This window comes from Schistocerca serialis, chromosome 10 (assembly GCF_023864345.2).
Source record: "Schistocerca serialis cubense isolate TAMUIC-IGC-003099 chromosome 10, iqSchSeri2.2, whole genome shotgun sequence".
Taxonomy (NCBI): domain Eukaryota; kingdom Metazoa; phylum Arthropoda; class Insecta; order Orthoptera; family Acrididae; genus Schistocerca; species Schistocerca serialis.
Genome location: NC_064647.1, coordinates 173,126,186 through 173,198,274, shown reverse-complemented (window position 1 = coordinate 173,198,274; position 72,089 = coordinate 173,126,186).

Here is a 72,089-nt window from a genome sequence, read left to right as displayed (position 1 = left end):
ACGACTTTGACATATCAGTCGTGTATCGTTAGTTGAGTATCAAGATTCCTCTGTTAAAAACTTAATACCAACACTGATGAAACTTAAACTTCAGTTGACGATACACGACTGGTATGTCAAAGTCGTGTTGTACATATGTATTCTACGGTCATCAGATGACGTAATAATCCCGAAACGCATTGCGAAAAGAAACAATAAAGAAATTGACATAAAACGAATGAGTATTTTTCAACAACCTTCCAGCATTTGTGATAGTGGTTGCAAACCTCTTTAAAAATTTTCAAGCCTCCTTAGGTTAAAAATATTCCTACAGCTTAAGATATGCGTGTTTTATCTTTGTATCGTATGCCATCAAGCGTCAACTGGAAATGCACTCATTCATAAATATGGCCAAAGCCGAATGAAAAAAAGAGAGTGTCAGTTTAAATCCCCACTCGACCATCCAGACGTATGGTTGCTGTTATTTCCCTAAAATCACTTCAGGCGAATAACGGGGTGCTTACTTTTAAAAGATCACGCCCAGTCTTCTTTAACATCATTACCCAAACAGTCACTTTTGATGAAATATGATAAAAGTCGTATGCATCTGCTGCAGTATCAGTTAATCATTATGCAGAGGACGGGCAAAAGTCCAAAAGTCCAGATACTAATTCGGCAAGACTGTACATAAACCTCTTTGTACCCAGCTTTATCCAATATCGTAACATCAAAAAGACCTTCTTTGGACGTTGAAGCTTGATATCGTCAGAAGCTTTCCTTTAAAGGTAATCGTCACGTAACTCTGAAAAAATGTGTAAAAAAAATTCTTTTCTAGTGTCTATTTACCCCAACAAATAATAGTGTAAAGAACACCAAAGTGTACCCTGACAATCCAAAAGCCTTGAGTCTCATTTAAAAAGAAGTAGAGAAAAGTTAAGGAGTTCTACATATTCGCATACAACTGACAAACTGTCAGAAAAATCCTTCTTTGGGACATTGTGCATCTCGTGCATTACACTGGCTCGAAGGTCGTCCAAGCGTTGACCCTTCATGTGAATTTCTGTACTTTGTCATTTCGTGGTGGGTTCGTATAGACAACACCACGTCTCGTCACCCTTGATGATTTTTTTCCAGGAAACAATTGTTCGCGTTTTGCATTCCGATTAAATCGCGGCAGGTGCCCACGAGTCGTTATAATTCTTCGGGACTCAAACCATGCTGTACACACTTTGCACAAGCTCTTCTCTTCTTCAAACGATTCTGGAGAATCTCAACACTTGAGTCAGGGATGTTACTCCACTGCGATTTGTAATACAACAACGCTGACACACTAAAGCCGCACGCCCACTACCGCTTGCTCACAACTGGGAGGCCGAGATTACAGATGTTAGTAAAAGCTGCCACCGTACTTACGGAGCAAAAGCCACTAACACGTAATGAATAAAATCAGTCTCTGAACTTGTTGGATGGATGGTGTACGTACTTACACGATAAAAAAGATGAAACATTAATTTTGCCTAAGGAACAAAAAGTTGTCTATACTGCCACAGCAATAGCACCACCAATAAGTGTAAGACGTTAGGAAGTGAATTTACAGTGTGTATCGCGCCTTTAGAGTGAAAATCGTACAAACAGTGATATGATGATGACGATACGTTTCGCACATAAAGCAGTTCAGCAAGTTCAGCAGAATCAAGTCCTCCCGGTTTTCTATCATCCTTTTGTAGCTGCGTACGACGCAACCAGCTTGCAGTCGTCAGGAACCATCGATAAATTATGTCACACGAATTCCATAATTCCTGGAGCCTCTCCACCGGTCTATGTCACATGTGGTCACATTTGTATGGCCTCCTCCCCTGATGTTAGGTAGCATGCTTTGCAGTTTTAAATCTAGAAATTATTAAATTAAAATAGCACTTCGAAAACTATTTCTATATAAAATCTTTTCTGTTTTTCATAAAACCAAGAATAAATGAAATGTTTTAGAAAATTTCCAAAACATAACATATCAAATGAACGATAAAAAATTTAATCACCTTGTATCCAAGGACTATGAACCCATTCCGTTATATTATTTGCGACTGCCATGCCAGTCAGTTCGTTCTCGATTTGGATAATGCTAGAAACATCCGATGGTTCCACATCATCTTCATCCAATCATATATCATCTTCATCGTTTATCAAACAAAGAACTTTAATGGCACGTCTAGCTGCAATTCTTTGAAGATGAACCTTCGTGATGGGCAAAACCTCTTGTATGCTTCTATGTGATTGCATGTGTTGAGTAGTGGCTTTTTATGATGAAAAATATAGGCCACAGATGCCACATGACCGCCTCGAGACTGGGGCAATATCCATCGTACGGAACTTGCTTCAAATGTGATGACGCTCGGAGACCCAAAGATAGCTGCAATAACAGCGGAGCAAATTACTTTCGGGGTCTTCATTTCCTACTGGTGTATACCCATCTGAAGTGTGTTTAATCAAAACACGTGGTGGCAAAAACCCCTCTCGTAATAGTAGCCACAAGCCAGACGGTCACACACAACACACGACAACATCGCATATTACAATTTGTAAAAAAAATTACTGTGATTCGCGTACGTGATTTGCGTATGAAGTAGAATCATTTTTCAATGTCCTAGCCTGTACGATATCCAGTCTGGTACGTATTCGCACAATTTATTTGGAAACCACAGGAATAGTGGCCAATTGTCTCCAAATATTAGCCAGTGCGATGCCTGCACTCTCAAAGTTCCGTTTTTCTAGTTCGAAGTCAGTGGTTCGATTACTGGCAACAAGATGTGAATCGAAACTGTCATGCTTTAACACAACGCTATTAACTATAATGGTGCTTCTACATGTATAACAGGGGCTCTGACAAACAATGTCCGCTTCTGTTCACAGTATGAGTAGAAGTTAGTCGCTTATATAAAATGTTAAATTGTTTATTGTCTCTCAAGCGAGAAGGCAGCGCGTATTACAGATCCATCGAGGTGGGTAAGCGAAGGCCAGTTGGAAATCCAGGGCTTTAGTAACGCTACACTAGACGTATTATGTTGCCTTCAGACGAACGGGAGTGAGTTACCACACATGGAGCGCATTAACTTTTCACGTATAATATCATAATACATGATAAATCTACGTATTTGTCAAAATCCAAGGTTTGCATAGAAAGGTATGTGTGTATGTAAGGTAGTAATGTGTTTCACATAACTGATACTCCGCAAAAATTTTCTGTCTCTAAGCATTAATTTTCACTTGCGGTGGTGGTCCCGATGAAAATCCACCATATGAGCGAATTACAGCTTCAGCTGTACAACATTTTACAGATTTTGACTTGCATGCTATTTACATAGCCACAAATGCTTCCGGAAGAAGTACATTTAACAAACTGGAGCTACGAATGGCACCTCTTAGTTTCTGTCTACAGCGAGCGTGAACAACAATCGAATCGCGCGACCATCACTTGCCAAAAAGTGGAACAAAAAAATTTAAGTCTTAACAAATAATAATGATAGAACTGATAATACGGTAAAGATTTTCGTTATAGTTGAAGTTTAGAGTTTTAATAAAAAACAAAACTTTAACATGTAAATGCTAAACTTTGTTGAACCCCTCCCTCTCCCTTCACGGGTGACGTAATTTACTTGGGTAATCCCAAAAGTGCGGTCTCCTAGTTTTTTATAAGTACACAGACCTGTTTATTTCTGCAATGGTTTACATCAGTTGACAGCTTGAACATTTCACTATTTTTTGACACAGTCACCATTTCTGTCGATGCATTTTTGTAGACGCTGTGGCAGTTTTTGTATGCCCATGTCATACCAGCTCGCCGCCACGCTGTTCAGAAAGTTATGAACCTCTTCTTTCACCTCGTCGTCGGAGCTGAATCGCTGGGACCACAATTAACGCTGACAGGTACTGTGAGACTCTGAAAAAACTCAGACGGGCAATTCAGAACCGGAGAAGAGGAATGTTGAGCAAGGGCGTACTCATTCTCCATCACAATGCTCGGCAAACCGTTGCTCTCCTGCAACAGTTTCAGTGGAACATAATTACCCACCCACCCTACAGTCCTGACTTGGCGCCCAGTCACTATCACCTGTTCAAAACGGTTCAAATGGCTCTGAGCACTATGGGACTCAACTGCTGTGGTCATCAGTCCCCTAGCACTTATAACTACTTAAACCTAACTAACCTGAGGACATCACACACATCCATGCCCGAGGCAGGATTCGAACCTGCGACCGTAGCAACAGCGCGGCTCCGGACTGGAGCGCCTAGAACCGCACGGCCACCGCGGCCGGCCATCACCTGTTCCCTAGCTTAAAAGAACATTTGGCCGGAAAGCGATTCAGCTCCGACGACGAGGTGAAAGAAGAGGTTGATAACTTTCTGAACAGTATGGCGACGAGCTGGTATCAAATGGGCGTACAAAAACTGCCACAGCATCTACAAAAATGCATCGACAGAAATGGTGATTATGTCGAAAAATAGCTAAATGTTAAAGCTGTACACTGATGTAAACCATTGTAGAAATAAACAGGTCTATGTACTTATAAAAAAAATAGACCTTGCTTTTGGGATTACCCTCGTATGTATGGCCCCTCAGGTACCTGGTATCGTCTTCTACCTCCAGTCACCATCACTTCCATTGCATACGTAGCCTTTTCTAATCCATTGTTCGTCTCTTCTCGGTCTCCTGTGACAGAAACTCATTCCTTATTTTATCTATTCGCTCCACACCTTCCATTCTTCTCCAGATCCACATCTCATCACAATCCTCTAACCATTTCTCCTGTCTCCGCTGCAGTTCCCGCCTTGCGGCACCACATAGGGAAAAAAAAAAAAAAAAAAAAAAAAACTTTAATTGTCTTGTGCTTAATTCCATATTTAGTGGGCCACAGAAAATACTCCTTCTCCTGTAAAATGTTTTCCGTAGGTAACTATCCTTGTTTTTATTTCTACATTGTATCTCATATTATTGGTCATTTTGCATATAGACGGTAATAGTGTCCAAATTGAGCATGAGATATGAAACCAATGGACGGATGTGACAGTACGAGGCAGACGGTCAACCTTTGAATGGTTGCTGTCAGCTGTAAGGTGTAACTGATTTCAACAAATGACTACATATTCATTTCCTGTTACAGTTCCTTACCCCATGTATCTTTTCAAGATTTTGTCAGACATTCTGAAACAGGTCCTGCAAAATAAATAAAGCAAAAACCTATTGCGTTGTCTCCACAATGGCACGGATAACGTGGGTGGAATCTTATGAAAAACGTAAATCTCCGAAACAGTGACTGTGTCTGTGTCTTTATGTTTGGCTGTGATTTTCTTTATGCCCTGGACTTTGCCGACATTTGCGAAATGTCTTGATGTGATATATTTACAAAGGAAATTTCGTGTTTGAAGTTAAATGGAAATGAAAGAACGATATCAATTGTATGGAGAGTGCTGTAAGAAGATTACTCAATACAAATGTGAAATTAAGGTGCATCTTCAAGACTAATTTTTTACTTACAAAATTCGTAATCATCGAGTGGCTGCTACGGTGTAGACTGGGGTTGCATGTAATTCAGTTGCGTGGAAGAATCTGCAGTTTCTACAAGGTCGCAATATTCCTCTTGTAATCACTGGACAATTTAACCTGTAAATCGCATCCACTTCGCCCCACTAACTCCGAATTTATGTGTGAGAATTCGCCATTGCACCCAGGTGAGGCCGTGATCTGTCTGCACGGCATAGAAACTTCCCGTGCGTGTCGTCCTAAAGAATTACAGAGGCGCAGCAGCTTCCTGAGGTCAACGCAAAAGGTGCTTGAACTTCATCAAGTAAGTGAAAACTGTGTGTGTGATCAAGAATTAAAGCTATATCGACGGAATACGCAGTCACTTAAAAGTCAAGTTCATACTCACACCGGTTCTAGGCGCTCAGTCCGGAACCGCGCGACTGCTACGGTCGCAGGTTCGAATCCTGCCTCGGGCATGGATGTGTGTGATGTCCTTAGGTTAGTTAGGTTTAAGTAGTTCTAAGTTCTAGGGGACTGATGACCACAGATGTTAAGTCCCATAGTGCTCAGAGCCATTTGAACCATTTGAACCATACTCACACGCTACATTAAAGGTCAAATGTGTTATCTGGCAGTACCAGTTAGTGATATATTGATTCAAGAGTTGAAATATCCCACTACTTCGACGTTTACAATTTTATCAGCATAAAATCGTGTCGTCTGAGTCAGTGCATGCTATGTTTCCGATTTCATTAGATTACACCACTTCCTATCAAAGCCACTTGACCTTATGCATCACACGTACTTCGTCAGAGATACATACAGTTCAGTTGCCAAATAAGACACTAACAAATAAATAAATACATACACTCACATAAGAGATAACGTACCTGATAGCATCTGCTCCGTTGTATCATTTAATTATAGCCGTAGGTTTTCCAACCTGAAATCCGTAAATGGACAACGAAGTGAATCTTAAGAACTGTAACTGCGGCTCTAAGTACTTGAATAGATCTTGCTACTTCTGTTAACTTTTTACACAAATTTTAGTTTCAGAGACTTGAATGTCGACGCTTCCAGGGTCGAGACTCAACGTCATCAGCATTCGGCATCAACTGTTGGATGAAGATCTTCTGCAGATGTTACCACGCATTCCCATCTTCAGCTACGTGCGTTCATAACACTTAAGTATGTTTTCTATCGACATCCCTCCACTTGCCACCAGGTCGTCGGCTCAGTGTTTTACTATCTCTTTAAATCCAGCAAGGTAGTTCCTCGCTCTATCAACGATCCATTCACCTGGTTACTACCCACCGACATTTCATATTCATTACCATAGTAATTGTGGTTTCCATGTCAGTTTGTTCTCTAATTAATTTGTCTTGTTTGTTTTCTTGTCTCACAAAATAACTTAAAATGGTTCAAATGGCTCTAAGCATTATGGGACTTAACATCTAAGGTCATCAGACCCCTAGACTTAGAACGACTTAAACCTAAGGGCATCACATACATCCATTCCCGAGGCAGGATTCGAACCTGCGACCGTAGCAGCAGCGCGGTTCCAGACTGAAGCGCCTAGAACCACTCAGCCACAGCGGCCAGCACAAAATAACTACCAACATACATCCCTGCAACGCTTGCTGACTACTAGCCGTCAATTGTTTAACGATTTTCTAATTGAAAGTCAATCTCTCACAGCCACGAATCAAAACTGATGATTAAAGCTGAGCTCTGTATTACCGAAAATACTGCTGCAACGTGCTTAGTTCACAGTGCTGACAATATTGTGATTCAGTTTTGTAATATGTCAAATTGTTCCATCGGGAAATGTGTGAAAATAAAGCTGGGAATGCAAAAGTAGCGCGTAAAACATCTCACAAGTAGAGAGATCCGTGCTGAATTTTCACTCTCCGTCGGAGTGTGTGCTGATAGTAAACTTCTTGGCAGATTAAAACTGTTTACCAGACCGATAGTCGAACGTGGGACCTTTGCCTTTCGCGGGATAGAGCTCTGGCATCTGAGCTACCCAACCACGACTCACGACCTGTCCTACAACTTTACATACGCCAGTAGCTCATGTCCTACCTTCCAAACCTGAGGGGGGAATTCTCCTACGGAACTTGTAGGACTAGCACTCCTGAAAGAAAGGATATTGCAGAGACATGGCTTATCAGGCGTCCTAGGGAATGCTTCCAGAACGAATTTTCACTTTGCAGCGGGGTGTGCGCTCATTTAAAGCTTCCTGTGAAATTACGAAGGCACAAAATGAAGTACTAAAGGAAGTAAAGCTGTGAGGGCGAACTGTCAGTTGCGTCTGGATAGCTCAATCGGTAGGGCCCAAGCCCACGAGAAACAAAGGTCCCGGGTTCGAGTCCCAGTTTGCCACACGAATTTAATTGACTAGGAAGTTTGAAATTCAGAGAGAATGTTAAATAATCTGTGCAGCATACGATCTGATGTTAAAATATCATCACACGTCCTACACTGACAGTACCACAACCAACAACAACGATATGTTAAATAATTTGTGCAATATACGAATTGATGTCAAAATATCATCGCACATCCTACACTGACAGTTCCACAACCAACAACAACGATAGTCGATGTCACTTCCCCTTCCTCTCTACAATCTTCCATTTTTCTCGCATGTAGATTATGTTGGACACGCTATCTAAATTATCAAATACTCAGTTTGAATTAAGTCAGTACATTTTGTTTTCAAAAGCATGCATAATAAGTGCCTGTGAAAAATTTGCTCGAAGCGTGTAGCAAGTGTCAGAAGAAATTATATAATTTAAAACCGGTGATACACACTGGAGTCTTAACTTTGAAAATCCCTCTTGGTTTATGAAAAACTATTTTTTTCTTCTTAGCTACCCTACATAGACAAACTCGTCATTTAGCCCCATTTCTTCATTGTTAATTTGAAGGTTCTCCTTTGGATGTGAGGGTCGTACGTTATTTTTGTCTGTTACAGTTGAGTTTCGGGCTTCCTACTAAATTGACAACGGAATACGGTCACACGAGGTCAAGTGCGTTGTTTTGATTTTAACGTTCTTTAGCGTAAAATACATAATTACTGTCAAATAAATCTTTATTGACACATACACAATTATTACATGAGCTACGTATATCACTGAATGGCTAATCCGGTACAGCGAGCAACATTGCAGTTACGGGTTGCGTATCTAACGGATTCCAGGGGCAACAAAAATTAGGTCTTCAATATCTCATATATTGTACGAGTTAAAAAATTTAAACCGTTGTCATAACCTACTCGTTAACAGTTATAATCTCACGTTAAATGTTTAACATAATAAGTCAAGTGAGTTAGAAATTGTGTCTACGACGTGAGATAACGTAATTCATGGCGCGCAAAATTACCCAGATTATATTCATCCTGTGCTTGAGAATGAGAGCAGTTAGTGATTTTGAACAAACTTTACACATACTTTTAAACCCTTACGAGACCTTTTCTCGCTGACATCCCTCACAAAATGGTGAAATGTGAAAGGTACATCGCTGCTCATGCAGCAAAGCGTGAGCTTCAGGTACGACGTTTTAACTTATAGCTTCTGTATTCCGAACACTATTCGCAACACCGTTTGCGGACAGTGTTCCCATATACCGCTGAATGTAGTTCGGGAAATATGACTTTTTATACATAGCAGATCTATTCTTTAAACAATTGCAGGTGGCGGGTATTATGAGTTGCATACGAAACCAAGAAATCTTGCTTTAGGCTGATGTAACGTTTGTCGGTTATTTGCGGATTCTCTCTTGACCAAACCGGATTGTCCGTGAATAAATACACATTGCAACAGCTTTTGATGGTTTCGCAATGCCGTTCTTTAGATATATTGGCACTGTTGAGCGCTCTTTGCAGAAAGTATTTGCCCTGCAGCAGAGGCTGTTCCTTGGTGTTCAATAATAGCTTTCTTTTATTTGAATGCAGGAACAATGAGAAATTTAAGACCGACACGTTTGTCTCCACCTCTGCTGAAGTCTCGATCAGAACCCTAACCCGTTAGGACGATCCATAAGCATGGCTTTCGGCGTTTTAGTGACACTGTTATAATTTTTCATACATGTCATGTCCTGCTGTTTGTGCTGAAATTCCCACTTCTAAACAACTCAGAATCCTCGTGAACACCTTTGCCTATTTATACGAGCGATATTAGTAGTTTAAAGTAACAGATTTTGATGTTGCCATTTGCATTTTCCGTACCTAACGGTGACGTAACTTCATTCTATTGTATAAGTAAGAACAATGGACTTACAGAAACAAAAAAACAAAAAACACCATCCTTATCTTCGATTGTTGCAGGAGCTTGTAATGTTTTCTAAGCTTCTAAGCTGAAATACCATGTCCTCAGACGGAAAATATTTGGCAGCAGCCGGTCGGAGTGGCCGAGCGGTTCTAGGCCCTACAGTCTCGAACCGCGCGACCGCTACGGTCGCAGGTTCGAATCCTGCCTCGGGCATGGATGTGTGTGATGTCCTTAGGTAGGTTTAAGTAGTTTTATGTTCTAGGGGACTGATGACCTCAGAAGTTAAGTCCCATAGTGCTCAGAGCCATCTTTATTTGTCAGCAAAATGAGGGTGTCTGTGCCCTGCTTGTTTTAAAAAAAATGGTTCAAATGGCTCTGAGCACTATGGGACTCAACTGCTGAGGTCATTAGTCCCCTATAACTTAGAACTAGTTAAACCTAACTAACCTAAGGACATCACAAACATCCATGCCCGAGGCAGGATTCGAACCTGCGACCGTAGCGGTCTTGCGGTTCCAGACTGCAGCGCCTTTAACCGCACGGCCACTTCGGCCGGCTGCTTGTTTTCCAATTGGCCTTCGCTTTCCCCGCTCGATGGATCTGTAATATGCGCTGCCGTCTCACTTGAGAGACGATAAATTCACGTTACTCTTAAAATATTTGATGCAAGCAACTGACTTCTATTCTGACTTTGAATAAAAACAGACTTTGAATAAAAACGGACTTTGCTTATCAGAGTGCCTTTTACAGATGTAGGAGCAGTATTGTGCGACGAAAAAAATTATGTCTTACAAAACATGAAAAAAGATGAGTGGTATTTATGTGTCTCAGCTTCCGAAAATTTCGTATTCCGTCATCACGGTAAGTCAACTTTGGTTTGTGTATATTGTCGATGGATATAAAATTTGGGGACTGGTTTGAAGCACGTCGACTTATAGTGCTACAACGATGAAAAATAATATTACGACGATGTCAAACCTTATTTTCATGATATAAAGAAGAATTGACGATATTAAAACTGTAATTATAATTTTATTATTTTAATTTTTGTGCTCGGTGAATCAAAGACTTTCTAGTGCACGGAATAAACCAGCATTGTTTGTACTACGAAACTATATATCATTGTTAAGTGAGAACTGATTCTATGTAAGACATTTTGTCTCGGCGGATTTTGTTCTCGTACTGGTCGGTAGAAAAAGAAAAGTTTCTTAATCGAATTATGTTATGTGAATGTATAAAGGCTTTAAAAAGGAGAGAGAGAGATAATCCTTGCGGACAATCACCATATTGTATAAGAAAAGGTACATACAAGTTATTCAAAACAAATATCTCTGAAGTGTATCGTCTTGTGATTTCTAAAAACTGAAAATTGCAGTGTTTAATCTAAACCTGTCCCGAATAACAGCGAAGAACATTTATGTCATCATATATTTTCTTCGTTTGTCCACGGTTGTGATTCGCATGTTACTTTTTGTTACGCGACGTGTTAGGAATACTTTCATTATGCACCCAAAAGTGCAGACAGCTTTAATCGAAACTGCATCTTTCGGAAACAATAACTCTTAATCAGTACAATTACGCGAATACCGTCAAAATCACAACCGTGATCACAAAAGTGTTTCCTGGAAATGATTTTTAGAAATGTGTAGACTTGAAAGTAAACAGCATTGCACCATCGCTGGCTCGCAACAATTGAAAGAAAACAAAACAGGGACTGAACAACTTCAAATTTTAACGCCGTCAGCGTTACGAAATCTGAACGACGTAAGTTAATTTATTAAATATTAACAGGAAGAGAATTATTAAATTTTAAAGATTAAATCATAGCAAGAATTTAAAGCATTTTAGCATCATTACGTTTCTTTGCATTAGTACTTGAGTATCAGATACCATCATATCTATTTAAAAGACAGTGCGTAAATAAAATTGCCACCTTTTATAATTATTATTATAGCAATTCAGTGGCGACCGTGACAGGACCAGCTTTAATGTGTCTGCTAATGTGTGTTTTTTTCTATTTGTTTCATGCTGTAATGAGCGGAAATCTACGACGCCGCTAAGCACTATAGACTGATAGCAAAGATTGAATCATATTGGGTATCTCTCAATTTGCCATTACTACCTGACTGTATTACAGTATTATGGATGTCGAGTGATCGGCAGTAACTTAACGAAGGAACTGGCATGCAACCGAATATGTCCTGACAAGGAAAGTGTGTGACCTCGAACGTTCAGAATCCCGCGAAAATTTGCTTAGGACGTAAATCGCTCATCCCAAAAACATTGATACGAGACATCACAGGCAAAACTGCAGATCTTACAGTGGTAGACGTTTGAATGATCAACTCTTGCAAGTTCTTAGAGAGGAACTTTGATAACGCGAAGAAACAAAATATCGACGTAAAGGGGTGTGGACAAAAATATGGACACACCAAGAACATAACCAAGAATCCATACGGTAAAGGAAACCCGTTTGCATTCAAAACAACTTCCAGTCATTCAAAAATGGTTCAAATGGCTCTGAGCACTATGCGACTTAACTTCTGAGGTCATCAGTCACCTAGAACTTAGAACTAATTAAACCTAACTAACCTAAGGACATCACACACATCCATGTCCGAGGCAGGATTCGAACCTGCGACCGGATCGGTCGCTCGGCTCCAGACTGTAGCGCCTAGAACCGTCTCGGTGTTGTGGCTTAGCAAGACAGCCAAGTCACAACGAGAGGAAGCCGAAAGGCACGCGCTTAAACTCACGCAGGCTGGCGTGAGGTCTGAAACAGAATACGTAATGAATGCTATAAAGAAAAGTACGTAGCTTCTGGAATACTTAACTTTAATCCGCATTTGTAGAACATCGCTCTTGATGATACATTAATAGAATCTCAATATCAATTGAATACGGCGCCTTGCTAGGTCGTAGCAATTGTAGCTGAAGGCTATGCTAACTATCGTCTCGGCAAAGGAGAGCTTAGTTGTCAGTGAACCATTGCTATGAACGTCGGCTGTACAACTGGGGCGAGTGCTAGTACGTCTCTCTAGACCTGCCTTGTGGTGGCGCTCGGTCTGCTATCACTGACAGTGGCGACACGCGGGTCCGGCGTATACTAATGGACCGCGGCCGATTTAAAGGCTACCACCTAGCAAGTGTGGTGTCTGGCGGTGACACCACACTCGGAGTAGATAAATATGTCCTGCGCGTTTTCGAGGGAATCATACCATTCTTTCTGCAAAACAGTGGCAAGTCCAGGTAAAGACGATGGAGGTAGATAGCGATCGCACAACCTTCTCTCCAAAGTAGAGCACAAAGGCTCAATGATACTGAGATCTGGTGACCGTTGTGGGCAAGCATTATGCTACAACCCATCCTCATGCTCTCAGAACCAGGCCTGAGCAATTCGATTTGCATGAATACGGGCCCTTTCATCTGTGAACACAGTATCACACATGGAGGGCCAACATTGTACCATGGGGTGGACCAGATCAGCTAAAATTGTCACATAATTCTTGGCACCAGCGCGAACTTGCAGAATAGCTATGCGGCCCATAGAATACCAGCTTTCCAAATCGTCAAAAGAAGCCCCGGCATGCTTCACTCTTGGGACGTAAACTCGGCCAGAATTTGGAAGCAATGCGCAACAAGACTCATCCGACCACTGACTTCTTTCCATTGCTGTATGTCCAGGTTTCCAGGCCCCAACATCACGTTTTTCTGTTACGAGCATTTGCATCGCTGATGAGTGGTTTCGAAGCTTCAGTTCGGCCTGCAATTCCGTGCTTTTGGAGCTCCCATTGCGTTGTTTTGGTGCTGATGATGCTGACAGATTTCCTGAGCGCGACATTCAGTACGCCTATTCAGTGCATATTTCAAATTGATTAGCATCCAAATTCGATTGTTTTGAATGCCCGTGTACACAATGACCGCTGAATATTCATTTTTAAAGAAGAACAGCAGGCAGTCGCAAAACTTCGTAATTTATTCCAGATCTAGATTTCGATTGTAACACTGTTATCATTGGTGCTAAATGTATTAACTTTGTGAGTAACTTTAATTCTGACTGTTTTAAATTAATTTCGGGTTGCCAAAAGCGTATTACGAGATGTTCAAAATGTATTATGAACCGTGTTAAATACTTAATCTATCCTTTGACACGTAAAGGACGCGGTTTCGGTTCAAATGGTTCTGAGCACTATGGGACTTAACTTCCGAGGTCATCAGTCCCCTAGAAGTTAGAACTACTTAAACCTAACTAACCTAAGGACATGACACACATCCATGCACGAGGCAGGGTTCGAACCTGCGACCGTAGCAGTCGCGCGGTTCCAGACTGTAGCGCCTAGAACCGCTCGGCCACTCCGGCCGGCCGCGGAATCGGAAAATATCGTTCACGTGATCTGGTGATATATTCTGACGAAGTAATGACTGTTATCGATAGCAGGTCTCAAGTTGTTCACACTTAAGTGCCTGGCATTTTCATACTACTTCTCTACCATTCCACTCTCGAATGGTGCGTGGGAAAAAGGAACACCTAAATCTTTCCGTTCGAGCTCTGATTTCTCTTACTTTATTATGATGATCATTTCCCCCTACGTAGGTGGGTGTCAACAAAATATTTTAGCATTCGGAAGAGAAATTTGGTGATTGAAATTTCGTAAGTAGATCTCGCCGCAAAGAAAACCGCCTTTGTTTCAGCACTAACTAAACAATCCGGCAAAAGACGCTATTCAGCGTCACGTCTGTATTTACTACAGTCACAGAGATCAGCTTACATTAGGTAAGCTTGCCACGACGATGCGTGAAGCCGAATTTTTGGAGGCTGTCAACTAATCGCTGCAACTGGGACCTGAGTCACAAATACAACGGACTATTGCGGTGTAATGGCATAGCGAAGTGGTTTGTGTATAAATCTAACGCGCAGAAGGTCGAAGGTTTGAACCTCGTCAAATGCAGCGAACTTTTTCATTTTCTAAATCTGAACAAAAGATTTTTATTACTATTTTTATTCAGTTACTTTGGTTGAATATAATCGTTTTTTATTTCTAATACTTTACCGCTTGATTTTCGTATCGCATTCACTTTTTTATTTTTCTTCCTATCAGTGACTTCTAGGCTTCTAGGCGCTTCAGTCCGGAACCGCGCGACTGCTGCGGTCGCAGGTTCGAATCCTGCCTCGGGCATGGATGTGTGTGATGTCCTTAGGTTAGTTAGGTTTAAGTAGTTACAAGTTCTAGGGGACTGATGACCTCAGAAGTTAAGTCCAATAGTTCTCAGAGCCATTTGAACCTATCAATGTGTTTCGTTTGGAATCTACTTCGGCCGGCCGTTGTGGCCAAACGGTTCTACGCGCTACCGTTTGGAACCGCGCGACCGCTACGATCGCAGTTTCGAATCCTTCCTCGGACGTGGATGTGTGTGATGTCCTTTAGGTTAGTTTGGTTTAAGTAGTTCTAAGTTCTAGGAGGACTGATGACCTCAGATGTTAAGTCCCGTAGTGCTCAGAGCCATTTGAACTATTTTTTGAATCTACTTCTGTCGCCTATAATCTGCAGCCAAGTACTTAACCAGGACTGCCCACCGACTGGTAATGCGGCATCCCATGTACCAGTGTGAGCATAGTTTCATGTAACCAATAACAGCGAGTAACTGCTCTTCACTTTTACCGGTAACACCGAAATTTTGCTGCGGCTGCGGAAGATGGCTATGCAAACAAACATACTATGGAATCTTTCTGTCTTATGTTTCCTAGTAGAGATTACCTGAAACATCATGAAGAAGGCCATCATGATTTTAGTTCTGTCGCAGATTGCTGATCGTCGTTTTGGTTGGTTGTTTTGGGGGAGGAGACCAGACAGCGAGGTCATCGGTCTCATCAGGTTAGGGAAGGACGGCAAGGAAGTCGGCCGTGCCCTTTCAAAGGAACCATCCTGGTATTTGCCTGGAGTGATTTAGGGAAATCACGGAAAACCTAAATCAGGATAGCCGGTCGCGGGATTGAACCGTCGTCCTCCTGAATGCGAGTCCAGTGTGCTAACCACTGCGCCACCTCGCTCGGTGATCACCCGTTTTCTCCGATACAGTGCACATTCACGAGCTTGTGGTTAGGATAGGACACGAATTAAAATTCATGGCGACAAAACCCGTCGTCTACCGCAGTTCAGTCACTGGTCGCTTAACTTCAGCTGTCGGCATCGCATCTCCCATTTCCGTTATACCTTGTGGCGACCGCTTCGATCGTAGTTCCGCGTTACACATTAACAGCGTTTGTGAAGTGACCCACCGTGTTTTGTGTGTCACCTGTAAGCGAGTGGTAGGCCGTGAACCGCTGTATCGGCAACTGGCAGACATCAACTATCAAGTAATTTTAATCGGAGTGTACTTCTTCACGCATCTCAATATTTGACGTCATGACTCATGAAGTATATGTCGTACAGCGATATAATCTCGCAGGTACAGTCAATGTTATTTGTGGATACTGTCTGCAAAATCTGTTGCGAATGGAGTTAGGAGTGAAGAAGTAGTAAATTATAACGCCATGAATGAAGTGGCAATTCTACTATATGAATATTGAAAACGTAGTAAGCGATAAACTTTTTCCTTGTCATAATTTTGTAAGGTGTGTGGGAAAAAACAACTCTGAAAGGTTTGAAATTATGTGTAAAGTGTTTCCGAAGTCGCTAAGTCGTCTCATTCTGATATACTGGACGAATGTAGTGAGAGTAACCAGCGCTGCATCAGTACCCACACATAGACTCTAACTGCAATATGTGTCTTACTGTATTAAACCTTCCACATGAGATTACACTGGTTAATCCGTAGATTATGGTAGCATCTTAACTTTTCAAATTCAGTGCATTTAGTAACTGTATAAAATATTTAAATTCAAATTTTTTCGCCGCTACAAGCCACAGGATTGACAGGCAACGTGTAACTATTGGGGGCAACAATGAACCATGACCGGGTGAGCCGATTAGCAATATAGGCGCCCGGTTAAATATAAAAGAGGGCCTGTTTGCCATAATATTACGGAATTACATAAACCATTAAATAATTATATAAAATAAATGAGTTAGGAAACAATCTGCTCACCCATCTTAAATTGCTTGCGCATGATGTTGTTTACTGTCTACAGAAGCCTATAGAAGGTAGTGTTATAGGCCCTTTGCTGTTCCTTATTTATATAAACGATTTGCGAGACAATCTGAGCAGCCGTCTTCGGTTGTTTGCAGATGACGCTGTCGTGTATCGACTAATAAAATCATCAGACGATCAAAACAAACTGCAAAACGATTTAGAAAAAATATCTGAATGGTGCGAAAATTAGCAGTTGACCCTAAATAACGAAAAGCGTGAGGTCATACACATGAGTGCTAAAAGGAACTCCTTAAACTTCGGTTACACGATAAATCAGTCTAATCTAAAAGTCGTAAATTCAACTAAATACCTAGGTGTTACAATTACGAACAACTTAAGTTGGAAGGAACACATACAAAATGTTGTGGGGAAGGCAAACCAAAGACTGCGTTTTATTGGCAGGACACTTAGAAAATGTAACAGACCTACTAAGGAGACTGCCTACACTACGCTTGTCCGTCCTCTTTTAGAATACTGCTGCGCGATGTGGGATCCTCATCAGATACGACTGACGGAGTACATCGAGAAAGTTCAAATAAAGGCAGCACGTTTTGTATTATCGCGAAATATGGGAGAGAGTGTCACAGAAATGATACAGGACCTGGGCTGGAAATCATTAAAAGAAAGGCGTTTTTCGTTGCGACGGAATCTCCTCACGAAATTCAAATCACCAGCTTTCTCCTCCGAATGCGAAAATATTTTGTTGACACCGTCCCACATAGGGAGGAACTATCACCACGATAAAATAAGGGAAATCAGAGCTCGTACGGAAAGATATAGGTGTTCATTCTTTCCGCGCGCTATACGAGATTGGAATAATAGAGAATTGTCAAGGTGGTTCGATGAACCCTCTGCCAGCCATTTAAATGTGATTTGCAGAGTATCCATGTAGATGTAGAAGATCAAAACGAATTACGAGTTGTTAATTGCTTCTTTGGTCGCTTCTTGGTAGAACAGCTTCATAATTTCAAATGAAAGGCACAACATTGTGTATGTTGCAGAGAATTTATTTATTTTATTAACAAGTTTTCGGATTAGAAGGCTATCAGCAGATTTCATCTGACTATCGGACTCAAAGGAGGTACAATATTCCTGAACAATATTGAAAAAAATGTACTTCACTAAGAATGAGGTACAAACAAAAGTACGTGTCATCTCTGACAGTACAGTGGTAACCCAATTAAAAATATTAAAGAGTAAATTACTATAAAGGGAACAAACCTCAAAAAATATTAACATTAATGTTTTCCTGTTTGTTAGATTTATACTTGTTCATTGTCAACTTCTTACCTATTCAACTGTATTATAACCATTACGGTCGCAGATGAGATTTACTGTGCGTTTCTGCTTCAGTCTAGATCAGTATCATAGTGTTTACTAATATTGTAACTTCTTTGACAGCGATACTCACTTGAAGTCTGAGGATGCCCTCGTAAACTGGAAAGCTGTTAACTAAATAAATTAATTCTGTTGAATATACAAAATATTGTGCTTTTCATTCGTAATTATGAACTGATTTAGACAAGGTGTCTAAAGGTACGGAAAGCAGCAATTCAAGCTGAACAATAAATTCTGAAAAAAATCCCGGTAAATTTCGGTTGTACGATAAATGAACAAATTAAGAGAGTGTCGATTCAACTAAATATCTAGGAGTTACACTTAGAGGCAACTTAAAGTGCAACTGCCGCACAGGGAATGTTGTAGAGAAGGCGAACGAAAGTTTTTGGCAGTACACTTAGAAAGTGGCACAGATGTTCTAGAGACACTGCCTACACTAAGCCTGTCGGTCCTCTTCTAGAATACTTCTGCGTGCTGTGGGAACCTTACCAGATGGAATTGACGGAGGCCTTCGAAGATTTTCACAGAAGGGAGGCTGCTTACGGTTATAGTGAAATAGGGGAGAGAATGTCACGGATTTGATAAGCGCGCTGGACTGGCAACCATTAAGATGCAAAAATATTTTACGGGCTCCGTCTTACACATAGATGAATGAAAATTGCAATAAAATAAGCTAAATTAGAGACCGCTCGGAAATTCATTTTACATTTTTGTTCATTTTTCTCTCGCCTATCGAGAGAGGATTGGCAGCGAAATTATCTGGTAGTAGTGCCTTGAACCCTGTCACGCATCAGAAGAATAATCTTGTAGATGTAGACGCCCTCTATTTCTTTATTCCACTCGATTTGCTGAGGACAGCTGGAGTATTTGTGTGTTCGTCTCACTTCGCAGTTTATCTTATAGCCACGCTCAAATGTAGACGAAACACTTATTTACTCCCAGTAGCTGAAAGTGTACTTTTTGGAATTACTACGTAACTTAGACAGATCATCTGACGATGGCTTACGACGAAATCGAAGCCGGTTTTTATATGACTTGTGAGATCCGATATATAAGTGGAAGAGTTCCGTAAATTTAAAACGGTTCACTATCAATGCGAAAAGTTCTCGTGATCACTGCAAGACTGCTCACGATCAATTCAAAACTGTTCATGATCAACTCAGGATGTTCGTAATCAACTTAAAACCGTTAACACTCTATTTAAAACAGTTCATCATCAATTTAAAAGAGCTCACCATGAACTTAAAATGGCTTAATACGAATTTAAAATAGTTCACGAGCAATCTGATAATAGTTCACGATCAGTTCAAAAGCAGTTCACAGTTAATTCACACACAATTTAAAACAGTTTTACGGTCACATTAAACTGCATTACAGACAATTTAAAACTGTTTTACGGTCTGCTTTTGTTCTACAATATTACTTTTATTGTTAACCGGTTTTCGGCTTACAAGGCCATCTCCAGACATTTACTGAGTATTTTCACCAAAGAAGTTGGAATGTTTGCAAATAACATTGGAAGAAAAGTAACACGTCTAGACTGAAGTAGAAACATACAGTAAGTAACCTCTTTGACAGTGTGGTGGTAATGCAATGAAAAAGTAAAAATTGAACAGTAAATAAATAACAATGCAGCAGACAGGAAACCTTTAACACAAAATAGGAATAGCATGCCTACATAACAGTTTCTATTAATAATCAAAACTAATAATTATTGTTATACTATTATTTTATATTTTTATTTTATATATTATTTCATATATTATTATACTATTTTTTATTATAATGTTGTTCTGCCAAGAACCGACGAAAGATTCTGTTAACATGTTTTACGGTCAATTGAAAGCTGTTTACTGTCGGAGTAAAACTTCTCGTGATTGACGTAGAACTAATATAAGTTCGTGGGCTTCCACAATCGGTGCCATTTGGGATGAAATAATTGTAAGTATTGGGCCCTGTCACAATATACTACTAAAACAAATAAGCTGCCGACGTTTCGACCCACTTGCTGTTATCCTCCTCAAGGTAGTTCACTGCTCTGAAGAGGATAGCACAAAGTCGATCGAAACGTCGGCAGGTTACTTGTTTTAGTAATCTACAATGACGCGCCCCATTACCCAAAATCATATCCAAAACTTAGAACTGTCTCCTATCGATTAACTGTAAGGCTCACAGTCAGTTTAAAACGGATCATCATAAGCTTACGTCGGTCAACGATCAATTAAAAACTGTTTACAGTCAGGTTCCAAAAAATTCTCTGCGTCCTTCGATAGAGTTTTTTTGTATTCTCATCCAAATATATGATACTGCTGCAGTGGCTGATCTCTTCGTTCCTTTACGAAGGCAGCCATGACCACGATGCGACCTACAATTCTCTGTTCTGTTCTATCCACAATTATGAAAACAGTATATCGCTTAAGGAGAATTTTATTCCAGTCAGCTCTACAGATGTTGGTCGATACGTAGACGTATTACAACGAACGATCCACCGGCAACGGAAACTTCCCTCAGAGGTTCGGGGAACGTGAAGTGGCTCTTTCATTCTGGATGAGATGTATCGCATTCCGCTTATTCAACGGAACAAATTAACTCTGTTGTTCAACTGATTTACGCTTCAAAACATTCACGTAAACGTATTCCAAAAAACAGAAGCTGTTGTAGAAAACGACTGCACAGGTCGCAATAATACACAAGAAAGAAAACAGAAGTAATCCGCTGAATTACAGACCCATAATACTGATCGCTCTTCTGAAACACAACTGATTCTTTACTCACAGGAAGTCTTCTAATTAAATTGCTCGGCAGTGGAGTACAATCGCATTTGTTGACTGGATTCGTGATATCCTGTCAGAAAGGGCACAGTTCGCAGTACCGGACGGGAAGTCGTTCAGTAAAGCAAGAGTGATATCTGGCGTTGCCCAAGGTAATTTTATCGACTCTCTGCTGTTCCTAATCTATATACACAATTTAGGAGACAACCTGAGCAGTCGTCTTAGACTGTTTGCAGATAATTTTATTGTTTTCCGTCTAGCAAACTCGTCAGAAAATCAGTGTGAATTACGAAACTATTTACATAAAATAGCTGCATGCTGCGAAAAATGGCAGTTGACCCTGAACAACAAAAATTGTGAGATGTCCCACGTGAGCACTAAAAAAGCTCCATTAAATTTCTGTTACACTATAAATCAGAGATATTTAAAGAGCGATGATTCAACTAAATACTTAGGGACTACAGTTACGAACAACTTAAATCGGACCAATTATACATAAAATGTGAACCAAAGACAACGTGCAATGGCATAATACATTTTAGAAGATACTACAACACTGTCCTAACTAAGCTTGTCCGTACTCTTCTGGGATATTGATGTACGGTATGAAATCCATATCAGATAGGAATAACGGAGGACACTGGAAGAGGTTGACCCTTTCATGGATAAAATTCATTTCTTTACAGATTTTTAATATATTAAGGTGATAACAGTTTCTTTTCAGTCCCATTATTGTATTTTCACCACCAAAATATTTTTTAAGTTCTCCATTTTTTCACAACAGGAAGTGGGACACACATGTCCCATGAACCAACACAAGATACCTTTTCTGCTGACTGACTGATTTTGTAATTTTATTTTTTTAGCCATAAACAGGATTTTGCAAAGAATAAAATAACTACAAATTATACATGCATGTAATCTTTTTATTTGTGTAGAGCCAGTGTAAAAAATATTCATTACATTTCAGTTTTCATGATACATGATCAATACTTACAAAACTTTACATGCCATGAAACTTGGAAAGACATGGTGTGGCACAGAGTGGTACACCACAAGCAGAGCAAACAACTTTTGTTCTCTTCTCTTCAGAGTTTGTGCTGCAGAATCTGCATCGCTTCCTAGTGCCACTGTCTTTCGGTACATGTTTGCCCACGTTCACGAGCCGTACGTCATCTGGCACACGAGAGACACCTCTCTTTGCTGGGAAGAAAATGGGCATTGATCCCCTCTTTTCCCTGGGTGAATACCCATTAATCAATTGTCTTGCTAATCTTTACAAATAATATCTGCTGGGACACATGTGTCCCACTAATTTTATTTCGATTATAAGATAGTATAGTCGCTGAGAAGTACATTCCACACTGTATTTGTACTAAAAAATGATTATTAAGTTAATAATAAGATGGATTACTTACTTCAGACATCGCTGGAAAGTGAGAAATGAGGAAAACTGAAGAATAACACAAATAAGTGACGTTGCAGCGGCCATATATACACGCCAGTCAACAAACGTAGTCACCGCTTCTCTATTGCCTTTGCAGTGCAGTCCCGATTTGTTTCTTAGGTTCACTACAGTCTGTCCCTAGATGGTAGCTCCGTGCAGAGCTGGGTAACATATATCCCGACACTCGAACTGGCGCTCAAAGTTAGTGGGACATATATGACCCATCAACCACGGAAGAGTTAAAGAAGGGCAGCTCTTTTTGTATTACAGCGAAATAAGGAAGAGACAGTTACGGATATGATAACAGAGTTGGAGTGTTAATTATTAAAAGAAAAGAGTTTTTCGTTGCAGCGAGTTCTGTTCACGAAATTTTAATCATCAGCATTCCCCCCATATCAAAAACGTTTTGTTGACTTGCGTCTAGATAGGGAGACATGATCATAGTGATAAAAACAGAAACTGGAATTCGCATGGAAATATTTAAATGTTGAATTTTCCCACGTGCTATTTTGAGTGGAAGGGTTGAGATTTGCCTCCGCCAAGCCCTTAAGTGTGAATTGCAACGTAGTCATGTAGATGTAGCTATATATGTAGAATCAATCCGAAACACAGCTCAAATCTACCGATTTTATCCTCCAAACTACTATTCGGAACATCGATCTTTCGTCCTGCAAAAACAAAGCATAAAAACGTTGATACATGTTATAGTAGATGAATGTAACTAATCCAATATGATTCCTAATTTTATTTCTACTTTCGGAGGTATTCGTAACTAATATAAAGACTCAAATACACTTAGAACATCAAATAAAATTATAAAAGTCCTGAAGATGGGAAAAGTATATGACATGAGGCTAAATCTAGGAACTATGGAAGTGGAGGGAATCAACAAATGTATCATTGGAAGGGAACACTTTGGAACAAGTACCATCGTATTGGTATTTCGGAAATTTGGTGGCATAAAATGGAAACTATGTGGAGCAGATAATAAGTAGAATATCAACGGGTAAGAGAATATCTGGAAACGCGAGAGATTTGTAAAAAGTTTGAAACAAAAGGAATTCTGATACAACAAATAAAGAGATTCGCCAAGTGTTCCTCCAAAAACTGTTTTCAATAACTTGCTCATGAACCCATCAGAAGCATAAATGGGTGTGAAAACATACTTGAACTCTTAGCAACAAATCATCCTAAGAAATAGCGAGTATCGTGACAAATATAGGGATTAATGACTGAATGGTGTAACACCCAAATTCATTAAAACAAACGCAAAATATAAGTATTTTTTTAAAGGAGGACAACTCACGGAAGCCTATTTAAGAGACAACCTCGATTTCTTCCAAGAACGGAAAATGTCTAAGATTGGGGATGTTTCACGGTAGGTCTAAATTTATCGCGCACTTCAGTGCGAGTTGCTTTGAACAGTTTCCTCGACGAAACTCTGTCTCGAAATCTGGCAGAAAATCCAAAGAGATTCTGGTCATGTGTAAAGTACACCCGCGGCAGGATGCAATCAGTACCTTCACTTCACGACAGAAATGCTACTGTTACATATGACAGAGCCACTAAAGCGGAATTACTAAACAAACGTTTCCTTAAAGCTCTTCGCCAAAGAAGGCGCAGTAAATGTTCCAAACTTCGAATCAAGAACAGCTGCCAACATGAGTAATTTCGAAGTAGATATCCTCGGTTTAGCGAGGCAGCTTTAATCACTTTTTTAAGGTAAGCCTTTCGGTGGAAATTCTGTCTCAATCAATTTCCTTTCGGAGTATGCTCATGTAATATGTCCATATTTAGCAGTCTTATACACGTACACTCGCTCGCTCGCCGGAAGATACGTACCTAAGGACTAGGAAGTTGCACAGGTCACACCAATACACAAGAAAGGTAATAAGTGTAATCGTCTGAATTACAGGCCTATATCACTGACGTCGATTTGCAGTAGGATTCTGTGTTAAAACGCTATGAATTCTCCCGAAGAAAACGACATATTAGCATATAGCACGGATTTAGAAAATATCGTTTTCGTGAATGGCAAATAGCTATTTCTTCCCTGCGAAGTAATGAGTACTGTCGGCAGAAGATATCAAATTTATTCCATATTTTTAGATTTCCAGAAGGCTTTTGACGGGGTATCGTCACATTTGTGATACTGGATACGTGATTTCCCATGAGTAATGTCATAGTTCGTAGTAACTGACGGAAAATCATGGAATAAAACAGAGGCGATATCTGGCGTTCCTAATGTATGTAAAAAATTTACGAGACGATCTCAGCAGCCCTCTTAGATTGTTTGCAGATGATGATGTCATTTACCGCGTAGTAATGTCATTAGAAGATCAAAACAAATGCAAAGTGTTGTGAACAAGAGATCTGTGTAGTACGAAAAGTGGCACCTCATTCCAAACAATAAAAAGTGTAAGGTTGTCCACATTACTAAAAAAATCGATTAAATTATACAAGAAATCACATGACAATGTAGTCTCTCAAATCACCTGGGATTGATATTGCTAACAACTTAAATTGTAACGATCATACAGAAATTACTGTGGGGTAAGCGAACCATAGTCTTTTTTTAATTGGCTCAACTCTTATGTTATAAATCTACTACTGTGTTAGTCTTGTCCGTCTTCTTCTGGAAGAGTGCCTCGCGGTATGGGATCCGTATCAAGATAGGATTGACGGAGGTCCCGAGACATTCTGAAAAATGCCCATTCGTTTTGTAATATCGCGAAAAATGGAAGAGAGTATCTCGGATATGATATGCGAATTGGGAGGCTCATTAAATCAAAGGCCTTTCTCTTTGTGACGAGACATTTTCACGAAAGTTGGGTCGTGAACTTTCTCTTACGAATGAGAAATTATTGTTTTCACTCCTACCTACAAACGTAGAGATTAACATCTAAATAAAGTAATAGAACTCACAGCTCACTCGGAAAGGTTTTAGTGTTCGTTTTTTTCCACTGGCTATTCGAGAGTCGAACGGTCGAGAACAAGTCTGAAAGTCGTTCGGTGAACCCTGTATCCCTCACTTCGTTCTGAATTGCGTATTCGTCATGTAGATGTAGATGTAGATGTAAAGTATAATATACCAGTTTATCACAGACAATCAGAAAGAAGAGAAAAATTACTTGGATGTTATTTCGAAATTTTGTTGTGGAAGAAAATGCTAAAAGAGAAATTGTGTGACAGATTGACAAATGAAGAAGTACCACTAAGAGCAGAACATTTAAAAAATTAGACGAAATCATAATTATGAAGGAAAACGCCTTTGCTGGTTATGTATAAAGCGCAAAAATCGCCTGCATCAATGGTAATGGAAGTGGAGTGCGGGAAAGATATAGATAAAAAGAAAAAAACTTAGAATACTAGATGACATGAAAATTAAACAAGTTAGCAGCAGAGTAAGGAAGTGGAAAATGCAGGGAGCGCGATCGATTGTTGATAAGAGATGCACAATAGAAGAACAAAATTGTAACGAAGTCGTAGAATGCGTAAAAACATACGAAATTTCTCATTCGCTTGTATACATCTGGTGAGATAGTTTTTCTCTTTTCTCCCTATTTCCTTCTCCTCTTACTCTGGTGTCTTTTTCGAAGTAATTTGTAAAGTGTTGTTCTTCCATATTTTTTCAACCGCCAAGAGTTGGCGTAATATGTGTAACTTGTAAACGCTGTTCTCCTTTTTCACCTTCCTTGTTGTTATAGCAAAGGTATAGTATTATAGAAACAGCATAGTGTCTATTCGGGTGGGTAAATTGCGGTATTCTGTCCGAAATTTGGAGACTTTCGTTCATGTTATTGCAGAACGCTTCACTAAAATGAACAATTTGAAACTTACTGGAACTTTTTTCGAGCTATGGGCCTTCGAATACACGTACTTTCGTAGGTTAAAATAATGCCAAGCATGAACAGGTAATTACTATAGTTAAACAGCGAGCCATTCTCAGGTGTTAAGGACGCCATCAATTTCGGGTCGGGCGTCCAAACACGATCATTTGTTTCGAAATCAGCGTTACCCATATGCTGCGTCAAAACCTTAAAATGTGTTAACATAACAAGCAACGCATGAAGCATTATAGCAAATTGGTAACGGCCATTTCGAAACAAATGATCACATTTGACGTATGTCGTTCTTAAGGTCTCAGGGTGGTCCGTTGTTTCACTGTTACTGGCAATGTTTCTATAAAGGAGTGACAAACTGCTAATGTGCCAAATCATAATTTTTGAAAAGTATTTAAAAGATGCAGTTCATTGCCTCCTCGAAATAAATTAATTACATCAGTAGTATTATTGCAAGTTGAAACATGAACTGAGCGCTAACAACTGATTTAAATTTCTAGGCACGCGGTTAGCGGAATAGCTGACATCTGACAACGAAATGCCCCGTTGAAAAACTCGATGGGAGATTCTTAGCAGTTAGAAAAATACTCGTTAGGATATTGACCTGGACTAATGTTTATGCAGTGTTACGTTTGGTAGATACTTCTTTACAGTCTAGACGGTTGGAAGTTAAAAGTAATCTCCTTGAACAAAATGGACTCTTGAGATGTGGGTGTGACACAGAGCATTTAGGATACCGTGGACGGCGAGAATGACATACGAGGAGATATCCTATCTCTAATCCGTGCCACTAGAAACAGAGAAGCTTTGGAAAATGCGAGCGCAAACATCCATAGTGGAAGAGAATCAATAGAAGCAGAGAATTCATAAAACAAAAGCGAACTAAGAGTATTTTCACAATCTGTTATAGCATGGTTTACTACGTGCAGTACCAACAGCATGAGTTCGGGAAAAATGATGAACACGTTATTCCAATCGTATCTTTTGTTTTTATACGCTGCGAACAGATATATGCAGCACTTACTAGTAATCAAAAATTTTTGGAATATTTCTCCATTCTTAGGATGCAGAACGATATTCGAAAGCCATGATAAAAGTGAAATAAAGCGAAATATCAAAACAGTTTTTTCATAATACAGAAACTAACTCATTAGGCAACAGGCGTAAGATATGTTGAAAAGAAGGCACTATGACTTGTCCGCGTAAATAATTTAAGTAATGCAGATTACTGACGATACTTTCATGAGTGTCCATAGGGGTTCATGGTGCTGCCTGTGTTTACCTAATTCCAAGAAAAAAGTTTCGTCATAAGTGCTGGTGAAGAACTGGCATTATACTGATTACTGTTCAAATACATAAATGGGAAGAAATGACTGTGTTTGGTTTCTGGCAGTGGGCGATTGCTGCAGAAGGCGGCGGCGCAGTTGCTTCAGAGAGCAGCCAACGCCATCTGTTGTCAATCCTTGGAACTACTAACGTCCATGCAGTTGCCGTTCGCATGGCTACCACGCCAGAAAACGCGTTTTACGCAGACGGAAACTGCTACTTGGCAATGTGAAAATTAAGTCACAAACTCAATAACGCTTTACTACCGTGGAAGGAAACTGGGTTGTTCATAAGAGATACGCACAGAAAACAGTTGCTGACATAAATACGACCGATTTCAAACGAAAGAAAACTGTGTATGACAACACGTCCAAACTCTCTCGTGTAATAAAACCCACACGTTTTCATCTCTGGATAGAAACATTAATAGAACTAGTTGATGTAATCCATTACACATTCAACTATTATATTATCCATTTCTCCCCAAGAAACACTGCAACACACGCTAAAGTTCTATTTTAACTACATGTTTAAATTTCTATTATGCTTTGTTTTTCAATATTTTATGCATCGCTTAAGAACAAAAATCCTTCGCTATGATAACTCACACTTCACCTTGAAGGAATAGAATTATCACAGAAAAAAGGCATTTACGATAAGAATGACGCGTTACACAGTTAAAAACTGCATTAAAGAAGCTAATCGCTCGTTAATGTGGCATGATTTCTAGTGTTTACATTTTAATCTATGAAGTATGTTTGTGAGTTCGACGCTATTTCAACTTCGCAATGCTATTGTATGAATAATTTAAGTACAAATATTGAAACCAATGTCCGACTGGAGGCATCTTCATCTCAAAAGTTCCTGTCCATCAATGTAATTCGACAGATGTGATAAGAAGAAACAGTATCAAACGAAACGTTGGAGCAAACACCTTACACATTTCCGTCGTTGTTTCACAGCTCAAGCACAACTGTGGATCATCTCATAATTATTATTTGAGAAAACACTTACATGGCAACAAATGAAAGTCCTTAATAATATGAGAACAATGTGTCATTTCATTGTAATTAGAGCGACGACACCATTGTTATTAGCATAAAATGGTTCAAATGGCTCTAAGCACTATGGGACTCAAAATCTGAGGTCATCAGTCCTCTAGACTTAGAACTGGTTAAACCTAACTAACCTAAGGACATCAAACACATCCATGCCCGAGGCAGGATTCGAACCTGCGACCGTAGCAGTCGCGTGGTTCCGGACTGAAGCTCCTAGAACCGCTCGGTCAGAGGGCCGGCTCATTAGCATATCGACATTTGTTCTGAAGAAAGCGGACTAGGAATATAGTTCCCTCATGAGCTTTGTAGAAACATCTGCCGAAGAACAAGACAATAAGTGAGTCAGAAACATTGTAGGGTACTCCCAGATATTCTATTGTGTTATGACTGTCAATCCTCTGTGAAGAAAAAAATGAAAATTGTATACATCTTTTGTTTCATTTTCACATTAACTAAGAGTTTGCCACAAATATTTAGTGACTCACATCCTAAAGTATATAATTGCCAACGTCATCGATACAAGGCATCATCAAAATCGAGAATAGTTTCGAAGGCTTTGTTAGACAGATAGGCTGAGCGTGTTGTCGAAAGTGTCTGCTCAGATCACATTTCGCCACATTTTGTGTGAGTGCATTTGAGGGGAAGTAGTGAACGGAAATTTGTGAAAAACTGAGTGAAAGCAATGCACTAAATAGCAGCTGATTGAGACACCAACCAGGGACACGAAACAGGACGGAAGGTTTTGCAGACATGCTGTCAAAAAAACGACGAAAACGAGCACTAAAATCGATGTACAATAATACAGTTCAGTTAGCGATGTAATTTTAAGAAATAAAAATGTGACCCACAGAAGATGACACAATAGTGTCGAAACATGTCTGGGTAAATACAAAAATAAACTAATTGTGTTTGCATAAGGCTGATTTCCAAAACAACCCAGTTTTAAAATCGCAAACACGGAAGAACAAAAAGAGGAGCTTCCAACATTAGTAAAATGAGTGGACAAATTTCGTTACTGTGACAAATGTGATAGCATTCATGATACGTGACATAGATACTGATAATTAGTTCGGCTAAGAAATTCATCAGTGTAGTAGGATAAAGTGACCACCAACAACTCCTGTACACTCGCCTTAAACTGTTCATTATTAGTAGTTACTATGTTATTGAAATGTGTGTTCCTGAGTGATGGACACCTTTGTAGGCCTAAGTGAGCGACTTTAAGTCTTTATTAACGCTATTCTTATTCCTCGCACTGTTTTCGTAAAAGTATCTGCTGATTCTGGAGAAGTGTTACTAACAATAAATTTTATTAAGGAGTAAATATACTGAGAATAACGTGGAAACAATGTTTGAACATGTTTCTCCAAAACGTTTTTGGGCTTACACCTCAGATAATTCGTATTACACACTTTTGCACCCGAATACCTTCAGCTCGATTTCATGGGAAACTCCATAATATTACTGCGTACGTTATGAGATGAAAGTAAGCCAAGTTTTCTTGCTTTTTTATCTTTAAGTCACCTACGTCTGACAACATCCGAACTGCAAACAAATATTTGCTTAGGTTATACAAAAGCTATAACGCATGATCGCCTCGACTGATTTTGCTATGAAACTGTGACAAGAAGAAACTATCTCCCGCTTCAGTCACTATGTCCTATACATACAGGGTGATTATAATTTAAGTTCCAATTTCGAAAATGAACCACAGCTCAGAATGACGTCAAAATCGGACGGGATATTATTGAAGAAGGGGAAAATGTTATGGGAACAAAAAAAATTACGAAAAGTTTACCGTTAGATGGCGCTGTAAATGGCAGAATATCCAAAATAAAAGATGCACGGCACACAGCAGTTCCTCAGTTTACGTCTGAGACGCCCCAAATGACTGTCTCTACAAACGATCAAGCGCTGCTGGTAAAACTCTTCTACAAGCACAATGTTTGTGAGCCAGTAGTCCCACAGAAGTTCAAGACACTCAAGGGTATGAAAAAAGGCGTTGGTCCGATGTCCTCTAAGGGCCTGGAGTAAATGATTACAAACTTCGAAAAGACAGAGTTTTTGAAGTGCAATGTAGCAGAGGAAGGAAAGCTGTTAAATGTGAGCCGGCCGTGGTGGTCTCGCGGTTATAGGCGCTCAGTCCGGAACCGCGCGACTGCTACGGTCGCAGGTTCGAATCCTGCCTCGGGCATGGATGTGTGTGATGTCGTTAGGTTAGTTAGGTTTAAGTAGTTCTAAGTTCTAGGGGACTGATGACCACAGATGTTAAGTCCCATAGTGCTCAAAGCCATTTGAACTATTTGTTAAATGTGAATGTCGTGTGACTAGCTAGGGCTTCCCGTCGGGTAGACCGTTCGCCGGGTGCAAGGCTTCCGATTTGACGCCACTTCGGCGACTTGCGCGTCGATGGGGATGAAATGATGATGATTAGGACAACACAAAACCCAGTCCATGAGCGGAGAAAATCTCCGACCCAGCCGGGAATCGAACCCGGGCCGTTAGGATTAGCATTCTGTCGCGCTGACCAAGAAAATCAGTTGATCCGACGTCTGTCGAAGATGTGGCCACAGCATTGCAGAAGAGGTCCGATAGGTGTTGTGCAAACCTGCAGTGCACTGGGAATTGCCCAAACTTTAGCTACGCGTGTGAGCACGATGTATAAAATCCTACGAAACATCCTACGTTGCTCTCCATACAAAATCACTCATGTTCAGGAGTTGCTTCCTGCTGACCTGCCGGCAAAGCAAACTTCCTTCTAGAATTTCTTGCTCATGTGGAAGCTGACAATGAGTGGCCACGGATCATTCTCTGGGTAGACGAAGACCAACTACAACCGAGCGAGGTGGCGCAGTGGTTAGCACACTGACTCGCATTCGGAAGGACGACGGTTCAAACCCGCGTCCGGCCATCCTGATTTAGATTTTCCATGATTTCCCTAAATCGCTTCGGACAAATGCTGGGATGGTTCCTTTGAAAGGGCACGGCCTACTATCATCCCCATCCTTTCCTAATCTGATGGGACCAATGACCTCGCTGTTTGGTTCCCTCCCCCAAATCCACCAACCAACCAATCCAATGACATTTCAATACCAGAATTTGCAGGGCAGCAGAAAATCCGACAGCAAATCTACCGCTAGCCTTCTTTCTGTGTGGGTTGAAGGCATCGTTTATCGTGGGGCCATACTTTTCCTAGGAGATATTAGCCGTACCGTCACTAGTAAAGGATGTGACAGTGTTTTGCGCACCAACGTTATTCCAATCCTTCAACGATGTGGATGTGTGGTTAGGGTCATACTTCTGCAATATGGCGGTCCTCCGCTGCGGCTGCTGCAGAGGCGTTTCGGAGATGCTAGAATTATCAGCCGTCATTTTCCTAAAACCTGGCCGTCCAGATCGCCTGATCTTAGTTCGTGTGACTTCTGGCAGTGAAGCTGTCTGAAAGATATTGTGTCCAGTGTCCCAATTACAAACGCAGATGACTTGAAGGCTCACATTACGCAACGCATTCTGAACGTGACCCTCGAGACATTCCGATCTCTTGTGGAACATTCTGTTTCTCGATTTCAGCTTGTGACAGAGAGCAGTGGATAGCATATTGAACATGTCTTGCGCCAGTCTCAGGACAATTAGAAACATATGCCTTTTTGCTTTCTATGCGGTTTTTGGCGCCAGGACAATTAGAGACCGACTTTCCCATCCGATGTGGTTGGACCACGCCGTGGTGGATGGGCGTACTATACTGACAATGCCAGTGTTGTTGAATACCAAACTTGTGCTGCCATGCACATTGGACAGTACGGATAGTGTTACGTCCAACTCACACCACAACCATAGTACTGCGGTTCATGTGTCACTTGTACCCGGACCCATTTCGTTATGATGCTCAGAGCCCCATCTAGTGCGAAAATTTTCGTTAATTTTTTTCCTTAACATTTCCCCCTTCTTCGATAATATTCTGTTCAAATCTGACGTCATCCTGAGCAGCTCTTTTTTTACAGCGTTTTGAAGCTGAAGCTTTAATTATAATCAACCTGTATATTGAACGAAAATATCTTGCTGTTCCTCAATGTAGTGACGTTTTTCAAAGTTTAATGGCAATAAAATGGCTAGAAGCTTTTAGGTTACGTCAAGACAAATCTAATTAACGACGCTTTCTAAAATTGCTATATATTTTCTGCTTATAAGAGTCATCTACATAAAAAACAAACGTAACATGTAGTTCTGTTGAAAGATCATTAATGCACACAAGAAAAAAATAAGTCCCTAAGACAGATTCTTGTGAGAAACCATATGTAGTTAGTCCAAATGTGGCTCAATGGGACTACTGCGACAGTATTATTGGCCTCCGATATATTTGCAAAAGAACGATACCAGATGATAGCCGTGAGAAGCGTATCTAAACACAAAGCTTCTGCATAGGTCATTGTAAGTGCAAGTGAATGACTTGACAGTGAAAAAAAGTTGTCTTCTTTTAAAAAGAGTTGCATTCAGAGGCTGTAGTGAAGGTACAAAACTGTTCACTAACGTTTCATCCTCGTCTGTGGCGGACATCTTCAGACATGAAACAGTGTCAGGTCCGTAGAAGGCTCAGAGGCCGCTGTATATATAGGGGTATTATCAAACCTAAACAGCTTAAACTCCTCACACTACACCGAATGCAAATAACTGTTGCTGAGAAGTCACGCCTTTCTCGATTATAAACGATCCCACAGTTTGTGCAACGTTAGAATCTGCTTCCTCATCCCTTCCGTCAAAATTACCACACTGTTTAAAAAAATTCTATTGGCTCTCAAACAAGTGTGGAGAAACTCCTTGCCGTTGTGCCCAAGTGTATGCTGGACTTACGTAAAGGAATTTTAGCACCCGGGTAATCGAGACAAGAAAAATTTTCGCTTTGAACATATTTAAAAATCAACCGTGGCGAAACATAGTTTGTACCGTGGAGACCACGAAATAAAATTTATGGACTAGCGTTATAGGCAATACGAGGCACTGTCATGCGCGCTTGTGCATAAGTTAAGCACTGAACTTCACCAACAAACTTTTGCAGGTCGTTCTGGGATTTTTTGTACATTTTGGTGCAGGGGCCCGCTATCTCCGGTGGCTCGTTGCAGACTACAAATATTATGGTTTATTCATTTTGTTACTACAATTACTTTGGTTTCTGTGGCTATTCGTCCTTCAAAAAAGCGGAATAGCTTGTAGTATGCAGTCTCCGCAACACAACCACACAGAAACCTTCTGCATTTAGATCTATACACAGTACGCTCTCTTGATGTAGAAGAAAACCGCCTTAGGAGTGAAATGAAATGGTCGTATGGCATCTATTGGCCGGGAACTCCCCTTCAGGGTTCGGCCGCCGTATTGTAAGTCTTTTTAGTTGACGCCACTTCGGTGACTTGCGTGTCAATGACGATGAAAATGATGATGGACACACAACACCCAGTCCCCTGCCGGGAATCGAACCTTGCGTGGTAGGCGGTACGGAGGTGGACAGCCTTGGGAGTGAGCTGGACACAATAAAAAGCACTCCAGAAACAAAGGCTACACAGTCAAAACCAGTGACAATTTAGACAGATAAATACACAAAAGTAAGACAAAAAATGGACACACTGAAAGAAGAGAAAATTTCCGCCAATATTCCATACCTGGGGCCCACATTTAAAAAAAAAAATTATAGTAGCATCCTCAACTAATAATAATTTAGGAAATTTACTCGTTCATAACATAAACCCAAATTTCAACAACAGTGGAGTGAAAATTTCAACAACAATGGAGTGTTCAAAGTATCATGCTCCCAATTGTCCTACTTACTATACAGGGAAAACAGGCAGAAACTTCAAAAACCGCTTTCAAGAACACATAAATGCTTTCCAGCTCAACCACTTCGAAAAATCAGTTATTGCACAAGATATGTTGGAAGCGAAACATATCATCAAGTCTAGAAAAGAGTCTGGCAGTGCTGTACAATGAAGCCAATGGTAAGACCCTAAATCTGTTAGAACAACCTCGATAAAATCAAAAAACTTAAGTTAAAAGAACAGACAGATTTTGCAACCCACAATTATTTTAGTAATTTAAAAGACATATTCTAAAGTTGTCCCCTGCATATGTCAATTGTTTGATAACTAGAGATCTGACACTACGAATAAGTTCATCTTTGATCACAGCATGTTGAACAACATCTGTAAAGTGTTCACAAAAATTTGAGTACAAATGTGTCACTTTAGTGAAGTGATATGCATGAACAGGATGGAGAAACCAAAGTATTATGGTGTTGAAAAGTTAAAAACGATTTTCTGATTGTTTATTTTTCATTTTTCCACTGCTTTGCACATATTTGCCATATTTGACTTAAAATTTATAACCTAACATCAAACATTTTCGTGACAGCAACATGCGTTTCACCTCATTCAAGAGCAAAAATAAATCATGTATTAAAACGATTTACACCTTATAATGAACCCAAAGGATCCGAAATACATCGCGCGCTTAATAAAACACGAAAATTTGTCCGAAATGCATCGTGTAGTAAATAAAACCTGAAAATTTGTGACAGAAGGCATTTTCAATTCATACTTCCATTGTACTGAATATAGTCACGTCTGCGGCTGCAAAATATGGATAAAATTAAAACGAAGGGATCCGGTTTCTCGTAGACGGCTACACACAGTTTATAAAAGTACTGTGACGTGGTCGCCATCTTTGCAGCAACAGCTGAGAACAGCTTCTTTGTGGCGCTCTACCATTGCATTCAGTGATCCCACACACGCCAGTAAGCCTACCCATAGCAGTGCTGCCAATCGCTGCCGCAAAAACAAACCTCAGTAACACCAAGCAGTACTCAGTTCAAGTTTCACGGCTAAGAGTAAAGTGTCCATTACTGTTGTCTACAGGAAGTTGCGGGAGTGAATGAAACAAGTTTGTTTTGAAACAAGGTTGGCTGGCTCTGAGCACTATGCGACTCAACCTCTGAGGTCATCAGTCGCCTAGAACTTAGAACTAATTAAACCTAACTAACCTACGGACATCACACACATCCATGCCCGAGGCAGGACTCGAACCTGCGACCGTAGTAGTCGCTCGGCTCCAGACTGTAGCGCCTAGAACCGCACGGCCACTCCGGCCGGCTTGAAACAAGGGACTCACTGTATATTGTAGACACGTGTACTGATGCGCAGATATTTTCAATGCAGTACCGATACGAAGATAACCAGGGGTAAGAAAACGAAATTACTCGGTAAATCCCCACGTACACCGACGCGAATACAACTAACGTCAAACAACTAACGAGAATTCCCTCTCGTGTAAATGGTAGGCGTGCGTAAGAAAACGGCATTTGGTCGTGTTCAGTTCGCTTTCGCTTTCGTTGGATCGTCTTATGCAGGTTGTCACTGCCATGGGAAATTCGCGGCTTCACGGCTCTAGCATTACGGAAAGCTTTCTTCTTCTGTCTTTTCTACTTTTGTTGTTAGTTATAGCAAGGATGAAATTTAACATTTGCGAGTTCGACAATGACCAGTATCGGCTGAAATTAGGCGCCACCGCTCAATGTGTTTGTGCAAAGGAAAACTCAAACCAAACATTTCTACAAGTCCTCGGAACACGTAACACATAAACGTCCTTGCAAGTAATCTTCGAGCTCTCGGTCATCAGTTCTCAAGCAGCCTGCAAACCTTGTTGGCATCCAACGATACAGGAACGTATAAGCTACTGCACGAGATCGCCAACAGTGACAACATCAAGATATAGCTCGTTCTGCTGCTAATCTAATGCATTTGCTACTTGGAATGCCACAAATGTTCAAATGTGTGTGAATTCCTAAGGGACCAAACTGCTGAGGTCATCGGTCCCTAGACTTACACACTGCTTAAACTAACTTGAACTAACGACACGTTTGTCTCCACCTCTGTTGAAGTCTCGCTCAGAACCCTAACCCGTTAGTACGATCCATAAGCATGGCTTTCGGCGCTTTAGTGACACTGTTTTAATTTTCCATACATGTTATGTCCTGCTGTTTGCGCTGAAATTCCCACTTCTAAACAACTCAGAATCCCCGTGAACACCTTTGCGGATTTATACGAGCGATATTAGAAGTTTAAAGTAACAGATTTTGATATTGCCATTTGCATTTTCCGTACCGAACGGTGACGTAACTTCATTCTATTGTATAAGTCATTCTATTGTATAAGTAAGAACAAAGGACTTCCAGAAACAAAATAACACCATCCTTATCTTCGATTGTTGCAGGAGCTTATAATGTTTTCTAAGCTCAAATACCATGTCTTTAGACGGAAAATATTTGTCAGCAGCCGGCCGGAGTGGTCGAGCGGTTCTAAGGGCAACAGTCTGGAACCGTGCGACCGCTACGGTCGCAGGTTCGAATCCTGCCTCGGGCGTGGATGTGTGTGATGTCCTTAGGTTAGTCAGGTTTAAGTAGTTCTAAGTTCTAGGGGAATGATGACCTTAGAAGTTCAGTCCCATAGTGCTCAGAACTATTTGAACCATTTTGATAACTTATGCTAAGAACAACACACACACCCATGCTCGAGGGAGGACTTGAACATTCGGCGGTAGGGGCCGCGCAGTCCGTGACATAGAATGCCACAATTGAACATAGAATGCCACAATTGACTGACTTTACTACCACGTGCTATTAAGCAGTATGTGGAACGCTCAGTCTACAAATATATATCACAATGCATCTCGTTTATGTATGTGTACGAATACTGGTGTATCTTAGACGTTTGGCTAGTTTTTGTATACCGTTGTCACGTTCTCCCCAGATGGTCCTCATAGCACAGACCAGCACAAATAAGCAATTCTTTATCCGTAGCTTTTGAAACAGTTCTTACAAGACACACAAAAGAAGATTCTACAGCTAATATTGATATATAATCCTAAAGATGATTGAACTGAAAATATGCAAAATGTGTACCGAAGACGTTTTACCATTTCTTATTATTTTATCAATAGGATTTTTATAGTATATTACCCCTGTGTAACCTGTGTTACATTTACGTCTTGTTTTATCGTGTCACTATATCGTGGATGGAAAATTCGTATTATATCGGAATCTGTCCTATGTTAAGCCAATGTAACTTTGTTCCAGGGTACAACTTAAAGTTACGTTGTTGTTGTTGTTCTGGTCTTCAGTCCTGAGACTGGTTTGATGCAGCTCTCCATGCTACTCTATCCTGTGTAAGCTTCTTTATCTCCCAGTACCTACTGCAACTTACATCCTTCTGAATCTGCTTAGTGTATTCATCTCTTGGTCTCCCCCTATGATTTTTACCCTCCACGCTGCCCTCCAATACTAAATTGGTGATCCCTTGATGCCTCAGAACATGTCCCGGTCAAGTTGTGCCACAAACTTCTCTTCTCCCCAATCCTATTTAATACTTCCTCATTAGTTATGTGATCTACCCATCTAATCTTCAGCATTCTTCTGTAGCACCACATTTCAAAAGCTTCTATTCTCTTCTTGTCCAAACTATTTACCGTCCATGTTTCACTTCCATACGTGGCTACACTTCATACAAATACTTTCAGAAATAACTTCCTAACACTTAAATCTATACTCGATGTTAACAAATTTCTCTTCTTCAGAAACGCTTTCCTTGCCATTGCCAGTCTACATTTTATATCCTCTCTACTTCGTCCATCGTCAGTTATTTTGCTCCCCAAATAGCAAAACTCCATTACTACTTTAAGTGTCTCATTTCCTAATCTAATACCCTCAGCATCACCCGACTTAACTCGACTACATTCCATTATCCTCGTTTTGCTTTTGTTGATGTTCATCTTATATCCTCCCTTCAAGACACCATCCATTCCATTCAACTGCTCTTCCAAGTCCTTTGCTGTCTCTGACAGAACTACAGTGTCATCGGCGAACTTCAAAGTTTTTATTTCTTCTCCATGGATTTTAATACCTACTCCAAATTTTTCTTTTGTTTCCTTTACTGCTTGCTCAATATAGAGATTGAATAATATCGGGGAGAGGCTACAACCCTGTCTTACTCCCTTCCCAACCACTGCTTCCCTTTCATGTCCCTCAACTCTTATAACCGCCATCTGGTTTCTGTACAAGTTGTAAATAGCCTTTCGCTCCCTGTATTTTACCCCTGCCACCTTTAGAATTTGAAAGAGAGTATTCCAGTCAACATTGTCAAAAGCTTTCTCTAAGTCTACAAATGCTAGAAACGTAGGTTTGCCTTTCCTTAATCTTTCTTCTAAGATAAGTCGTAAGGTCAGTATTGCCTCACGTGTTCCAGTATTTCTACGGAATCCAAACTGATCTTCCCCGAGGTCGGCTTCTACTAGTTTTTCCATTCGTCTGTAAAGAATTCGTGTTAGTACTTTGCAGCTGTGGCTTATTAAACTGATTGTTCGGTAATTTTCACATCTGTCAACACCTGCTTTCTTTGGGATTGGAATTATTATATTCTTCTTGAAGTCTGAGGGTATTTCGCCTGTTTCATACATCTTGCTCACCAGATGGTAGAGTTTTGTCAGGACTGGCTCTCCCAAGGTCGTCAGTAGTTCCAATGGAATGTTGTCTACTCCGGGGGCTTTGTTTCGACGCAGGTCCTTCAGTGCTCTGTCAAACTCTTCACGCAGTATCGTATCTCCCATTTCATCTTCATCTACATCCTCTTCCATTTCCATAATATTGTCCTCAAGTGCATCGCCCTTGTATAGACCCTCTATATACTCCTTCCACCTTTCTGCTTTCCCTTCTTTGCTTAGAACTGGGTTTCCATCTGAGCTCTTGATGTTCATAAATGTGGTTCTCTTATCTCCAAAGGTCTCTTTAATTTTCCTGTAGGCAGTATCTATCTTACCCCTAGTGAGATAAGCCTCTACATCCTTACATTTGTCCTCTAGCCATCCCTGCTTAGCCATTTTGCACTTCCTGTCGATCTCATTTTTGAGACGTTTGTATTCCTTTTTGCCTGCTTCATTTACTGCATTTTTATATTTTCTCCTTTCATCAATTAAATTCAATATTTCCTCTGTTGCCCAAGGATTTCTACTAACCCTCTTCTTTTTACCTACTTGATCGTCTGCTGCCTTCACTACTTCATCCCTCAGAGCTACCCATTCTTCTTCTACTGTATTTCTTTCTCCCATTCCTTTCAATTGTTCCCTTATGCTCTCCCTGAAACTCTGTACAATCTCTGGTTCTTTCAGTTTATCCAGGTCCCATCTCCTTAAATTCCCACCTTTTTGCAGTTTCTTCAGTTTTAATCTACAGGTCATAACCAATAGATTGTGGTCAGAGTCCACATCTGCCTCTGGAAATGTCTTACAATTTAAAACCTGGTTCCTAAATCTCTGTCTTACCATTATATAATCTATCTGATACCTTTTAGTATCTCCAGGGTTCTTCCATGTATACAACCTTCTATCATGATTCTTGAACCAAGTGTTAGCTATGATTAAGTTGCGCTCTGTGCAAAATTCTATCAGGCGGCTTCCTCTTTCATTTCTTAGCCCCAATCCATATTCACCTACTACGTTTCCTTCTCTCCCTTTTCCTACACTCGAATTCCAGTCACCCATGACTATTAAATTTTCGTCTCCCTTCACTATCTGAATAATTTCTTTTATTTTATCATACATTTCTTCAATTTCTTCGTCATCTGCAGAGCTAGTTGGCATATAAACTTGTACTACTGTAGTAGGTGTGGGCTTCGTATCTATCTTGGCCACAATAATGCGTTCACTAAGCTGTTTGTAGTAGCTTACCCGCGTTCCTATTTTCCTATTCATTATTAAACCTACTCCTGCATTACCCCTATTTGACTTTGTGTTTATAACCCTGTAGTCACCTGACCAGAAGTCTTGTTCCTCCTGCCACCGAACTTCACTAATTCCCACTATATCTAACTTTAACCTATCCATTTCCCTTTTTAAATTTTCTAACCTACCTGCCCGATTAAGGGATCTGACATTCCACGCTCCGATCCGTAGAACGCCAGTTTTCTTTCTCCTGATAACGACATCCTCTTGAGTAGTCCCCGCCCGGAGATCCGAATGGGGGACTATTTTACCTCCGGAATATTTTACCCAAGAGGACGCCATCATCATTTAATCATACAGTAAAGCTGCATGTCCTCGGGAAAAATTACGGCCGTAGTTTCCCCTTGCTTTCAGCCGTTCGCAGTACCAGCACAGCAAGGCCGTTTTGGTTATTGTTACAAGGCCAGATCAGTCAATCATCCAGACTGTTGCCCTTGCAACTACTGAAAAGGCTGCTGCCCCTCTTCAGGAACCACACGTTTGTCTGGCCTCTCAACAGATACCCCTCCGTTGTGGTTGCACCTACGGTACGGCTATCTGTATCGCTGAGGCACGCAAGCCTCCCCACCAACGGCAAGGTCCATGGTTCATGGGGGGGGGGGGGGGGGGGGGGGGGGTTACGTATACTCTGAATTATCAAAACAAACTGTAGTAAAGCAATTCCAGTGCTGAGATGGTTATATGAGCTCATACTGAAAGCCAAAAAAAGACTAATAATACTGCTGTGCTGACATTATTCCCGTGAAGGATGCAGTAGTCCGAAGAGAAAGTCATATTGCTTATAAAAAAATTTAGATGACATATTTGCTTCTGGCTGCTAAGAAATACGAAGCACAAATACCGAAGGGACATATTATCGGTGGAGAGCTGCCGAATCACTGAAGGTAATACTGGGGGCGTGAGAAAGACATCAAATTCATTAACTGCTTCCATCAGCGAGAACACAGTGAACAAGGGAAAGCACAGTGAATTTCATTGAAAGTAAACAAGCGCGAATATGTATTGTTTTGATTAAAATTAAAACTACAGGTCGCACCCGATCATTCTTACTTTTGTAGTAGCTCTAAATACATTTCTATGATAAACAGAAATGATTAATTCCGGATTACGTAGTGTGTACCGTAATAAACTGTTCAGCAGGTTTCATCAAGTAGTGTATGTGACAGGTTATATCATTAATCGTTTGTTATTCACGTATTCATCCTCATACATCAATCCAAGAAATGCATCGCATATGCCACTGCACACATCAGAAAGTATCTGAAATACACTGATCAGCCACAACATTATTTCCACCTATCTAACAACCGGTATCTCCGCCTTTGGCACGGATAACAGCGGCGACGCGTCATGGTATCTAAGGAATAAGACCTTGATAGGTCGCTGCAGGGAGTTGGAACCTCGTCTGCATACACAAGGCACTTAATTCGCTTAAATTCCGGGAAGGGTGGGGGGGGGGCGATGAACCCTGACGCATCGTTCAGTCACATCCCGTATGTGTTCGATCGGGTTCAGATCTAGCGAGCTAGGAGGCCAGCACGTCAACTGAAACTCGCCGTTGTGTTCCTCGAACCTTCCATGTCATTCCTGGCCTTGTGACATGGCGCATTGTCTTGTTGAAAAATGCCACTGCCGTTGGGAAACACGATCGTCATGAAAGGGGTGTGAGTGGTCTGCAAGCAGTGTACGATATTCCTTGGCCGTCATGGTGCCTTGCATGAGCTCCACTTGACCCACGGATGACCACGTGAATGTCCCCCAGAGCATAATGGAGCCGCCGCCAGCTTGTCTCCGTCGCGCCGTAAAGGTATCCCTGGAAGACTACGAATGCGCGCCTTTCCATCGGCATGATGAAGAAAGTATCGGGATTCATCAGACCATGCAACTCTCTGCCACTGCGCCAACATCCAGTGTCGATGGTCACGTGCTCATTTCCGTAGTAGTATCGGATGTCGTGGCGTTAACATTGGCACGTGCATAGACGAGTCGTGCAGTTTCCGAAATGTGCCGAGCCTCTCGGCCATCACAATCTGCCCTCGGTCGAACTGAGATAGATCTCACGCCTTTCCCATTGTATACACAGACAGCACGCTTACTGGTACTAGATGCATCGTGTGTGTGTGTGTATGACTAGCAGTCATCCCTAGCCAGGTGACGCTGCTATCGACTGGATGGATTCATATCGATAGTAAGTCGGTGATCTTAATTTTCTGGCTGACCAGTGTATATATAGCAGCTATTGAAATGCGAAACCATCAGTAACCTAAATATTTAAGGTTGCCTATGAACAGTGTGTACTTTCTTCAAGTTTAGTTGATCGTCGAGAATTAGTGTTCTCTTTGTAAATTTCCCCTCAGTTGTAACCCGAAAGCAGCGGAAAGTGTCACCCGACATATCTGCAAACTTTTCAAATAATGCTAAGAATACCTAGATTTACTATTCAGTGTTAAGCGCACTACTAGCTGGAATTTCACGTTTACATACAAACTGAGACATTTAAATCCTTTTACTGCTACACCATTTTGCTGACTTCGTCAAAAATAGTGCGCCCGTCAAGCGAAAAAAACCTTTCTGAGTATCAGAGTTTTATATCGTGGCTCTGACTATATAGTGTTGTACTCTCTCTGCCGATTATTAGCGTCAGAAGTCAGCAACACAGCGTCCTTTGGCTACGATCGTTACCTCCTGTTCTCCTGTCTCCTCCAGTGCAATCTCTTGTTCACGCGTACAAGTGAATGGTAGTGAACTCTGGCGAAATGTCCGCGAATCCGCATTCGTTTGTGTTCGCTACTATTTGATCCGGTGAAAATGATGCTTAACGAGTCACTGGAGGCGACGACTTCCTTATATCGAAATGCTCAGACTATCTCCCTGAACAATGTCCGAAATTTGGTAGGTGCAGTTCGGATTTACCATACAAACAGACAGAAATTTATAAACTCCGAAATAATTTTAATGGGAAGGAAGATGGAGCTACATTAATATGTAAGACTTGTATGGACACAGGCTGGTAGATGGACAGCTGACTCGCTCGGAAGAAAATAAACAATAATTACAGATGATGTCAAAATGGTTCAAATGGCTCTGAGCACTGGGACTTCACAAATGGTTCAAATAGCTCTGAGCACTATTCGATTTAACTGCAGAGGTCACCAGTCCCCTACAAGTTAGAACTACTTAAACCTAACTAACCTAAGGACATCACACACATCCATGCCCGAGGCAGGATTCAAACCTGCGACCGTAGCGGTCGTGTGGTTCCACACTGAAGCGCCTAGAACCGCTCGGCCACACCGGCCGGCACAGATGATGTCAGTAACGACGTCATTCCAAAAGTTTTGTACGACTATAGTGCCTTCTCGAAGGAAAGTAATCGAAATAAAATATGGATACAGATTTTGCACAAACAGAGAAATGCCGACGATCGACTGCTTGTAATCGAGAATGATGTCATCTGTCGGAGACAGTCACGACGCTAGTGTTGGTGCCCGCCTTAGATCGTAGATACGTATGGAGGGCGAAAGCCTCTATCTCTGCCGTGTTGAAGTTTGAAACCAACATGTGAGTCACACGACAGAGGGCAAAAAATTGGAGCTTCTGTCTTTACACATTATGCCATATCGTGCAGATTTACCTCGTTTATAGCTGCAATCAAATACTGAATTTAATAGCACAACGAATTCTTCTATCAGTATTAAAGATGTAGCAACACGGTTAACGCAATTTCCTCAAAGTTAATGGGATTAATAAGATTGTTATCGTGTTTACATTTGGCCGGTTAAAAGGGTAACAAGCAGTATCTACAGTTCTTTCTGTTTACACGCGACAGAATTAGAATTATTCAGTGAACTCCTTTTTTTATTGCACTGTAGGCCGTTTAGTTCTCTGGCTCCACAGGAGTTGAAGAAATATCACGTATGGCAGAAAGCATTTAGTTTTCTGACGATTCCCCAAAGTACGTGTGAAAGTTTTTTACTATGCTTTTATTAGAAATGGCATCCGTTTTTATTCATAATGTACGTTTTTCATACAAAATAAGCGTTTGCGTTTTATGACTTTCTTTTAATCCAGTACAGAAACCGAAACAATCTCAAGAAGCACAATAAAGTAACAAACGAACGTTAAACAGAAAATTTTCTGCCGAATCAGATACCGACACTGTGCTCTCTCGAAGTCTTCCACATCCACCGGCTTTACATCTGACTACCAACGTACGTCCTAACTTCCAAAAAATGTGATCAAAAATTGTTTGTATTCTCAAAAAAACATTATCTGTGGATCAAATATTTCTTCCTTCCGCATAACTTCCGGTGCAGTCAAATGCTGCCCAAGATTTCACCACAGAAGGAGACTTTACTAAAAAAAAGTCAATGTTAAGTAAAGCGAAACTGAACAGTATTCCAGAAGTTAGGTAGCCACGCGGTCTAGGCGCCTTGTCACGGTCCACGCAGCTCCCCCCCGTCGGAGGTTCGAGTCCTCCCTGGGGCATGGGTGTGCGTGTTGTCCTTGGAATAAGCTAGTTAACGTTCGATTAAGTACTACGTAAGCTTAGGGACCGATAACCTTAGCAAAAATGGTTCAAATGGCTCTGAGCACTATAGGACTTAACTTCTGAGGTCATCAGTCCCCTAGAACTTAGAACTACTTAAACCTAACGAACCTAAGGACATCACAAACATCCATGCACGAGGCAGGATTCGATCCTGCGACCGTAGCGGTCGCGCGGCTCCAGACTGTAGCGCCTTGAACCGTTCGGCCACATCGGCCGGCGATAACCTTAGCAGTTTGGTCCCATAAGACCTTACCACAAATTTAAAAAGAAATCCAGAAGTTACTTGCAAACGTATGTCGCCGCTAGTCAGTTGAGAGAGATATTGGCTTCAGTACAGTGACGTCATGAGCGTTCCTTATTCTGTGGTCTAATGTGCCCGCTGTACAGCCCATACGAGAAGGAAACGTCATACAATAATTTTATACATTGACCACCGCCCCCAAAGGCCGTAAGTTTTTACAGAAGTCAACAGCGGACGTGAAAGTTTTCACTGTATCATTGAAGGATCGATCACTTCTCGCGTCGCATGGTGGTAACGTCTGGGAACTTTGTGTGTGGGTACCGCCTGAGACCTCGTAAGAATTTGAACAAAGCCATATTTTAAAACTGCCGAGACCTACTGATATAATAGTTCTTTATTTACTACCACATCATCCACGGATAGGGGAGAATTGTGTGCCTCGAAAAACTTCTTATGTTATCGTCTCTAGCCATCCGTATAGTAGAAGTTTCATATACATTACAAATGTTGAGCCAGATATTAATTTTTTCCGCAGATTCGGATTGGGTCAACATTTGTAAAACTCTAATTCCTCTCTCTCAAACCCCACCCTATGGGGAGAGAGGGAGAGTTTTAATTTTAGCGAATCAAAATTTACGAAGTAAATAGGTATTTTTTATATATCCGTAACCATTTTCCACGCAAAAATGAGAACATGGATTTTCTTGAATTACAGCGCCAACTACCAAGAATAAAAACAAATGTTTAAGACAAAATGTTCGTTTTTTTATGTAGAATCTGATTTTGCAATAAGAAATGGGGGTTCCCATTGGAAATTTTAAACTTGCCTCCCGCCCCACCCCCAGGAGTCTGAGGTGGCGGGCTTATTTTAGCACCAGCAGATGTACCCCTCGCAAGTAATCAACTTTGGATTATACATATGTGTGAAGCTTATTTTTCGAGTTATTCTGGTATGAAACGTCCCCTTTGAACAATTATACAGGACTGTGCTTAAACTGACACACAATATTTTTAGCGCAACGCAATCTGACTTTCAATAATCCCTACAAAAGAGTGGCCCTGACTAACAATAACCTATACCTTTCACAAATCACTTACCTCACAAAAATCTTCGTTACTCGAACTACTGCAATACAGCGAGCGCCACTACTGCCAGCTAAATAAAAGATTCAAACTACGGAAGGTACTAACTACTGATGGGCATAGTTAGCAAATGAAAGAATTTAATAGAGAACAAACAATATATTTACCTTAATAGTGTTGAAAAATCATAATATACATAGCAGTTCATGACATCCAGTCTTACAAATTTCAAAACTCCGCCATTTCTCTCCCCACATCCACCACTGGTGGCGGCTCACCTCCAACTGCGCCACGCTACGCGCTGTTCACATCCAGCTGCCCAACATTACAATGGCAGACAACAATGCAAACTAGCCACAGACTGCACACAGCACAGCCAGTGATTTTCATACAGAGCGCTACGTGGCGTTACCAATATAAAAACCTAAACAGCCTACTTACACTGGTTTGTCAGCTTAAAATATACACCCTATACATTCTGATTCTGATTTTAAATAAGGACATTCAGTTTTTGTATGCTGTAGTCTTTCTTTGGAATTTCAAAAATTACTCCAGGAAAGTAAGATTTTTTCAAATGTGAAAGAAGTGTTCCATGGTTTTGTACCCAGGAACACATATTCTACTTAAACTTAAAATCATTAAGATAGAAAAAAATCTTGTCAGTGCTGTATTTAATAGTTTTCTAATCCTCAGTGCCTTCTATCTGAAAATGGGGCCTACTTTATGGACCAGTGGACGCCATTTCATACTATCTAACGCTTCACCGTGTTTACAGCATCCAGCCATCATCATTTAGGTCTTCCACGCTGTGTTTGGCCTTCGACAGTGAGATGGTGGGCCGATATGATGAGTAAACTGGACGATGCCCGTACATGTGTCCATACCAATCAAGTCTCCTTCTTCAATCTTCTCAATGACTACAGGCACTCCACCTCATATTGTCGTTATGGTCGAGCGGAGAAATGCTTAATGATGTAACAGTCTATCTATTACATTATTATTCTGCTACATATCAACTGTCAGTAAGTGCCATCAGATTAAGTACAAGTATTATAAAAAAGCAGTTACAGGTTAAACACACTTTGAAATATAACCTGTTGGAAACGAACACAAATTTTCAGTTTCAAGATAGGTAAAGCTGTCATTTTCAAGACAGGTAAATTAAAGAAATGCAGTTCATTTGCAAATATCATATGTACCATAGTAAAAGACTTTCTTTCGTTTCGAGGTACAAAATGGTGACCTACCGAAGAAGTATGGCTTCACCTTCCACTATCATAAAATTATTTGCAACACCCTGTCAGGTAACGATCTTACTGTGGTGTGAAATAAAATAACAATCCCCGTGCTTAGCTGCTCTCAATAATAAATCACACTACATAGTCAATAATCAAATGTACTGACACACTTCATTTCGCATACTGTCACAATTTCCAGCTTTTCATATTGAGGCCCTCTGAATTCCTTCAGTGACCGCAGCAAAGACGGATGGTTTTTATTTTGTTACCATTGGCAGACACGTTCTATCATACACTTTTATGTCACCTTAAGTTTTAAATTGGTAGAACATAAGGAATGTTTTATCAGCAGCTCTAGGCGGTTTTGAAAAATAACTTTCTCGTGGAAAATGTTTTCTACTTAAATACTGCCAAACCTTTCTTGTTCGTGTCTTATGTTGAACGAAAAATCCCGTTATAATGCTTGATGCAGGTCACAGATCAGAGGGAAGCAAGGAATAAAATAGCTTTTTTTCCAACACAACTGGTATGTTTGCATAGTCACTTCCCTAATGATTGCTTTTCATAACTGCCTGGAGGCAGCTGAATGCACTAACTGCACGAATAATATCCGTTCAAAACACCAAACGTGGTCCCGGTCAACTTTTTTGACACCTTAAGGTCGCGAAATATATGCGCACCTCTAAACATTTCATAAGCATATGTTGGCTCCCGGCTGGTCCCGGCGGAGGTTCGAGTCCGCCCAGGTTAAGTAGTGTGTAAGCTTAGGGACTAATGACCTTAGCAGTTAAGCCCATAAGATTTCACACATTTTATGTTGGCTCCGAATCACTTGCTTTACCATACCTATAAAAGGTGTAAAACTTTTAAATTAAAAATTAAATGTCTCTTCAAATTGACAGTAATGGTTGAACTGTGTAAGCATTCACTTGAGCACGAACAACTGCTACAATTCCGCACTGCATTGATAATGACCTGAGACAGGTCGAAATCTGATCTGCGTTGTGACTATAAATGCCATATTAAAGCAACTTGATTCTACGACTGATTGCTGCTCATCTAAACCAATAACCTATACCTTTCATGAATCACTTACCTCACAAAAATTTTCGTAGTCAAACTACTGCAATACAGCGAGCGCCAATACTGCCAGCTAAATAAAAGATTCCAACTACTGAAGGCCGGCCGAAATGGCCGTGCGGTTAAAGGCGCTGCAGTCTGGAACCGCAAGACCGCTACGGTCGCAGGTTCGAATCCTGCCTCGGGCATGGATGTTTGTGATGTCCTTAGGTTAGTTAGGTTTAACTAGTTCTAAGTTCTAGGGGACTAATGACCTCAGCAGTTGAGTCCCATAGTGCTCAGAGCCATTTGAACCATTTGAACCAACTACTGAAGGCACTAACTACCGATAGGCATAGTTAGCAAATGAAAGATTTTGATGGAGAACAATCAACGTATTTACCTTAACAGTGTTCAAAAGTCCCAAAAGTCATTATATATATATATATATATATATATATATATATATATATATATATATATATATATATATATATCAGTTCATGAAATCCAATCTTACAAATTTCCTTTTTCTAACGGACACACGTCCAGATCGTCCGCACTCAAAATTCCGCCATCTCTCTCCCCACATCCACCACTGCTGGCGGCTCACCTCCAACTGCACAACGCTACGCGCTGTTCACATCCAATTTCCAAACACTACAACAGTGAATATTCCAACAATGCTAACCAGCCAAAGACTCCACACAGCACAGTCAGTTGTTTTCATACAGAGCGCTACGTGGCGTTACCAACACAAAACCCTAAACGGCCTTCTTACAAAGGCCGGAACTCGTATAAGGACATTGACGATCCCGAGAACACCATCCAGTGGGGGCAGGATAAGTGTCTCATAACGGACATTAAACATGGAATCAGCCATAAGACAATAGCCAAAGGCTGCCTGAAGGTTGCGCCGAATCGCCGTCGGCAGAGGGTGAACTTGTGCGATGTGTACCAATTTTGATGCCACATTACGATCGAGAAGCTCAGGGCGTTGAAGTGTGTCCCGGCGGCGCAAGAGGTTCTGGCAGACGTCATTGCGGATGACGTGTAACAGGTGAGGGAAATTCGTTGCCGCTGTGCGTGGGACCGTGGGGATACAGGTAATGCCCAGGTACTGGGAAGTCCGCACAAACGGCAAGGGTGACAAGCCGCATTCCTGGAGGGCTCGTCCACTGTGCATTGCAGAAGATTTGGCGACATTCAAGGCACTGCCAGCGGCAGCCCCATAATGTGTGATCAGTTCGAGGACTTCCCGAATCTCAAGATCCGGAGCGGGTGGAGGAGGAGGTCATCAGCGTATGCCCGACAGCTAAAAGTGTGTTGGCGAAGGCTGAGACCAGAGAGCTTGGTTGTCAGGCCCCCAATGAGGGCTCTAGGGCAATGGCGTACAGGAGGGTACGCATGGAACGGCAGATACGTACCGGGCCTGCTAAACGTCCATTGGCCCAAACTCGTGAACTGAAACTGCTGTAAAGAAGCCGGATGACGTCGATGAAGGGAGGGCGGATGGCCATTCGGGCTGCCACTGAAAACAGGAAACGGTGGCTCACTTTATCGAAGGCACTATCGAAATCTGTAGCGACGACCGCTGCACGGAGTCTGCAGGCCACCGCCTTCGCAGTTAAGACTCAGCTAAGCAGGCGGACTCTTTTTCTGACAGTTTCACGAGGTGAGCTGAGACTGTGGAGACACATTAAATATTAAGAGAATGGTCCTAATTGTTCTCTGTTTTTTATTAACGCAGCATTAAAACTATCTGTACTGGTGGGGCAATCTGCTTATTAACCAGAGAGGGTGATACACCGTCTCCTTCGTACTCAATGTGTCCTTTATAATAGTTTTACACCTTCCTATGTTAGGAACGACATATGTACTTCTATATGTTGTTGTTGTGGTCTTCAGTCCGAAGCCTGGTTTGATGCAGCTCTCCATGCTACTCTATTCTGTGCAAGCTTCATCATCTCCCAGCACCTAGTGCAACCTACATCCTTCTGAATCTGCTTAGTGTATTCATCTCTTGGCCTCCCTCTACGATTTGTACCCTATACGCTGCCCTCCAACACTCAATTGGTGATCCCTTGAGCCCTTCTTCTAGTCAAGTTGTGCCACAAATTTTTCTTCTCCCCAATTCTATTCAATACCTCCTCATTAGTTATGTTATATTATACATATATTAGTGGTATAGATTCTCTCTTTAAAACTCGAATGAAATGGTGGATGTATCATATAGCATTCAATATGTCCGTGTGTTTATTCCAAGTTCATTTAAAGTATTTCTTTTTCAAATCTAAATACGATATGGTGTTCTAAAACGTAATTTCTCTTTTTTATATGTTGTGTTTAAGGGTGAAAAATCTTATCTGCAGAGGACCGACGCTTACTGAAGGCAGCGTGACCTTCTTCTAGGTTTCCTCTGTTATTTTGTTTAATCTTACGTTTGTTCCAGCAGTCACTATTTTAAATACTGTTACTTCTGTGGGATGAAACTTGTCACACCTGAGATCGAAGAAAAGAATCAATTATTTAGTCCCGTTGTTGATCGAAACTTTCATTGCCAAAGAGATCTACATCTACATTTATACTCCGCAAGCCACCCAACGGTGTGTGGCGGAGGGCACTTTACGTGCCACTGTCATTACCTCCCTTTCCTGTTCCAGTCGCGCACGGTTCGCGGGAAGAACGACTGTCTGAAAGCCTCCGTGCGCGCTCTAATCTCTCTAATTTTACAATCTCCTCGGGAGGTATAAGTATGGGGAAGCAATATATTCGATACCTCATCCAGAAACGCACCCTCTCGAAACCTGGCGAGCAAGCTACACCGCGATGTAAACACTCGAGCTGTTAATTGCTGCGTAATACGACCTTGAACGGCGATTTCTTGGAATATTTGCGTTTCTGCTCTTACCAGTCATCAAACAGAATGAGATTTTCACTCTGCAGCGGGGTGTGCGCTGATATGAAACTTCTTGACAGATTAAAACTGTGTGCCGGACCGAGACTAGAAATCGGGACCTTTGCCTTTCGCGGGCAAGTGCTCTACCATCTGAGCTACCTAAGCACGACTCACGCCCCGTCCTCACAGCCTTACTTCTCCCAGTACCTCGTCTCCTACCTTCCAAAATTTACAGACGCTCTCCTGCGAACCACGCAGAACTAGCACTCCTGAAAGAAAGGATATTGCGGAGACATGGCATAGCCACAGCCAGGGGGACGTTTCCAGAATGACTCTAGGTCCGGCACACAGTTTTAATCTGCCAGGAAGTTTCATATCAGCGCACACTCCGCTGCAGAGTGAAAATCTCATTCTGGAAACATCCCCAGGCTGTGACTAAGCCATGTCTCCGCGTATCCTTTCTTTCAGGAGTGCTAGTTCTGCAAGATTCGCAGGAGAGCTTCTGTGAAGTTTGGAAGGTAGGAGACGAGATACTGGTAGAAGTAAAGCTGTGAGGACCGGGCGTGAGTCGTGCTTCGGTAGCTTAGATGGTAGAGCACTTGCCCACGAAAGGCAAAGGTTCCGAGTTCGAGTCTCGGTCCGGCACACAGTTTTAATCTGCCAGGAAGTTTCATATCAGCGCACACTCCGCTGCAGAGTGAAAATCTCATTCTGGAAACATCCCCAGGCTGTGACTAAGCCATGTCTCCGCGTATCCTTTCTTTCAGGAGTGCTAGTTCTACAAGATTCGCAGGAGAGCTTCTGTGAAGTTTGGAAAGTAAGAGACGAGGTACTGGCGGAATTAAAGCTGTGAGGACGTGGCGTGAGTCGTGCTTGGGTAACTCAGTTGGTAGAGCACTTGCCCGCGAAAGGCAAAGGTCCCGGCACACAGTTAAATCTGCCATGAAGTTTCATATCAGCGCACACTCCCCTGCAGAGTGAAAATCTCATTCTGGAATCTGCTACGGTGATAACGAGCCTATCAACAACAGAATCCACGAAGCCACCCGGCGCCGCATTTTCTGCTCTCCTTTTATGACACCTTGTTCCATATCGCGCCAACGTTGCGCAGGGACGTGTGAAAAAGGTGCTTGCGTTAGTTCCAGTACATCTGTCAGCTTAACACTTCCGTTATTTCTTGCGTCAAATCCCATAGCTTGGCTCCAGAATGTGTTCATATTGTAATGGTACAGTGCAAAGAGCAAAATTGCAGCATTTGTATGATGTGCTCGATGCTGCGAAAATGATTGTTTCTCATGTTGCTACGACACTTATACACATCTGTGGTATAAAACACAGAGCATAGTCCAGATAAAGAGTATTTGCTTTTTCAGCTGTGCCTTAAAAAATTAAATTGCTACGTTTTCTTAATTTAAGCAACCTTTATTCATAGTCTTTCATATAATATCGATAATTAAGAATTTATATTTGAAATATAAACAGATATTTCGCGTGCAGTAATTAGAAAAACGAAGACGTGCATTATTTATAAAAATGACGATGATTTTTAGAGTTACAAGATATAGGAAAAGAAAAATAGACTTAGGAGTGTCCGGAACAAGTGAATCATGAATTACAGTAAATTATCACCACCGCGCTGCCGATTCATCTATGCATTCATTGCTTACTGATATTTAAACTGTATCTAACACAGCCCCCCATGAACCATGGACCTTGCCGTTGGTGGGGAGGCTTCCGTGCCTCAGCGATACAGACAGCCGTACCGTAGGTGCAACCACAACGGAGGGGTATCTGTTGAGAGGCCAGACAAACGTGTGGTTCCTGAAGAGTGGCAGCAGCCTTTTCAGTAGTTGCAGGGGCAGCAGTCTGGATGATTGACTGACCTGGCCTTGTAACAATAACCAAAACGGCCTTGCTGTGCTGGTACTGCGAACGGCTGAAAGCAAGGGGAAACCACAGCCGTAATTTTTCCCGAGGGCATGCAGGTTTACCGTATGGTTGGATGATGATGGCGTCCTCTTGGGTAAAATAATCCGGAGGTAAGATAGTCCCCCATTCGATCTCCGGGTGGGGACTACTCAGGAGGACGTTGTTATCAGGAGAAAGAAAACTGGCGTCCAACGGATCTAAGCATGGAATGTCAGATCCCTTAATCTGTCAGGTACGTTATAAAATTTAATAAGGGAAATGGATAGGTTAACGTTATAGTGAGAATTAGTGAAGTTCGGTGGCAGGAGGAATAAGACTTTTGGTCAGGTGAATACAGGGCTATAAATACAAAATCAAATAGGGGTAATGCAGGAGTAGTTTAATAATGAATAAAAAAATAGGTGTGGGGGTAAGCTTCTACAAACAGCATAGTGAACGCATTATTGTGGCCAAGATAGACACGAAGCCCACGCCTACCACAGTAGTACAAGTTTATATGCCGACTAGCTCCGCAGATGACGAAGAAATTGATGAACTGTATGATGAGACAAAAGAAATTATCCAGGTAGTGAAGGGAGACGAAAATTTAATAGTCATGGGTGACTGGAATTCGAGAGTACGAAAAGGGAAAGAAGGAAACATAGTAGGTGCATATGGATTGGGGGTAAGAAATGAAAGAGGAAGCCGTCTGGTAGAATTTTGCACAGAGCATAACTTAATCATAGCTAACACTTGGTTCAAGAATCACGAAAGAAGGTTGTATACATATAAGGAGCCTGGAGATACTAGAAGGTATCAGATAGATTGTATAATGGCAAGACAGAGATTTAGGAACCAGGTTTTAAATTTCTAGAAAGAAATTTTCAGTCTACAGCGGAATGTGCACTGATATGAAACTTCCTGGCAGATTAAAACTGAGTACTGTCCTGAGTTCGAGTCTCGGTCCGGCACACTGTTTTAATCTACCAGGAAGTTTCAGGTTTGAAATTTTAAGACATTTCCAGGTGCAGATGTTGACTCTCACCACAACTATTGGTTCTGAACTGTAGAATAAAACTGAAGAAACTGCAAAAAGGTGGGAATTTAAGGAGATGGGACCTGGATAAACTGACTAAACCAGAGGTTGCAAAGAATTTCAGGTAGAGCATTAGGGAACGATTGACAAGAATGGGGAAAGAAATACAGTAGAAGAATAATGGGTAGCTTTGAGGGATGAAGTAGTGAAGGCAGCAGAGGATCAAGTAGATAAAAAGACGAGGGCTTGTAGAAATCCTTGGTTAACAGAAGAAATACTGAATTTAATTGACGAAAGGAGAAAATACAAACATGCAGTAAATGAAGCAGGCAAAAAGGAATACAAACGTCTCAAAAGGAACAGGACAGGAAGTGCAAAATGGCTAGAGGACAAATATGCTTATCTCACTAGGTGTAAGATAGATACTGCCTACAGAAAGGCCGGCCGCGGTGGTCTAGCGGTTCTAGGCGCTCAGTCCGGAACCGCGCGACTGCTACGGTCGCAGGTTCGAATTCTGCCTCGGGCATGGATGTGTGTGGTGTCCTTAGGTTAGGTAGGTTTAAGTAGTTCTAAGTTTAGGGGACTGATAACCACAGATGTTAAGTCCCATAGAGCTCAGAGCCAGAGCCTACAGGAAAATTAAAGAGACCTTTGGAGAAAAGAGAACCACTCGCATGAATGTCAAGAGCTCAGATGAAAACCCAATTCTTAGCAAAGAAGGGAAAGCAGATAGTTGGAAGGAGTATATAGAGGGTCTATACATGGGCGATGTACTTGAGGACAATATTATGGAAATGGAAGAGGATGTAGATGAAGACGAAATGAAAGATACGATACTACGTGAAGAGTTTGACAGAGCACTGAAAGATCTAAGTCGAAACAAGTTCCCGGTAGTAGACAACATTCCATTAGAACTACTGACAGCTTTGGGAGAGTCAGTCCTGACAAAACGCTACCATCTGGTGAGCAAGATGTATGAGACGGGCAAAATATCCTCCAGACTTCAAAGAAGAATATAATAATTCCAATCCCAAAGAAAGCAGGTGTTGACAGATGTGAAAATTACCGAACTATCAGTTTAATAAGTCACAGCTGCAAAATACTAACGCGAATTCTTTACAAACCAATGGAAAAACTGGTAGAAGCCGACCTCGGGGAAGATCAGTTTGGATTCCGTAGAAATATTGGAACACGTGAGGCAATACCGATCCTACGACTTATCTTAGAAGCTAGATTAAGGAAAGGCAAACCTACGTTTCTAGCATTTGTAGACTCAGAGAAAGCTTTTGACAACGTTGAATGGAATACTCTCTTTCAAATTCTGTAGGTGGCAGGGGTAAAATACAGGGAGCGAAAGGCTATTTACAATTTGTGCAGAAACCAGATGGTAGTTACAAGAGTCGAGGGACATCAAAGGGAAGCAGTGGTTGGGAAGGGAGTGAGACATGGTTGTAGCCTATCCCCGATGTTATTCAATCTGTACACTGAGCAAGCAGTAAAGGAAACAAAAGGAAAATTTGGAGTAGGAATTAAAATCCATTGAGAAGAAATAAAAACATTGAGGTTCGCCGATGACATTGTAATTCTGTCAGAGACAGCAAAGGACCTGGAAGAGCAGTTGAATGGAATGACAGTGTCTTGAAAGGAGGATATAAGACGAACATCAACAAAAGCAAAACAAGGATAATGGAATGTAGTCGAATTAAGTCAGGTGATGCTGAAGGAATTAGATTAGGAAATGAGACGCTTAAAGTAGTAAAGGAGTTTTACTATTTGGGGAGCAAAATAACTGATGATGGTCGAAGTAGAGAGGATATAAAATGTAGACTGGCAGTGGCATGGAAAGCGTCTCTGAAGAAGAGAAATTTGTAGACACCGAGTACTGATTTAAGTGTCAGGAAGTCGTTTCTGAAAGCTCAAATGGTTCAAATGGCTCTGAGCACTATGGGACTTAACATCTGTGGTCATCAGTCCCCTAGAACTTAGAACTACTTAAACCTAACTAACCTAAGGACATCACACACATCCATGCCCGAGGCAGGATTCGAACCTGCGACCGTAGTGGTCACGCGGTTCCAGACTAAAGCGCCTAGAACCGCACGGCCACACTGGCCGGCGTTTCTGAAAGTATTTGTATGGTGTGTAGCCATGTGTGGAAGTGAAACATTGAAGATAAATAGTTTGGACAGGAAGAGAATAGTTGCTTTGGAAATGTAGTGTAGCAAGAAGAGCTGCATCAAACCAGTCTCAGGACTGAAGACCACAACAACAACATCTAATGCAGCTCTCGGAAAATTATAAAGCCGATTATCTCTCTAAATTTATGAATAACATTAAGAACAACCTGTTTGTTGTGTGTTCCACACGCGTGTTTCAATACGGAACAGGAAGCAGCTTCAGCCATTTGCATGCTGCGATTTAACTGCGCGATAATCAGAGCACAGCAGTGCAGAGGCTGTAACTGTACACGATTTTTTGAATAAAAACTACGTAGCTAAAGCGTGCTTAAGAAAAACGTTGATGGCTGTTAACGGATTTGAATGTCTTAATGTTTCATTTAACGTTACTTAGTAGTAATATATGTAATACGACAGTAGGACCGTAACAACACCAGTGTACGTGTGCTACGGCTTCTGAACAATCATCGCGTTTGTGTTTGTTTACATCAGGTTTATTCTCCTGATGAACGGAGTATAGCAGACTTCTCTTGGCCAGGAATGCCTTTTTCGGCTGTGGTCCTCCTTGCTCCGTCCGTCTTAGGTCATTTTGCCGCCTAGATAGCAGAATTCTTAACTTCGTCTACTTCTTGAACCCCAATTGTAATGCTAAATTTCTCGCTGTTCTCATTTCAGCTACTTCTAATTAGCTTGTTCTTTCTCCTATTCACTCTCATTCTGTATTCCGTACTTATTCGACTGTCGATTCTATTCAAACGTCCTTCAATTCTGGCTACGAAGTCTTTCGCGACGTATTTCCTGAGTAAAAATTTCTCGGTGTACATGCCGCGTCAGATCAGAATAAATCTCCGAGCTTTCGACCACTACCTCCATGGTCGTCGTCAGGGCTAAAACTGACTGTCGTGAACTAGCGAGGTTCAATTCCTTCAATTCTGTTCCGTATGAGATCGTGGAAGCTTTCATTCGGGTTTTGTGTTCCACCATGTGCGTATTTCTATAATAATGGCGTCTACCCAAGACACACTCGTTTCAAGAGACGCTCTGTAATTGAATTTTTGGTTACGGAAAAATATTACATGTAAAAGAATTTCTGATTGGTGTTGTCACCATATTCTAACTCTTAAGGGTCTGATGGAAAAAATGGGGACAGTATTTATTGAGCGACAGTCCTAGATTTATTTATTTACTTCAGAAACGTGTTTTCGGAGGGTCTGTTATTTTCACATCATAACTCGCCATGAAGTGAGTCAATATACATGGTGTCCATAAATGTTTACCCTGATTTCGGGATTAAATATTAGTTGTGTTTATGACGGTAAAATTCGTTTTTTGTTACAGGGCTGCCAGGGGCCTTGCGGCTGTGTCTGATTCAACACTATCGCCACTAGGAGCGCTGTGTGAGCCTCCGTCCACCCTCCCAGACCCACCCTCTTGCCCCCCGCCCCCAGGAGAAAGCTTAATGTGTTGTGTGGCCTCCATAAAGCAAACAACCGCGGTTACTGTAGAGTGAGAGTTTGCGTCACATTATGTAAAGAAATCACCTGATGTCAAGTTAAGCAGAACATAAGATGGACACGTTTCTCGCAATGTCGTCGGTTCAGAAACAGACAAGCAGCTGCAGACCAGACTGTGCAGGCAGTTCGAACCGCATTCACGGGGTCGCCACAGAAATCTATTAGACAAACTTCGTGGGAGCTTCAAATGCCAAGAGTACAGTGCATAAAGTGGTTCACAAACGTCTTAAATTTTATGCGTACAAGCTCCAAGTTTTTCAGGCGCTACCACCAGATGATCGCCCAAAACGTGAACAATTTGCAATGGACATACTGAACGTTTGATGAGGACAATTATTTTTCGAAGCGTGTGTATTTTCTCTAGGAAGTTACATTTCGTGTTTGTGGCTCAGTTGACCGCCATCCGCCATGATGTCAGGATTTGGGGAGTAGAAAATCCTCATGTCGTGGAAGAACACTTTTGGGACAGTCAAAAGGTTAAGGTGTGGTGTTGGTTAAGGTGTGGTCTAATGACTGGGCTATTTTTCTTCCTTGATGGTAACTTCAGTGGATATATTTGTCTAAATATATTGGTGAATTATGGCGTTACCCAGCTACACTACCATATTTCAGCAAGATGGCGCTCGACCTCAATGGGCTCTAGAAGTCCACGATTTAATGAAACCTTCACCAACTGGGGGATCGGTAGAGCCGGCCCAACTCCATGGCTCCCGAGATCACCTGAGTTACCCCCTTGCATTTCTTTCTTTGGGAGTATGTGAAAGATATTATGTACAGAACAGCCGTTCTTGATACTGTGACATTGTAACAACGCATCGAAAGTGCCATTGGCACAATCACACCACACATGTACAGAATGTGTGACAAGAGGCTGATCACCAGCTTGATAGTTGGCGTGTTAGCAGGGTGCACATGTTCAAGTGTATCATCTGTACTGAATGTTCGTGAAGGATCAAAATATAATGACTACGGGCATATGTTTCATTTATTATATCGAATTAAGAGTTACATTGTTTTTTTTTATCAGGGTAAACATTTATGGACATCTGTTAAGCGGACATCGTTATCGCGTCGAAACATAGTCACATATTTCACTTCACACGCATAAAAATAAACTAGATCCCTCGTTAACTATATAAGAAGACATAACACTTCACATAAGAGCTGCTCATGAACTCACCTTTCTTGCCGCGCGTTATTAGCCGAGCGGTCTGAAGGCGCTGCAGTCATGGACTGTACGGCTGATACCGGCGGAGGTTCGAGTCCTCCCTCGGACATGGGTGTGTGTGTGTGTTTGTTCTTAGGATAATTTAGGTTAAGTAGTGTGGAAGCATAGGGACTGATGACCTTAGCAGTTAAGTCCCATAAGATTTCACACACATTTGAACATTTTCACCTTTCTTACCACTGCGCAAGCACCAGGCATGGCGTGTGACAATCTTAGGACCAACGGGGAATCGAACCTGTATCTTTAGCTTTGTAGCCTGGCATACATTAAGACACAGAAGCACTCGAAACTGTAATCATAAAAAAAAGAATTTTTTAAATGGATGAGACTCACTTCATTGTGGTATATTATCTGGTAACCTTTCTGAAGTGATTTCTTTTAAAAAAAGTTGTTGTATTCCATGGAAACAAAGTGTTATCCCTCCACTGCTACTGTTAAAACATTATTTATTTATTCACACGACCGGACTCGAGGCACTGAAGTGTGATGGTGATAGCGGACGAGTTCTGCTGCAGCACATTTTGGCTACTTTTTTAATGTTCGGAAGAGCTCATTGCCTGGGTAGTGACCTATCCACTATCTTTGTACACCCATTGAGCGTCAGTGCACAGAACTGAATATGTGCACCTTAGTGTTGCAGAGCCCATTATATTTGATTAAAATAGTGAGAATATCAGAATTCAAAGGACACACAGACATGAGAACTGACATCACCAGACCAACTGAGAGCAGTCCTATAGCGATTTTCAGATCCTAAAATTGAGAAATGGTAGAAGAATACATGTCAATGGAGCATATGTTAACAACTTTCGTTTGGCCAATATCAGCGCAGGTAAACTTCAACAACGAATCGTAGAACTTAGGAAAGTAAGCTGGCCTGAAAATCAGTTACAATAACGCTAAAATAATTGTAAAGTCAGTATACTGAAAAGAAAGTCTTACAGGTTTACTATGAAGGCCAAAACCATTTTATACAGTTTTGAGCTGGGACTAGAGAAGGACAAACAGCCATTGCACAGAAACTCTGCTCTAACAAAAATGTCAAGTACGTAGAGGAAATGGTCGGTTGATAATGTAACTTCGTACATGCACATACCATACACAGCTACGTAAACGATGATAGCTGCAATTCTCTGTGACAGGTAGAGCGCCACCAAAGTGAATCCGTGTTGTTTGTGTTTATTGTTGTTATCAGCCGAGCAAAGCATAGGAGGAGCGTGAAGGACGTCAGATGCTGAGTGATTACTGTGAAGGACATGCTTATGCGGCATACTCGTGTGAGACAGCATTATCAGCGCATGATAGAACTTGTAGGGGGCCTCAGAGTGGGTCTCCATTTGGCCAGCTGGTCGGATAGTTGCCGTACTCAAATTTATGGTGTATTTGGATGGGACAATGGCCCCAAGTTGGACTGCATGGGAATGTGAGAGCAGACATACCTGTCGACTATATGGATCGCCGCCATATTGTGCAGCAAGCACGTCGTAACCTCTTCACATTTGCGCCTGTCATCCAAGAACAAGTAATGGTTCAAATGGTTCAAATGGGACTCAACATTTGAGGTCATTAGTCCCCTAGACTTAGAAGTACCTAAACCTAAGTAACCTAAGGACATCACACACATCCATACCCGATGCAGGTTTCGAACTTGCGACCGTAGCAGCAGCGCGGTTCCGGAATGAAGCGCCTACAGCCGCTCGGCCACAGAGGCCGGCAACAAGTAATGGTCTCCCAGCACCATCGGTCATCCGACACCAATTGTTGCAGACTAGAAACAGCCGGACAGAGGAGTTACCATCCCATTCGTAGGTTGACGTGAACAACTCAACACTGACACCTGTGGCTGGACTGTTGCCATGACTGGGAACCACAGACAACCTCCAAATGGCGTTATATTGTGTTGAGCGATTAATGCAATTCTGCAATACAGCAGATGACCATCGACAGTGAGGATAGCGTCGATACGATTCATCCTTTCAATGTTTTGGAGAGGCACAATGGTGTTACTCCAGGTGTCGTACTGTGGGGAACCATGGGTCGTGTCCTCAGGTCTCAGTGGTTAGTGACTAAGGGAACTCTGGTGGCATAACAGTACTTCATAGACATCCTGCACCACAAAGTGTAAACGCTTATGCAGTCTCGTCATGCCAGTTTTTAACTGGACAGTGCTTATCCACACACGGCATATGTCTCTATGAACTATCTTCGTGATCTGGAGGTCTCTCGTTCCAGCAAGATCGCCAGATCTGTCAGTGGTAGGACTTATGTTGGAACAGCTCAGATGTCAACTCCATCTCCCAGTGGCAATGCCCAGGGTATGAAGGGACAGTTACAACTGTTGAGGGGGAACTTCCATAAGGAGATCCAACAGCCTTATAGCATCCTTCCCAATCGAACCAGTGCGTGCATCCAGGCCAGAGGGGGTGTAATACATGCTGATAAGTGGGCGCATACTGCCAGGTTCTTTGTAAATTTGACTTGATTTTAAAATAACCAAATTACATCACACACCCTCTCAACCCATGAAGTTTCATTTAGTTTCCTCCTCCCTTTCTGAGTACTTCGTTTGTAAGGTGGTGTAAATTAAATATCAATAATTTAGTGTGGTGAAACGGCCTGGAGCAATTCTATCAACTGATGATGAATTGAAAGCCACTTTGATGACTTGTGTATCCCTAACTACCCTAGTTTCTTCCCATGGGGAGGAGGATCCGAACCACGAGTCATTTCTGGCAAATCCTCACATCAATGAGACGTGACTACTATGTTAAAGGCTTTGTCCCGTGACCTAACACTTTCCAAGCGCGGGCTTTACCGCTAGATCACAAGATCCAACTAAAAATGTAGTGGAGTGCTTTTGGTGAACTAAATCATTCTGAGAAGGAGATTTCGATGCGATTAAAACTGGGAGCATTGAAGTGGTGACAGATACTCAATGTGCGGTGGAGAAATGCATGCTGGCAATTACTGCGAATAAGAATTGGGTCAGGGAATGCAATGGAGTGAAAATCGTTATTCTGACTGGAATGTAATTGGGCGAGACATGTAGGCACCAACTGATCCTAGATGGCGTCAGTAATTTCCTTTGCTGGATCCAAAGAAACGAGGAAATGAGTGAGATGGCGACCCTGTGGAATTTTAGTAAATGACATTGGAAAATATGAGTCAGCGAAATGGATGCATACGTCCAAAGACCATAATAAATGGAAATGTCTAGAGGGACCCCTTACGTAACAGTAAATGCTGAATCGGTGGTGGTAATGATGTTGGAGATGATCATGATGATGATTATAGACTAGAAAGCGTTGATGGAAGTGTTGGTAATGTGCACAGAGAAGATTATAATGATGATGGTGATGGTAATGATGATGTTGGAGGTGATGATGATGGTTGTTGACTGTGAGACAATGATGGGCATGATGATGCAGAAGATGATGGTGGTGATGACGTACAGAAAGATGATAATGATCATATGATGATGATCATGGTGATGTTGGAGATGAACACTATCAGGGAGACTGATTAAGATCATAATAGGCAGGAGAAGAGGTACTGGCGGAATTAAAGCTGTGAGGACGGGGCGAGAGTCGTGCTTGGGTAGCTCAGTTGGTAGAGCACTTGCCCGCGAAAGGCAAGGGTCCCGAGTTCGAGTCTCGGTCCGGCACACAGTTTTAATCTGCCAGGAAGTTTCATAATAGGCAATATTTGATGGAGGTGATTATTTACACAGCAGTGATGATGATACGGTGATGATGATGATAATAATGATGTTTGATACAATGATTTACTAGAATATAATGATGAAGATGGACAAGATGATGATGATACACACAGATATGATGATTATGGTTTCAGGTGATAGTGATGGTATGAAGATGATTAATGGCTAGGACATAATGGAGATGTTGATGGAAGAGAGGATGATGGAGGTGTGTACAGAGATAATTAGGATGATGATGTTGAGGTGTAGGAGAAGGAAGAATACGAAGAAAATGATGATGATGACGTTGATGGAAAAATCATCATTATAGTGACGGACGTGAGATGTGTATATCATTTCATACATCGGAAATATTGTAGTTGTGAGAGCAACACAGGCGTTAATTGCCCATCCATTCGGATGCGCTTCATTTCAATTATCTTATGCGAATGTTGAGGAAACAGGTCCCAACAACATTAGTAACAGTTTCCCGAGTCTCGCAGAAATCCTGGCACCTTTTATTCACCTCCCCGCAGAAATCAGATTTTTTTTTTCTTATTTTTCGCAGTGTTCCTGAGGATGGCCACGACAATGGCCGGCGAAGCCATTTGAGGCGCGGTACGACCCGGCGCGCGCCTTTGAATTTCCGCCACACGTCACTCAGCCGCGGCGCGCGGATAATAAAGCGAATATTCTTCCCCGCCTTAATTAAGGGAAAGCCTTTTGTGTGAAATAATTTCCATTTACGACGCGCCTCATTATGGCGGGAGGAGACAAAATTAATTACGTTTGCCTTGCAGACCCCGGCACCGGCGCGGGACGGCCAGCTAGCGAGGAGGGCATTCCCTTTCAGCGCGGGCCGCCCGGGCACTGTTTAAATATTTCCGCACTCGCTCTGTGTGTGTGGGTGCCACCGCACCGCAGCCGGCTTGTTGGAACAGCCCGTGTGTGCCGGGCCGGCAGAACCGCGGCACCCACGAACAAGGTGCTTCTAGGCCAAGGGGCTGCTTATGTCTGACAACCGTAGACTGCTCGGAAAATGCTAAAAAAAAGTGCTTTTCGAATTTAAGTAGCCAAGGCAGTAATCGTGGAGCATGTGGTGCGTAGTTCGAATCCCGAATTTTGATCGCTGGACGTTTTACAGCCAGCGCAGCAGATACATCGGCGCAGTGTTATTGAACGACGTGATTTTCATTTTAAACAATCAGCTTAGTATAGCCCGACACTACTTGTTCGTCAACCAGGGGATACGTAGTTTGAATCCCGATATTCCATAGCTGAGAGTTCTATGCCCAATCAAGGAAATTTATCGGCACAATTTTTTTCCTATTTTAAGCAGACAGCTTAATACGGTCCCTCACGATTTCATCTCCTGTGGCAACCTCTTCAGCCCATAGCAGCTCTTGCACACAATGCCCTCAGTTACTTGTTGCATATATTCCAGTCTCTGTCTTCCCAGACAATTGTTACCCTCTATGGCTGCGTAGTACCATACACGTTATCCCTTGATCTCTTACTATATGCCCCATCGACATATCCTTCCATCTAGTCAGAGTTTTTCATACACTCGTTTTCTCATCGATTCTTGGGAGGACATTTTCATTTCTTATTCTAGCAGTCATCTTAATTTTCGCTATACAGTGAAACCTTCCCGTCTCCTCTATATCTCTTTTGTTATTACGCAATAACCTCTGTATCTCTTTTGTTAATGATAACCTTTCCTTCTACAGTAAGCTATGAAACCTTTCCTTAGGATTTCTGTCTCTTGCTTGATAATAACAAATGAAATTTCCCTTTGAAATTTATTCTCTTTCTCAATCTTCGCATACAAATTTAACTGCTGCTCATTGAAAGTGATTTTCTGATTATTTCGACGAAACATAGAATGTGTCGTCGTCGTGTGGCCCTCAGTCGTTATCTGCAATAACCCAAAACTGTTCCTTACCTTTTTTACTGTTACTGGATTGCCATCTGACTGCTACATCGAACTGCGACATGAATATACTTACTCTGTTTTACTATACTCTATTAGCTGCTGGTGGGCTTTCATAATAATTGGCTGTATTTATTACCAAAGCTGACGTTATTCTTTAATTAATTTGACTGAAGTTACGTAATTCATAAGTACACTTTTTCTTGACAACAATAAAATTTTTGCAAAGTTTTATGTTGATGGCTTTTGGGATGGATTATAATCAGTAATGCAACGTTCTGGCAAAAATTAATTATAGTCTGAAAACGCTTCAAATATTTACTGTTGGTAATGAAATTATTTTACAAACGTTCAAATGGGACTTACTTTTTACAATAATCTTACAACTAGCATTGCGCAAACATACCGTCAGTAGTCTTGAGTTTCGCAAAGAAAATAATTCAATAATATTAGTTGCTCTTATGATAATAGTTAGTTGATGTCCCTGTACATCCGTTTATAATCTCTTGTAAATCATAGCTAGTGGCTGGCAGGCACACCGCTCCTCTCAACCTCCAGACCTGCTACCGACTCGCTTCACTTCTCGCTTACTACTGACTTCCTACGAACGCTGAAGTGCCGTCTCTCCTGCCAACAATGCTCTCTGGTGCAGACAATCCCTGCTACCATTACAAAATGTATCAATGCGCGGTCTTTCCCGCTCTTTTCTTAAAATATATCCATACGCGGTCTCTCCCGCTCTTTTTAAAATTATATCAATTTGCGGTCTCTCTTGCCAACAATACTTTGGTGCAGACATTCCCTGCTACCACAGTTATTTCCATGACAAATATTAATTATTCCTACTTAATCCTATTAATAAAATATATACATTTTTCATAAATTGTGATTTGACAATAGACAATAGAAATATACCCTTCTTACAACAGGATGTTTATAAATTAGTTACACAAAAGTAACCTGTAATTGTGAAAAAGGTGAATAACTGACAGAAATGTTTGAAACGCCACTGAATGCAGTATAGCTTCAAGTTTTAATTACAAGTGTCCAATGTGGCTGCCTTTTGTAATACGACAAATGTCCCACGTGTAATCCGTTTCCTGCCCAGTCCTAAAAAGCGAGGCTTGATGTATGGTGGCAGCTGTTTGTGTAATCCGTTGTCGCAGCTCGTCCACATTTTCCAGAAGCGGAGGAACAAACACTCTGTCTTTAATGCGTAAGTCCATCAGGTGATCGTGGTAACCAGAATGTTCCACCACGTCCATTCCACGTCGGGACATTCCTGTGGTGATGCACGACAACTTGACAATGATAAAGTGGTGGCGCGCCATCTTGCTGCAAAATACATCCTATGGCCACATGTTATTGTAATTGAGGTATCTCCAGGTACGATATGCCAGTCACAATTGACTCGGCAAGAAAGAAAGAACGTAATTCATGTTACAGCTTACAGCGCAGGAAACATTTACCTTCGTCGAATCCCGTACATATCCCATACCGTTCGTGAAACCGTAAACAGCACAGCACACGCATTGCATCGTTGTATGATTCATGATATCTGTTGGAATAAGTCGTTCGTGCCTGGTAGCTGAGTGGTCTGGTTGGTCTCTGTAATAAAAAAAATAAAAATAAAAAAACTGACTGAGAGGAAGAACAACGAACTTGAACGGATGTCACGTGACGTCCGCAACGACAAAAAACAACGATCAAACACAACGATCAACAACGAACAAAATGAAAAAAAGAGGGGTCAGCGCGACGGAATGTCACTCCTAAGGACCCGGGTTCGATCCCTGGCTAGGTCGGAGATTTTCTCCGCTGAGGGACTGGGTGTTGTGTTGTCGTAATCATCATTTCATCCCCATCGACGCCCTAGTCGCCGAACTGGCGTCAAATCGAAAGACTTGCACCCGGCGAACGGTCTACCCGACGGGAGGCCCTAACCACACGGCATTTATTTATCGCTACGCTCCAGACGTACATTCTCAAAAATTTCGTCCTCCAATTAAGGCAGCTCTTTGATACTGAGAGACTTATTTTAGTGCAGAAGAACATTTCTGTTGCTCCTACTCTGTGCCTTATGTCCTCGCATCGCCCTTCACGATTTGTTGCGCTTCCAAGATAGTGGTGACCCTCAATTTTAATGTTAACTTTACCACTTATCTCATTTCTACTACTCCACACTACCTAAATCTTTCTTCAGTTCATCCCTAAAGCATATTCTGAACTAAGTTCATTCCAGTGTACGTTGCAGGAAAGATACTTTGGAGAGCTTCTACAAGATACGTTCAGTAAGTAATGTAAGACTTTTATTCTGACAGCAGATTGGTTTGCTTCAAGATTCCAATATTCCATTGTAGTCCCCACACGTTTGGGTACAAAAGTCTATTTTTCAATATGATCTCCTTACGCCATCTTACTGGGAAGGCCTGTATGCCCGAATGGTACCACTCCATTGGTAGGTATCAGAGCCAACTTCATACCATATTAATAACCTCATCATCATCCACCGGGTTCGATTCCCGATGGAGTCAGGGATTTTCACCTGCCTCGAGATGACTGGGTGTTTTGTGTTGTCCTCATCATTTCATCATCATTCATGAAAGTGGCGAGATTGGACTAAGCAGAGGTTGGGAATTTGTACGGGCGCTGATAACCGCGCAGTTGAGCGCCCCACAAACCAAACATCATCATCATCATCATCATTCACATTCTGCTGCCTACAGAGTGCATCCTCCAGCGGGCCAACCAGATGGAAATCGGAAGGTGCGAGATCCGGAATGTAGAGTGGATGAGGAAGAACCTGTGTCATGGAGAAGGAAAAGTTAGTTTCCATTTTTGTGGGGACAAAGACGCTGAAGTATTTTTGTGGGGACGAAGACGCTGAAGTCGTATCTTCAATTACATCAATATAGCACAACACACTTACATGTTGATCGTTGCACCATAACGGAGGACATCAAACAGAATAACCGCTACAGGGTCCCAGAAGACGGTCGCCATGACTTTACCTGCTGAGGGTGCACCTTTGAACTTTTTATTCGGAGGAGAGGTGGTGTGGCTCCGATACATGGGTTGCCGTTTTGTTACCGGTTTGAAGTGTTGAACCCATGTGTCATCGCCTGTTACGATGTTCGACATAAAACTGTCACAATCAGCCTCGTAAAGTGCAAACAATGCCGCACAGATGAACCTTCGTTGATCTTCATGGTAAGACTGTTAGGCAGCCAGGAACCCAAACTTCTGAGTACCCCAGTTGGTGGACAAGTGTGTCAGACGACCAACAGAGTTGTCCAGTTGTGCAGAGAGGTGTTTCATTGCTACCCGTCGATCACCTCGACTGAGAGTGTCCGCACGTTCTAACATTGCACGAATCACAGCTGTGTGCGACCAGCTGTCACACGGGAGATTGAACTGCATTGCGCGACCTTGTTGTGGTGATCATAAGACAACACGCCCTATGGCTCACCGTGCTTTTGTTCACTGCCATGTCTCCGTTGATATACAGCAAGCCCCTATGAATATCTGCGATGCTGTGGCTATCCCCCAAAAGAAACTCAGAGACAGCTCTCTGCATGGAGCGTACCTCCGTTACAGACGCCATTTTGAAGCGCCGCCACCGATCGGAACTTCATGAAATTATAGGCTCCGAAGCTGGAGTATTCCACGATGTTCCACAACAAATTCCGCATTTTTCAACCGAAACTGGCCGAGAAACAATAGTGTTGCATTATTTGTAGAACGCCCCTCGTACATCTACAGCTCTTTTTTTTTTTTTGGTCATCAGTTTACTGACTGGTTTGATGCGACCCGCCACGAATTCCTTTCCTGTGCTAACCTCTTCATCTCAGAGTAGCACTTGCAACCTACGTCCTCAATTATTTGCTTGACGTATTCCAATCTCTGTCTTTCTCTACAGTTTTTGCCCTCTACAGCTCCCTCTAGTACCATGGAAGTCATTCCCTCATGTCTTAGCAGATGTCCTGTCATCCTGTCCCTTCTCCTTATCAGTGTTTTCCACATATTCCTTTCCTCTCCGATTCTGCGTAGAACCTCCTCATTCCTTACTTTATCAGTCCACCTAATTTTAAACATTCGTCTATAGCACTACATCTCAAATGCTTCGATTCTCTTCTGTTCCGGTTTTCCCACAGTCCATGTTTCACTACCATACAATGCTGTACTCCAGACGTACATCCTCAGAAATTTCTTCCTCAAATTAAGGCCGGTATTTGAAATTAGTAGACTTCTCTTGGCCAGAAATGCCTTTTTTGCCATAGCGAGTCTGCTTTTGATGTTCTCCTTGCTCCGTCCGTCATTGTTTATTTTACTGCCTAGGTAGCAGAATTCCTTAACTTCACTGACTTCGTGACCATCAATCCTGATGTTAAGTTTCTCGCTGTTCTCATTTCTACTACTTCTCATTACCTTCGTCTTTCTCCGATTTACTGTCAAACCATACTGTGTGCTCATTAGACAGATTGAAGAGTAGGGGCGAAAGGCTACAGCCTTGTCTTATACCCGTCTTAATACGAGCACTTCGTTCTTGATCGTCCATTCTTATCATTCCCTCTTGGTTGTTGTAAATATTGTATATGACCCGTCTCTCCCTATAGCTTACCCCTACTTTTTTCAGAATCTCGAACAGCTTGCACCATTTTATATTGTCGAACGCTTTTTCCAGGTCGACAAATCCTATGAAAGTGTCTTGATTTTTCTTTAGCCTTGCTTCCATTATTAGCCGTAATGTCAGAATTGCCTCTCTCGTCCCTTTACTTTTCCTAAAGCCAAACTAATCGTCACCTAGCGCATTCTCAATTTTCTTTTCCATTCTTCTGTATATTATTCCTGTAAGCAGCTTCGATGCATGAGCTATTAAGCTGATTGTGTAATAATTCTCGCACTTGTCAGCTCTTGCCGTCTTCGGAATTGTGTGAATGAAGCTTTTCCGAAAGTCAGATGCTATATCGCCAGACTCATATATTCTACACACCAACGTGAATAGTCGTTTTGTTGCCACTTCCCCCAATGATTTTAGAAATTCTGATGGAATGTTATCTATCCCTTGTGCCTTATTTGACCGTAAGTCCTCCAAAGCTCTTTTAAATTCCGATTCTAATACTGGATCCCCTATCTCTTCTAAATCGACTCCTGTTTCTTCTTCTATCACATCAGACAAATCTTCACCCTCATAGAGGCTTTCAATGTATTCTTTCCACCTATCTGCTCTCTCCTCTGCATTTAATATTGGAATTCCCGTTGCACTCTTAATGTTACCACCGTTGCTTTAATGTCACCAAAGGTTGTTTTGACTTTCCTGTATGCTGAGTCTGTCCTTCCGACAATCATATCTTTTTCGATGTCTTCACATTTTTCCTGCAGCCATTTCGTCTTAGCTTCCCTGCACTTCCTATTTATTTCATTCCTCAGCGACTTGTATTTCTGTATTCCTGATTTTCCCGGAACATGTTTGCACTTCCCCCTTTCATCAATCAACTGAAGTATTTCTTCTGTTACCCATGGTTTCTTCGCAGCTACCTTCTTTGTACCTATGTTTTCCTTCCCAACTTCTGTGATGGCCCTTTTTAGAGATGTCCGTTCCTCTTCAACTGTACTGCCTACTGCGCTATTCCTTATTGCTGTATCTATAGCGTTAGAGAACTTCAAACGTATCTCGTCATTCCTTAGTACTTCCGTATCCCACTTCTTTGCGTATTGATTCTTCCTGACTAATGTCTTGAACTTCAGCCTACTCTTCATGACTACTATATTGTGATCTGAGTCTATATCTGCTCCTGGGTACGCCTTACAATCCAGTATCTGATTTCGGAATCTCTGTCTGACCATGACGTAATCTAACTGAAATCTTCCCGTATCTCCCGGCCTTTTCCAAGTATACCTCCTCCTCTTGTGATTCTTGAACAGGGTATTCGCTATTACTAGCTGAAACTTGTTACAGAACTCAATTAGTCTTTCTCCTCTTTCATTCCTTGTCCCAAGCCCATATTCTCCTGTAACCTTTTCTTCTACTCCTTCCCCTACAACTGCATTCCAGTCGCCCATGACTATTAGATTTTCGTCCCCCTTTACATACTGCATTACCCTTTCAATATCCTCATACACTTTCTCTATCTGTTCATCTTCAGCTTGCGTTGTCGGTGTTGGTCTGCTGTCGATTCTGATTAGAACAACCCGGTCACTGAACTGTTCACAGTAACACACCCTCTGCCCTACCTTCCTATTCATAAGGAATCCTACACCTGTTATTTTCTGCTGCTGTTGATATTACCCGATACTCATCTGACCAGAAATCCTTGTCTTCCTTACACTTCACTTCACTGACCCCTACTATATCTAGATTGAGCCTTTGCATTTCCCTTTTCAGATTTTCTAGTTTCCCTACCACGTTCAAGCTTCTGACGTTCCACGCCCCGACTCGTAGAACGTTATCCTTTCGTTGATTATTCAATCTTTTTCTCATGGTAACCTGTCCCTTGGCAGTCCCCTCCCGGAGATCCGAATGGGGGACTATTCCGGAATCTTTTGCCAATGGAGAGATAATCATGCCACTTCTTCAATTACAGGCCACATGTCCTGTGGATACACGTTACGTGTCTTTAATGCAGTGGTTTCCATTGCCTTCTGCATCCTCATGTCGTTGATCATTGCTGATTCTTCCGCCTTTAGAAGCAATTTCGCACCACTAGGACAAGAGAGTGCCCTGAACCTCTATCCGCTCCTACGCACTCTTTGACAAGGCCGTTGGCAGGATGAGGCTGACTTCTTATGCCGGAATGCTTATTATTCAAAAAAGTTTAGGCAGTGGCGGGGATCGAACACGGGACCGAAGACATTTTGATTATGAATCAAAGACACTACACCCCTAGACCACCAGCTCTACCGCAAGCCAAATGATTATTCCTCAAAATTTAGGCAGAGGCGGGGATCGAACCCGGGACCGGCGACGTCTTGATTATGAAACAAAGACACTACCCCTAGACCACCAGCTCTACCACAAGACAAATG